Source organism: Dysidea avara, chromosome 1, assembly GCF_963678975.1.
Source record: "Dysidea avara chromosome 1, odDysAvar1.4, whole genome shotgun sequence".
Classification (NCBI taxonomy): domain Eukaryota; kingdom Metazoa; phylum Porifera; class Demospongiae; order Dictyoceratida; family Dysideidae; genus Dysidea; species Dysidea avara.
The window spans coordinates 58,027,995-58,100,083 of NC_089272.1; the positions used below are offsets into that span (position 1 = coordinate 58,027,995).

A 72,089-nucleotide genomic window follows, 5' to 3' on the forward strand; every position below is an offset into this window, starting at 1 on the left:
ACATTTCTTAGTCTGCAAGAGGTGCATAGGAAAGTATTGTGTTTTATACAGGTCAAGTGGGTCAAATGAATGCCTTGGCAGATTGTATCATGTGTGATTTGTACGTATATTAATATTATAAGTTTGATCAGGCCACTATTTTAATGATGTCCTGTATCTCCACTGCTACATTGATTTCCCCATTATTATAAAGTTACCTCACTCATATAGTGGCTAACACACTTAGTGTAAGTGCCAGGAGATCCTTATTGAATCAAAAGATTTCTTTAGTAAACCCTCCGTCATTAGCATTTGCAGATTTTACAAGCAATATTTAAATTGACTAGCGAGTCAAACAGATACCTTGCCACCATAAATCAAAGGAAAGTTATGCATCTAAAGTGGACTGGAATCTTGATTGCATATCAACTACCAGAAATGTGGGGTTTGGGTGTGAAAATTAGACGTAGTATTAAGACATGTTAGGGATAATGGTTATGACTGGCCTGACCGCACTCTGTATTTGGAGTTTTCTGATCAAAAACAGAAAATCACCATATGGTGGCCTCATACGTGACAGTGCAGATCCATATTTATAGCAATGTGAGTGTAGCTATGTACTCACAGAAGATGTAATAAATTATATATATGTGACCGAATTTTGGAAAATCACCCTTATGGTCGCGCCTGAAACAATTAGAATTTTAAAAACTAGCATGGTGCTGTTAATAGCAGAAAACAGTTTTCAAATATTTCTAAAAAAATTCTTGTAATTCAGGGTATCTATGGTTTATTCTACCCTTAATTGGATAGGAATTTAACTTATAATGCTGTGTTTCAGAACTAAATATTTAATGTGTCAAATGCGCCCATAAGGGTGATTTTCCAAAATTCAGTCACATGTATATATACTTTATTACCACAGAAGGTGTAATAAAATTATATATATATAATTTTATTACACCTTCTGTGAATACATAGCTAGCTCACATTGCTATATATATATAAGTGAAGCTGAGAAGTGCAAACTAATAGCACAATTGAAAGGTTTCTAATTGGTATGGATAAGGTTTCGTTATTACATTATTATTTGTAACATTTCCTTGAAATTGTAAGATTGTAGGGACTCAGAGCCTGATTGTGTTAGCTATATTTTCCTTTCAAAGTCCTTTTATGGGGTACAGTATACATGATTCATTGTTGTTGATTATAAACTATAACTAAAGCAGTTAGGTTATCTCAGTCTTGCCAATGCATAACGGAATCACTAATACCATTTTGTAAAGTAATAATATCCTCTGCATTCATGACAATGATGTGAACATGACATCTTATAAACACTGATCAACCATGGGATAAATGTGTGTTGTGGTGGTCATGATTTTCCCAGCTAGCTACATGGTGGTATAACTTTATGGTAATTACACATGAATCGAAGATATAGCTATTTGTCTTTCACTAAGTTTAATCTCGTTAGATTATCTCTACAATGTATAAAATTGAAAATGGTACAAGCAGTGCATACCATCATCTTTCTGAAATGCTCTCAATAACATTATTTATTATCCCAATTAATGATGATTAGCATTCCCATTTAGTATCTCGTGTTTGGAATGTTAGGATTTGTTAGCTGTGTTAATTATTTAGATGTACATACACTTGTTTACGTGCAGATTGTCTATGATCAGCCTGTGACTAGCTGCTGCTTTCTTGGTTTAAGGCTGGGGGAAGCATCAAATTATTGGTCAGGCAAAGCTATCAAAATAACTTTGTAATGGTACATTTTCATGACTAACTTACTGTTACAGTATAATATTGGTCAGGCTCTTGCCTGGGTTGCCTGGGTGCTTCCCCCAGCCCTGTGACAGACAGACAGACAGACATACACTTCACAGTTCATACTACAGTATAGTAATTATTATTGTAGTTTAATATGGTTGTGTTACTACAATGTACTGGTTACATATCATTCTGTTGATATAAATATACATAATTATTGTATTATATCAAATGGCAATACACCTCTTACAACTGTGTGAACCTACGCCTAAGTGCATACATGTACTGTATGCTTTGTCTCTTCCCTCACCTTATACAGCATTTTGCAGCAGTAACTCCTTAAAAGTCAAGTGTGTTGATAAACATTTTGGGTGGATTATTGCTATAGGTACTAACATCTACAATGACAGCTATGTTATCATAGATTGAGTATCAACATTGAGTGTGACTAGTTGAAAATGAATTCGTGTGGTACGACATTGTGAAACTGTTATGGGCATCTGTGCTAACTGCAATCACTCATAAAAGGTATACAGAAAATTTTCCTTTCTATCAGTTTTTACCATTGTTAGTCATTACCTGCTTTATACATGTACAGGTGTAGGTCTTCAGATTTTTGAACATTACTTTATTGTGCCATACAAAATTTATGATTAAAGGAGAATTGTCCATGCATTATAGTACACTATAATTATATAACCTATACTGTATGTTAGTTAACCTAGAATTGTAATAATGTTTGGAACTAAATGTAAAGAATTGGTGTTTGTAAAGAGGTGGTCCTTGTAAAGAATCAATCTGTGTAAAGAGATCATCTTGTAAAAGGCATGCAGTCTTGTAAAGAAGTCATCAGAATGATGATTTCTGATAAGTTACACTGTAGGTGTACACGCCAGCTCAATACCCATTCATACTGTACATGTCTAGTACATTTTCAGTGAATCATATTTTTGGTACACTTAGTCATACAAGTCTTAATGGCTTGTGCTTGCACTTTCATAATTGCATGTTGGAAGATTTTCTATATCCTCTTTGAGTGACTGTGCAATGTAACATGTGTGGTTCAGAGATTATACCATCTGCAAGACTTGTTAGGGGTGTTTTCCTGATGTTGTAAGTCTCTTAATATCGCTACACTACACATAGCCTTGTACAGAAAATTTAATAAATTGAGACCTCATTTTTTGTTGATACAGTAGCTTGTAGTGTACTAGCCACGTTTCACTTGCATGGACTAAGGACTTGACACATTCTGGTACAAACTAAGTGATAATGGTAAATGACTTGAGTGAAGTGTGGACCAAAATATGGGAGATGACATTGACCTCTTTCTATGAGTCATGAAACACATGTTTGAAGTTTATATTACAGTACCATATAAAGAGTTGGTCTTTATAAAAGGTGACCATGAAGTGGCCTTACCTATTTTAGAACCTAATTAAAATGTAGTATAGAAGTGGTCTTCAAAAGTGACGCTAAGTAAGGTTTTAGCCTAGGACCGTAAGAGCCTAGCTGTTTTGATATGGTCAATTTACCTTGTTGAGATCATCCAGTTAGTGTGACTACACTAACCAGTGTAATACTTTCAGTATGACATTATCAGTTACGGTACTGCTCCATGAAACAGTTTCTACATACTGCTGTAGTCAATACAAATCATGTACATTTCTTGTTTTAATTATTTGTACTTTTATATGGAAACAAATGAGCCCTTTCAACAACCTACATCCATAACATGTGCTTGTTGAGGCAGCATAAGGCAGAATGTTAGCTACAACATAAACAGATTGGAAGTGCTGCACCTTCTTATTGTAGTTGACAAAATGCAGTTTTACCAACTAACATGTTTCATGTTGATTAAGATACAGAGCAGTGCTCACTTCAAAATTTCTTTTAATGTGGCTGAGTTCTAATATTTCAAAACATTTTCTTATATGGTACACTATCTACTATAGATGTTAGACAGCCTGTGATCTTGCTTGTTCTTCTTTATCATACTGATTAACCAAACCTAATGACTATATAATTATATTGCTACCAGATATAGACAGTGATGGTATATTAACCATGATACTCACATATAAAGCAGTCATGTCTTTGACAAATGTTCCACACTATGTTTTGTTTGCAATTTATTAAGGCTTTACAGCACAAGTGCTGAAGGTCTGTAAGACACCTGGTCCTACAGCCTGTTTATAGATGTCATATTAAGTATATATTTGAAAAGGGGAAAAATCCATGACAGGATACCGGACCTGTGCGGCCTTGAACCTTGCAGCCATTTGATTTACACTTGAATGCTTACACGAGTCTGCCAGGCAGTCAGGTGGTTCCCCCTTGTTAATATTGAATTTCATATATTTGTATCCATATTGAAACCTTAAAGAGTGACTTATTATCTCAAAGTACCCCGTGGAACCAAATGGACTTATCTATGCTTGTGCCATTTATAACATCACAATTCCAAGTGTAATAGGTTAGCAAGAGCATCAAGCATTATGCCAGAATAATATGAAGTAAGTGTTTTTTTTTTGTTTGTTGCAATTTGTTAGTTATTTACAATTACACAATAAGATTGAGATACTCTAAATGTAAGAGAAACACTGATAGACCCTAAATAGTCAGGCTTTCAGAACAATGAGTTGTTAGATTTTGATTTTATTACTATCAGTTTTAAATACAAGAATAAAATACACCAACAAAGAGAAGAAAAAATTTCGTTAAATAAGCAGCTGTCAGTGACTTCTTTATTAGAGTATATTACCATTTCTGACTGTTCTATTAGAGTAGCTCAGTCTTGTGGGCCTATGAATGTCTCACAGTTGATCTTGATATACAACAAACACTAAGTATATGCAGCTACATGACTGGCACAGCTCAGCAGTACACACAAACGTTTGGTCATTCCATTCCACTCGAAATACTAGTTTGGGTATTAAAACTTGGCTAGCTATGTAAATTTCTTGATGCCTGTTGATGCTTTACAAGTGAAAATTTCCTACACTAAAGTACTTTGCCTCCTCCTTTCTCCATCCCTGAAATGTTAAAACATGACAATTATATGCTTTCACTTTTTTATGAAAGATGAGCCCATGATTTTATTCAAAGCAATAAGGTTGTAGGGTAATACTGTCATCTGGAGTCCCCACCTGTCATTTAGGTAATTGAGTTAATTGTATATAATATTATCATGAATTCTCACAGCTATTGTATCAATGTGGAGAGTGCACAATAGCTTGAGTGTACATAAACACAAGTTTGCCAATTTACAGTACTTATCTAGATCAATCTGTTCAAGCATGGTGTAGACTATCTACATTTGCAGGCTATTATACATATGTATCTGTAGGACACCTTTTCAGACCAACTGCAACAGCAAACAAGAACAATTGCTCTGATTTTCAAACAACTATAATTAATCGAGTAAGTGTACATGGTTGGAGAAGGGACTGTGTAGGTCCTAGAGTGTGACTATACAGCAATGAAGTAGCAATGGCGATAGTGAATACCTCAGAGGGAATTTTCTAATTCAATATCCACACTGTATGTACAGTACTGCATTATTTTATGAATCTTACAATGATCGAATTTGCAAAATCAACACTGTAGATGTAAAATATGTGTGTCTGTGCACTGGTTATACCATTGACTATGATTAAAGTCTCTAATTGCTGAGACAGAAGACTTCTTTTATAATGGTACAAAATCACTTAATGGAGAAATTTTCATCAAAATATACACCTCCAAAATGTAGTTCTGGTACCATAATTATGTATATAGTAGAGTACATAATATTATATGTAATAGCTATAGGTTCATAAGGACTAAGCAGAATGGATGCTTACACGCCATCAGTTATATACGTAGCACTGTACTTTATATTTGAAACGTAATTGTTGTGCTAAGGTAACTATAAGCCAACATTTCTTTGCTGGAATTCTACTATAGCATGGCTATGCACTGTACTACCTCAGACTGATGCAGTTAGTGATTTAGAGCTTGTGAGTTGGGTAGGTGAATCAAAGACTCATATATTTTTGTTTGTAAGATCTCTTATAGTTAATTATACATGTACATCACCTATTCTTCTTAATGGTATATACGTTTTACATTAATTTATGCATGATTAAATCAGTATATGCCTGTATATTGTAATGTTATTACCTGCTATAGCAATAGAGGAATACTAGCTTCTGTCAATAGCACCACAGATCTTGTCTAAAGCACGCTTGTAGAGAATAATTAGAGACAATACCACTAGCACTGCACCCAAACTAATGCTTAATGTAAGATTTACTTTGTTGGAGTGAGATGCATAATGTACATGTTGTATTTCTCTTCTTACCAAACTGGTTATTAAAATGAATTGGTCATGAATAGACATTGTGAATTGAGTTGGTGAATGCCATGCCCTGCAATACCATTACTACCTTTGTTTTTATAAATTTTCAAACAAAAATTCACTCTGTAAACTTATTTAATAGCCTCATTAGCAAAATTAATACCCTATACATCTACTACACATAAAAATTGCTTGTGTCGCAATGTCACAATGATGTTCAGGTGTTTTTATGAGTCAAATAAGCAGGATTAGTCTCCATTCTGACATTGGATAGTCTCATACTGTTAGTCAGGTTCACTATGTACTTTTGTTCAAGGATTAGCAAACCTATATACATTTTTGGAAAGCTGAGAGCATGAGGAATCTAAAAAATCAATGTTTACATTTGCACAGATTTCTGCAAGGTCAGCATTTTAAAATTCCAAAACGGTAGCTAATAAAGTAAGAAATTCCTGGTATATCAATTTTAATTTAACATGAAAGTTCATTAATGGACTCAACGGATTCTCTGGTGACATTTTCACATCCCTATTCTTTAGAGGTGATAGTTAATCATGAATAATTAAAAATGTTTACAAACAGAATATAAGAGCATCTATTATGCTGCAATAACTCAGGAATAACTTTTAGCAAAAAGAATTGAGGAATATTCCAGATTAAATGGATGAGATCTATGTATAACTGGTGCAAAGTATAAGTTTAGATTCCACTGAAACAGTTCAAGCCTAAAACAGTATGAAAGATTGAGTTACTCTAATAGAGCAGTCACATATTTCAATAAAGCAGTCAACTTTGAGTCCATATTTCTAATGTAACAATCACTTTTGTGAAAATCCTACCTAGTGTGCTTATGTTAGGCATAAATTTCAGGAGAATAGTTAATACTAGGCTTGAAAGAATAATTGTAATTTGCATAAAATATTCTCCTTTAAAAGGTAACTTTGAAAATAAGCAATTGGCAACTATGATTTCAGATCCAAGATCACTTTTGCACCAGTTGGTGGCATGCAGTGACACAGTTAATTATGTCAAAGATAATTTTGCTCAAAATTTACGGGTCTACACAATTATTATTAGAAAGCTGAGAGCATGGAGATCAGTGAAAATCAATGCTTACATTTATACAGATACTTACATGTTAGTCAACTAGCAGTTTGAAAATAGCAGTCCATATGGTGCAATTTCTCCATATGTCAGCCTCTTATTTGCAACAAACACTATTTCTATGTTTTCATACCCATATAGAATACATTAATAGCCTCTAAAGTGCTAAGAAACTTATTTTGGCAGATAGTTATTGCATGGAACAAAGTGAATTATTAACATTGAGATGTAGGGCTATTATAGCTATGTATAAAGACATCACAGCTACATATCTACATAATTTATATGTATGTATATGTATTAATATCTAATACAGTTAATTCAAAGATATGAGCCTAACAATCATCAGCACTGTTACTGTTGTCATTTTCGATGAATTATACAGTACAATAGTACTATATATTAGGGATCATGCAGGAGCTTTCCAGTTCAAAGCATCACCCTAAAACCAGTCTCAATTTTCCTTCATGATAGCTTAGCAGCATTGGTTAGGCACAGCCAAGCCCAAAAATGTCTTCAGACTAACCCCAAACTCTTTCTATTGTATTTTAAAAATTTTCTATTTAACAGAATTTTACGCTGACTGACTGACTGACTGACTGACAGTCAAGTATAACTTGACATACGGACTTGATTTTACCAACCGCAAATACATCATGAGCTTGCCTTTGTCTAGTTTGTGTTCTAGTTCTTTTTGCTGACAATGCAAGGTGTCAATTTACACTATATAGCGTGATATGGCTTAACTGTGGCTGTGTAAGCTTATCACCTTAGGGTTGGCTGGCTGTGTACTTTCCATAGCAATATGATTGATAGTTGAGACACTTCTCATGCTGTTTTTTGTTTGCAATGCTGTGTAATGGAAAAAGCATAGCTGAACATAAAGTGTAATGGCTACCTCCATTTTTGCTTCATAATTGATAGGTGGGGCATGCGACCAGACATATATTTTGTCAGGTGCCCTCCTTCCTTTTGATGCAGTATATGCATGGGTTCACCAGTCATAATTATGTTACAAAACAGTCCTACATTTAATCTCTATACTTCAGTCTAATACAGTAGTGAAAATAGAGAGGTTGCCTATATGCTGCAGTGGACAGTTAATCCCTAATTCAGTCATGGTTATAGACTGAATGAAGTATATAGGGATTGAATGTCCACTAGTATATATGCAGATTTATGGGCAACTTCTCTTCTTTCACAACTTCTTATATAGCAATTTCCTACTTTTTGATCCCTAATCCAACTTCAAAATTTTCATTTTTCCTTCTACTTGTATGTTTAAATCTTTATCTGTACCACACAAACACAGTTCTATTCAAGGTAAATTGTTACAATAGCACTAACATTTTAGCATGGAACAGTTACTTGTAAGCCTGTCATTAAAAACATGTTGGCTAGATATTTTATTACTGTGCCAAATGTCCTTTTTTATTTTTGTCATCTTCTGGATAAGAATCACTCCATCGACAATGGAAATATTTGGATTATTTAAAGATGTGTGATATGCAATCATTCTGACACTGGAAAGCAAATTTTCATTGGATCCTACAGTTAGGTATCAATTATAACTTGTTGGTGCATGTCTCTGGTGCATGTCTCTGGTGCATAAAATTGCACTGCACACCATTTCCTCAAACATCTCAACGTACTTCAGTTAAACTACATCCCAATCTGGTTCATATTAGCAGCCATTTAAGACCCTCTGTTCTTAGTAAGTTAGAGTAAATATCTATAGTTTTAGAAATATTTTAGATATGTATTACCATTATGAGGCATTATGGGATGTTTTATTTATTGCAATGACTTGTAGAGCAAAAAAAGTAATCCTGTCTACTAAGCCTGTTGACTAAGCTCCAGTATATGGAAACTGTATAACTATACCCCAACCATGGTGTGCTATGGCTACCACTTTTTTTTTTCAGATACGTGTGTGTATTTCTGTGGCCAATTGTGGGTGCTATATACTAGGGTTGCGACAAATAGTTTTTCGGTTTTAGTACATTTGGATGCTGCTTTACCCCTCCATATAGCTTCATTACCATGAATACTATAACACGTTAAACTACTGTAGTTTTACCTTGATAGTTTCACCTAGTTTCCTAGTTCCAACTAGTTAAATTAGTTTCACAAGGAGTATTGTTACTCCTTGTGACTGCTGTCATTTACTACAATGTACTTCATTTTCGTGCAATAAATTTTCATGATAAAAATTTTCATGTAATGTAACACTTGCCTCCTTACGCTGATTAACTTGTGCTTAGTATCAAAATGTATCCAGATACTGTAGCTACATTCATTGAAACATTCAAGCAATTACATGCCACAATCAAAACATTATGAACCTTTACATTTCAAAAAATGGGTCAAATGTTGTGTGTGAAAAAGGTACCTTTTCGCAAATCCAGTCACAATAATTATTATGTTCATTGACACAACATTGTAGTAACAAAGCTTTGGTAACACTTTCAAAAGATTTGTATTTGTTCTAGCCCTACTGACTACATACATGGAAAAGAAAGCATGAAGTGTGCATTATGAAGCCAAGTGTGCTGAGTGCTTCATATTTCACATAGGCAGTGCTGTAAATTATTTATGGAATCTTCCTAATCGATTGAAGCCCAGTACATAAAGCACTCTAACTTGGCAGGTTACATGTAGGTTGTACCTGGTTGTATGGTTACGTACTTACATGTATGTGCCTTTTGATTAGTGCAATCATCGTAAATCACACCTTATTGTCAACACGTACTTTATAGAGCTTTGATGTTTCATAAAGTACAGTTAGCAAGTCTATAAATTATTTACTTCACACATTTTTGAAAAAATAAACAACACTTTTCACTTGACCTCAACCATGTTAATTGTAAAACACTTCATTTCATAACTATCTACTAGACAATAGAAAACAGTAGTAAATTAAAAATTTTAAAAATGGTAGATGAAGTGAGGATCTCTGTGCTAAAAAGTAGCAAATCAAAAAGCATGACAATTACAACGTACAGTAGAGTAACCATCATGTGAGAAAATCCCTACATTGGTATGAGTGCATAATTTATTCAATTCCAATTCCCATGTAGCTATGTTGTAGTATCATCATGCCTTTTGTTTTACTACATTTTAGCACATGATCTACCTAAGTTTTAAATACTACACTTTGTGCCATAGCATACAAAACTATAATGTGTGCTGTTCTATTAGACTATCACTGGTAAGTAGAATTCTAGGAAAATGGGAACAGGATGAGAATGGAAAGTGGGAAAGGGAACAACCAACAGAAAATGCTTGATGATATCAATATACGGGTTGGATTTTGCAGCACAATAGCTTCTGCTAAAACATTAGAAACACTCTATTAGAGCAATCACCTACATTGAAACACTCTAATAGAGCAGTCAAGAATGTTTGGTTAACTATCCCATCAGGGATCTGCATTGAAAGGCAGTAAATTGGTGGACTACGGCTGGTATAGATTAGGTATATAGACTAGCTAACTCATCAACACTGAAGTTAGCTACTCTAAAAAGGTTCAACTATTAAACATGAAGAGGCTCACAAAGTACTCTAGTTTCTAGCTAACTGACAGTATCTGTTTCAAGCTTGTAAACCACCTCTGTTACATCCAGATAAGAGGTTATATAACAGCTGCAGTATCCAGCTGAGGTAGCTTCAATAATGAGACTAAGGACAGTCATGGGGGGAGCCACTTCAGCCTGACAAGCAACTACTACATATTCCATCATGCATATATTCCATGATGTCCCTATTATCCTGAGGCTGCAAATACAAATTCCCACTTCTATGTGCAGGCACTGTCAGTTTATTAGACTGCTTTGTAATCCTCTGTATAATGGTTGAATCTTTCAAAATGTTTGGGGCTTAAGCCGCTTTGAAAGCCTATGAACTGATGGAACATAGATTGGATATATAATATTATGGGCTAGCTATGTCATTAAGCTAGCTACCCTCTTGGTCCATAGTTAATAAAACATTCTCGACTGCTCTATTAGAGTATATCACTGCAGGTGACTATTAAGGCATTTCAATTGTTTACAAAAGAATCCAACAAAGCTGCAAAGAAGTGTTTTGGTGTAAAATCTAACCTTTATTTATGTTCATATGATGGCCTTTTATCAGGAATTTTTCATTGAGCATTCCTCTTCCCACTTTCCATTTCCATCCCGTTCCCGTTTTTCTAGAATTTGACTTACCCGAAAGAATATCACAGTATATTGCTATTGTATTTAGGGCAACTGCTTATTAGAGTATCTTTTTGCAATGTGTAAGCTTCTGGTGGAAGTATCCCATGTGAGATAGATCATTAAAGGCATGTTTTCTGTAATGAAGCAGACCATTAGAAGTGCAGCTATCTACAATGATTTTGTGGGCATGTGAGCACATAAATTTGCTTACTTTCCACGATTCATAACTTTTTATTTTGCCTTTTCAAACTAGGCTAGGTTTTTCTTTAGAGACGTGGAGGTGGAAGGGAATGCCATTAGGGCTGGTATAACTAAAATGTTACAATATACATGTATATTTTTGCTATTACATGGCCATGTAATTTTCAACATTTACTAATAATTTGTTGGCTTTATAATGCACATTGCAGCATGCAAATATTCCATCCTGATACAGTAGTTTGTGCCCACATTCCCTGTTTTCTCAGGCGTGGTCACATATAATAGCATAAGTACCTCAAATAAATTTTGTGATGTCTAAATATTATGCATCAGTAGAGAAAGGTGCTGATACACCTCAGTATAGTTTACTCGTACAAAAAAGATGACGTTTATAACAATTGAAGATAAAAGGTAAAGGCGAGATACAGATAGTAGATATTAGTCTGAACCACAAAATGTAGATGTCACACATGAGTTTATTATTTCAGTATAATATGGAATGTTGTTTTGGTCAGGTGGACAGGCAGGAAGACAATTAATAGTTTTTTTGGAAATAATTCAATATAGGTGCTTCTGTCAGAGTTAAAGTAAATTTATTTATCACAAATGTGCACAATATTTCTGGGGTATGTCTTTTATTCTATGTTTACTTTTATCATCTATTAACTTTTAATATTGTGTTTTAATAATTCATTTCTATTGAACATGTGTAATGATGTATATTACTGCAATAGATAAGTGTGGAGCTCAGTCTTCTGCTATGCCAAGCAATGGTGGCAGACAGGAAGATTATGCAGTGGATGATTCCATTGTTCATTTTGTTATTGATGGGGCATCTGAGGAAAGTGCAAGCAAATGCTTTATTTGTGGTTATAGCCAAGCTGACAGGAGGAGACTGGTTGCTTCAATACCATTTTCAGTTACTAAAACTAGTAAGAGTTATATTCTTAATAAATTTATTGTTAAATACATATGTGCGTACACCTTTATAAACATACTTTCACTTCACAAGAGAGCGATAAAAGTACATACTGTATGTGGCAACATAACTTGCTGTTGGCTAATGTGATGTACCTATACTTTAATTTATCACTATTCATTGTGTATATGTAATGTGAGCTAGTGTGTATTTGCATGGGGACTAAAATGTGTTTATAAAACACACTGCATTCAGTAATGCCTTAGTCCATTTCCAGGTTTAAGGCTTGACCTTTTATTAATGCCAATCAGCATTACCAATAGAGGTACTAGCAAATTTAATGTAATGCATTTATTCAGAACTTACAAGCAGTTTAATATCTAATCCAAAACAGCCAAGCTGTAAAAAAAGAGTGCGGCCCTCAAAAAGGCTATGGTGAAAAAAGATGTGAAATCCAAGGTGGCGGCCAAGAAATGGCTGTGATGGTAGGTTAATGGTAAAAATTTTAATAACGACAATTCGGGTGGGATTAGATTTCACTTCTTTTTGTATTTGTATACAGCCGGCCTATGGCCGGCTTTGGGGATTTTTAAACCTATCTTTTTTTCTTTACCACAGGAAGAAGAAAAGATGAAGCAGATGTACTTTACATAATTCTGATTTTATCAGTAAAATTAATGTACAAATTATATATATAATACATATAATATTTATTACAGAACTCTACATGGTGGTTTCTTTGTAGCTGAACTCTCTACAAGGTAATTTCTTCTAGCTGATCTCTCTACAGGGTGATTTGTTTGTAGCTGAATTCTGTACAGGTGATTTGTTTGCAGCTGAGCTCTTTACAGAATGGTTTCTTTGTAGCTTAACTCTCTACAATGTAACTTCTTCTAGCTGAACTCTCTACATGGTGGTTTGTTTGTAGCTGAATTATGTACAGGTGATTTGTTTGCAGCTGAGCTCTTTACAGAATGGTTTCTTTGTAGCTGAACTCTCTACAAGGTAACATCTTCTAGCTGATCTCTCTACAGGGTGATTTATTTGTAGCTGAACTATCTACAAGATCACTTCTTCTAGCTGATCTCTCTACAGGGTGATTTGTTTGTAGCTGAATTCTGTACAGGTGATTTGTTTGCAGCTGAGTTCTTTACAGAATGGTTTCTTTGTAGCTGAACTCTCCACAAGGTAACTTCTTCTAGCTGAACTCTCTACATGGTGGTTTGTTTGTAGCTGAACTCTCTACAAGGTGACTTCTTCTAGCTGATCTTTATACAGTGTGATTTGTTTGTAGCTGAACTATCTACAAGGTAACATCTTCTAGCTGATCTCTCTACAGGGTGATTTGTTTGTAGCTGAATTCTGTACAAGTGATTTGTTTGCAGCTGAACTCTGTACAGAATAGTTTCTTTGTAGCTGAAATCTCTACAAGGTAACTCCTTCTAACTGATCTTTCTACAGGGCAATTTGTTTGTGGCTGAATTTTCTACAGGGTAATTTCTTTGCAGCTGAACTCTCTGCATGGTGGTTTCTTTGTAGCTGAACTCTCTACAAGGTGATTTCTTCTAGCTGATCTCTCTACAGGGTGACTTGTTTGCAGCTGAATTCTCTACATGGTGGTTTCTTTGTAACGGAACTCTCTACAAAGTAACATCTTCTAGCTGATCTTTCTACAGGGGGATTTGTTTGTAGCTGAATTCTGCATAGGTGATTTGTTTGCAGCTGAGCTCTTTACAGAATGGTTTCTTTGTAGCTGAACTCTCTACAAGGTAACTTCTTCTAGCTGATGTCTCTACAAGGTCACTAGTTTATAGATGAACTCTCTACATGGTGGTTTCTTTGTAACCGAACTCTCTACAAGGTGACTTCTTCTAGCTGATCTTTCTACAGGGTGATTTGTTTGTAGCTGAACTCTCTACAAGGAAACTTCTTCTAGCTGATCTCTCTACAGGGAGATTTGTTTGTAGCTGAACTCTCTACAGGTGATTTGTTTGCAGCTGAACTCTCTACATGATGGTTTCTTGTAGCTGAACTCTCTACAAGGTAACTTCTTCTAGCTGAACTCTCTAAATGGTGGTTTGTTTGTAGCTGAACTCTCTACAAGGTGACTTCTTCTAGCTGATCTTTCTACAGTGTGATTTGTTTTTTACTGAACTATCTACAAGGTAACATTTTCTAGCTGATCTCTCTACAGGGTGATTTATTTGTAGCTGAACTCTCTACAAGATAACTTCTTCTAGCTGATCTCTCTACAGGGTGATTTGTTTGTAGCTGAATTCTGTACAGGTGATTTGTTTGCAACTGAGCTCTTTACAGAATGGTTTCTTTGTAGCTGAACTCTCTACAAGATAACTTCTTCTAGCTGAACTCTCTACATGGTGGTTTGTTTGTAGCTGAACTCTCTACAAGGTGACTACTTCCAGCTGATCTTTCTACAAGGTGATTTGTTTGTAGCTGAACTCTCTACAAGGAAACTTCTTCTAGCTGATCTCTCTACAGGGAGATTTGTTTTTAGCTGAACTCTCTACAGGTGGTTTGTTTGCAGCTGCAAGAACTCTCTACATGATGGTTTCTTTGTTGCTGAACTCTCTATAAGGTAACTTCTTCTTGCTGATCTCTCTACAGGGTGATTTTTTTGTAGCTGAACTATCTACAAGATAACTTCTTCTAGCCGATCTCTTTACAGGGTGATTTGTTTGTAGCTGAATTCGGTATATAGGTGATTTGTTTGCAGCTGAACTATCTACAAGGTAACATCTTCTAGCTGCTCTCTCTACAGGGTGAATTGTTTGTAGCTGAACTCTCTATAGGGTTATCTGTTTGTAATTGAACTCTCTACAGGATGGTTTCTTTGTAGCTGCTCTCTCTATGGGGTGACTTGTTTCTAGCTGATCTCTCTACAGGGTGAACTTGTTTCTGGCTGAACTATCTACAGATGATTTGTTTGCAGCAGCTGAACTCTCTACAAGGTGATTTCTTCTAGCTGATCTCTCTACAGGGTGATCTGTTCATAGCTGCACTCTCTACAGTATGATATGTTTGCAGCTGAACTCTCTACATGGTGGTTCCTTTGTGACTAAACTCTCTATAAGGTGATGTCTTTTAGCTGATCTCTCTACTGGATGACTAATTGTTTCTAGTTGATATCTCTATAGAGTTATAACTTTCTCGATAGAGTTATAACATGTTTGTATAGCTGAACTCTTTACAGAGTGGTGTTTTTGATTGGTTGCTGAACTCTCCAGCTACACGGTGACTTGTTTGTACTATAGAGTGACTTGTTTGTAGCTGAAGTCTCTACAGAGTGACTTACTTGTAGCTGAACATTGCATAAAGTAACTTGTTTGTGGCTAATCTAGATGAACTCTCTACTGGGTAGCTATTTATCTTTACGCAGTGACTTGTTTGTAGCTGAATTCTCTACAAAGTGACTTGTTGTCTCTACAAGGTGACTTGTTTATAGCTGAATTCTCTTCAGTGTGACTTATAATGTTCTGAATCTCTACAGCAACATATTTGTAGCTGAACTCTCTACAGGGTGACTTGCTTGTAGCTGAATTGTCTATAAGATTAACTGTTTGTAGCTAAACTCCCTACAGAATAACTTGCAATGTCATATAATTCTGTAATGGAGTAAGTTATATCCGTAGCTGAATGCTCTATTAGGGTGACTGTTCTATTAGAGTATCTCGATCTCGCATATGCTACACGTAGTTGACTTTGGAATCATAACTCAGTGGTTTGTAATCCGATTCTTCTGTACTACTGCAAGGAATTTCTATGATAATTATCCAGCTACACACCAATTTTCAGCTCACTGCTCTAAGCGGTTTGCCTGGTAGGCGTGAAAACTGATAGTTTTTTTATTCATAAAAATCGATAGTGTAATTGTGACACAGGTTGGGTTTTGTGTCATATCTCGATGGCCTTTAACTGGATTCCTTTCAAACCACAAAAAGGCTCTCCTACGATAGTTACTCCATCTACATAGCAATTTTCAGCTCATTCCTTTAAGCGGATTACCCTGTGGGCGTGACAGACCTTCGACCTTATTTTACTCAAATAATTGGTCATAACTCCATGAATGTTCATCGGATTCCTACCAAACTTGGTACTGATATTCGCCTTAATGAGCCCTTGAAGTGTACCAAATTGCAGCCCGATTGGAGTACGCATTCGCGTTTTATGGCGGATTTTGCAAAGTGTGCGAAAAGAAGTAGAAGAAAAAAAAACGAAGAAAAAAAACCCAAACTTTGGCCACTCGTATCTTGGAAATAACTTTAGCGATTTTCTTCAAATTTGGAATGTGGACTCCCCAACCTAGCTGGCACTTCTGTAGCAACTTTGGTTTCAATCGGATAAGGAATCACGGAGCTACAAAGGTGTGAAAATCGCGTTTACTTTCTTCCTGTAAATATACTCACGGTGTGGCGCGCCGGCTTCTTGGGCCGCACGACACACTACCTCTTGATGTACTTCATACCCTGGGTAATATTTTGGTGCACCTTTTATCCCTTGGTGACTGTCTTATTAGAGTATCTTTACCTCACAATTTTACTCTTGTTTGATTTGTAACTCTGTATTTGCTACTCCAATTTCATTCAAACCATAAGTTTTGTACTGAGCAAACTTGTTACATGAACCCAACTTTATAGACTCTATATCTGCACCAAATTGCAAGACATTGAGCTAAGCATTTGTGTATTACAACAATGTAAAAAGGAAATTCTTGGATTTCTTAACTCTTTAGGAGAAAAAGATGGAATTTTGTCCACCCATATATCAGGAGTGGTTGTAGCAAAATTTGATATCATTTAGTGTGTGTATGTAGCCTTCCCTACCTGATGGGCACCAATAATACAAAATTGTGTGTTTTGTATGAGTGACCATTGAACTTTGCATGCATATAAATCAAATTGCATTTCTTTTCATTGTATCCATGGTGTGGCATACCAGTCTCTTGGTCACCTGACACACTACTGTGTGTCTTTATGAGGCTTCTAATTGTGACAGTGAAGACTACCCAGCCAAGCAGTAGTAATGATTGTTACAGCAATCAGTTTCCTAAGAGCAATGTACTTGTGGGTTTTTGCTGAGAATTTCACACAAGAATCTTTATAACTTAACATCATGAATACAAGTTGCAAGCTCTATTGTAAACTAGTAAATTGAGTTATTGCCCATAATTAAGATTTGTACTACGTGTCAGCCATAGTGAAGCTAAATTAATAAAATAATCATCACTTTGCAATTGTTTTCATCAAAATTAATTTTCTGTACTCTACAGCAGGTCACCATGTTATACATATAGTAAACATTACTTGCTCTCTATGCAGGTTTAAAACTACAAGAATCAATGTATGATACTATTCTTCAGCTATTGCCCACTGACTATGAAAGTACACTTCATCTACTGCAAGATTACCTATCTGACACAGAGATTTGCCAGGTTCTTAGCAGTACCAACTTCACTGTTGCCAATAAAACGATGTTGGAGTGTGCATTGGAGTCAGCAAATGTTAAAGGAAAATTTTCAGAGTTATGCACTTGCTTAAAGCAAATCGTGCCATTATCACCAAATCCTCAACAATTTGACCTAGTTATTGATAATTTAAATAGTAAGATTGCAGTTATTCATCTTGCATTGTTGTGTATTACACTGTACTTACTGTAGCTATGGTACCAAATGAGAAGTTACAAAGCGATGCTAATGATGAGCCACTGCAGACTGTAGCCACTAATCTATCTACTACTCCAGGTGCATACTATAACCAAACTGGGCTCTCCCAATTAATAGCTGGAATTTTAAACTTTTAAAGTTTTCTGTGTTACTAATATAACTTTTCTTCTCTGGACTGGTGTTCTCTTAGCATAGAAAATTCTAGTGCCAAAAAACCAGTTTTTAGGCACAGATGCCCATTATGGTACAGTGAAGATAAATCAATAGATAAAAAAGTTCACAATCCTGTGTTGTATTTAATGTATTTACACTTTATCCACAATGATTAATGAGCCACACAAGCAAAAGAATCTTTCCATTATAGTACTAAATAAACTTAAGCATACGTACTTGTAAGAACAAAATGTAAAAAAATTTTAAATTGACACGTAATTAGATGTCTTTTCTCTTGTTCGACAATTCCTGTAGTAAAAAAAAACACAAAGCTGGCCATGTGTTGGCTTTGGGGTTTGCAATTACAAAAAGAAGTGATATCTACATATACCAAAACAGCCAAGCTGTAAAAGACGGGTGCAGCCAGCCAGGGTGAAAAAAGTTGTGAAATCAAAGGTGGCAGCCAAGAAATGGCACCATTATTATGAAAAATATTTGGCATTAGCATCATTGCAGCCATTTCTTGGCCGCTACCTTTAATTTCACACCTTTTTTCACCATGGCCTTAGGTAAAATTTCCGGCATAATAGGCCGGTGCCTACTTTGTGGGCTGCACCTTTTTTCACAGGTTGGCTATTTTGAGATAAATTGTATGATACTGGTGTATTTTATTCATACTTAGTTTCAGATTCACCAAATTTGTTAGATAGTAAAGATGAAGGTTTGCCACAAAAGCTGACTGACAGTGAAGGTACATATGCATACACATAATGTGGTTATGTATATTTTTATATAAAGTTTATGCATTTTGTTAGAGTTTGCTCAACTACGACCACATTATCATGCTATTCTACATTTAATGCCTGATGATTATGAACTGACTATTGGAAAATTACTGAATTATATTAGTGATGATCAAATCTGTGTAATCTTATGTTGTGCAAACTCCACAGTTGCTAATAAAGTAATATTGGATTGCTTGATTGAGAGGATGAATTTCAAGGAAGAATTACTTGATCTTTGCAACCAACTGGAGAGAATAACTTCATCACAAGATTTGAAGATGGTAATAAATGAAATAAAGTCTGGTAAGTGAATGTGTAATGTACTGTTCAGTGTGGGCATTCAAAGGCGGTGCTCAGGGTTTAACTTGCATATTTCCCGGGCAATATCATGGGAATGTGGTTTGCTCATTGCTTTGATACCCAACCGGTTAAAAAATACAATACGCTTTGACTCGTTATAATTATTGAGCTACTGTTGAGCTTTATTGAGCTGTAATATTAGCTATTATGTAGTTGGCAGTTACTAAATGATGAATAATCAGTAAAATAATCTTTTGAGCAATGTGTGAATGCATATTTCTACCCACCATGTGTCAGCCATTGAGCAGACCACAGAACAACACAAAGAGGACAACCAGATTTAAATAGGTGAGTACTTAATTATGGTCCTACCTACTATATTGACTTACTTACTGTCCCAATAGCAAAGTTAGTAGTAGTAGTACAAAATGTTAAAAGCGAAAAAACCAGATCCCACAATTGCAATTTTTCTGGCACTGTGTGTATAGCACAATGACATATAAATAAAGTTCTAACACCTATTAGCCCATGCTATTAAAACCACTATTGATCATCTGATACTGATGTATGAAAGGAACAGGGTGAGTGCTCTGTAGATCTTTCACCTATTAGGTGAGTTTGTCTACAGTGATATATATCACTTATACCATGAGGTTTTACTGATACACCCTTAGCCCTTGGGCCTGTGGCCCTCATGCTTCAGGTGTATATATCAGCAAAATCCCTCACCCCCATGGTATAACTATTAATTATTAAATGCCGAGGAAGCTTTAGATTCCAGCTGTTGTGGTCCCTTTGGTGCATGTCTAGTTGAGAATCAAGCCACCACTGGACTGGGATTTTTTCCGATTTGGCAGTGATTCTCACTGCTTGTACTTATGCATAGACTTTAAGTTTAGCCTTCTCACAGGTCCCTAGAGGAATAATTAGTGACGTGGCTAGATGAGGTAGTTTTCTTCACTTTTTAAATTATATGCAACTTTCTTGCCATATAGATTGCTTTCTAATTTTAATTTTCTGCTAAACATTGTGGTCCTTCTTGTACCAACTGCAGGCATGGAAATCATTTTAACTTAATATAATGCCACAAAAAATTAATTGTATTATTCTGGTCCTCCTGCTTGATCATTTTTAGAGAATCCATTGTGTAATCATATTTCAATTTTTTTTATTATGCACAGAAGTATCTTCTCAACTGTTTTATAATTTGTCTATATGTGACCCAGTCTGGAAAAACCGGGCTTATCGCCTATTTAAAAGTATCGGGAAACGCTGGTTTTAAGTATTCAGTGTGTTGTAGCTCACCAATAGTTGAAGTTATGTGTACCAAATTTTCACACGTTTTACACAAATTCCTTACCTTCCAGAGCACCCACAGTGCAAGTAGCCAACAACTAAATTTCCCGCCATTTTAGATAGTATTTGAACTGAGGTTGACTGTATCAGGCGAGCTGCAAATTGGGTGGGAGGCGGAGGCCTGGAAGGCGGGCAAGATGGTGTTCAAAACTTGAAAATGAAGGCCAAGGGATGAATTAGGCCAAGTTTTGGGCCATTGAGGTCTCAAAACTGGCTAAAATGAAAGGAAATTCACAGCAGAGGTACTTATTCAACACCACAGAGCTGTACAGCCACATACAGTCAACCACAGGCTGACCAGAGCTCCATTAAGGCCCCACACCACATGTACGGATCGCCACTGGGCTTGGGAAAAGCAGCCAGCAAAACCAGACCACTCAAGTCTAGCTGATTTTGATTGTGGAATTAGATAGTTTATTCATGTAGCTTTGTGTCCTGGGTGAAAAATCGAATCTACTGACATGGGCGATAAGACCGGTTTTCTCAGACTGGGTCACATATGCCACATATTCTTTCTACTAACCCTCAAGGCTGCCCTTCATTTGCATATATAGGGGACATGTCCCCTTTCGAGTTGAGTTAAACTTTTCCTAGTAGCTTAAGAGGCATGCTATGATATTTTTTAGTAGATATGTAAATACCTGAAGAGCCCAATGGGAAGGTAGTTCACGAAGTTTGTAGAGAGTTGCTATACACCCGTATTTCAAACTGGCGAAAAGAAGCTGTCTCAGTGCAAAGCTTACCTATGCTAAAGTTTAATACGGGCTTCATTTAGTGTTTAACTGTAACTATGTTTTATGCATGCCAAAGTTGCCGCATCCTCTGTGGAAGAGATGGTCTGAAATACACTGCAATATTAGTCAGTTTGTGTTCATCTGAACCCCTGCCAAATATAGTAATATCAAAGAGGTGAACACGTGTTCACTCCCAATGGTTTTGTATTGGAACAAGCATGTTTCATGTTGTAAACATGTTTGTGCGCCTGAATTGACTATACTAAATGTATGAGATATTTTTAAAGCCTCACAACTCACTTGTTCTTGCCATTATCAAATGCACTTTTTTGAACAGTTCCAACTTTTAAAGGGCTTCATAGCATTACTAAATGTTTGGGCAGCTGACCCATGTAACAAAAGTTATTAACAAGAAACAAGGGCTCAGGTGAACACGAACTGACCACTGTTTATATACATACGTACATGAAATGCATATCAATAGTCACATAACTCTGTACCCTAATAGAGCAGTGATGTGTGCCTCACCTTGTGAATTGATTTATCTATGCTGCTTCTGAAATTGAAAATGCATTTACAAGTAATGATGTTAAGTGCTTTAATCAGAACATGGGATGCATGGTGTTCTTTGATCTTTGAATTTAATGTGAGGCTCTAAGGAATAGATACATGTAAAGTGGAAGGGTCTGCGAAATTTTGAAATCCAAAGGCCCCAGGCAGTGGCTCCCCAAGCAAAGTGAGGTGCGCTACACCTGAAGATTTTAAATTTTGTAGATCTTACACTTTGACATCTACTATTTGAAAATGTTAGCTATATAGCAGGTACGGACTACTCTTCAGCACTAGCTTTATTAGAAGTATGTTTGTTCCAGACACATTTATTACATTAGCTGTCGTACTTAAGAACAAATGGAATACCATCTATGAATATAAAGACCTGGTTTTTCACAGTTTTAAATGGTGTTGGATGCAGAAATGTTAATAATCGGAATTGGTACAGTCCACAGAAAAGCAGAGCCTATAATATTATATGAAGAGGAAATTAATTTTTGTAGCAGAAAGGAATTCTTGATGACCATACAGCAGAGGCTTTGTTAAAACACAATGGTCTATTATGAACAGACTGTATTTTTCATTGTGTGGAGGAATTGAGCATTGTAATTAACAACATGAACCTTCTCAGATACAGCTGTTTGAAATCCTGGAGAACACTCTTACATATAAAATACTAAGATTTTTCAAAAAATCATCCTGTCAGCTGATACACAAGGTAGAAACAATAAGCAAAAGATTGTTTGCCATCATGCAAATCCAGATAGGTGCTTTTGTAAGCTATACAACAGTCGCTGTTCACCTAATCATGCATTCTATCTAAAACCTATCAAGGATGTAAATAAAGAAGAAGACATTTGGTACACTGACCAGTCAATTGGGAATGGATACCACGAATGTGGAAGCAAGCTGGATAACTCCCTCAGAGCTACCACTGCTAAAAGATTGTATCTATCAGGATGTATTGAAGAGCAAAAAATAATGTACAGAACTAGACATAGGGGTACTGAAGTTACAAGTGACCATTGAATGAACCAACTGATTCAAATATCAGACATTTTATATAACAATAACAATGCAAAGAAAGTATGCATGTGGAATTCAACACCTCTGAGGCCCTATCTTTGGAATGCAAAAGTGATGGTACTCCAGTCTTCAACATAATTATAATCATGTCCAACTGTAACAATAAAAACTGTGGAACAAAATAATCTTCTGTAGCTATGTACAATATCTTTTGCTCATAATATTAACTGCTATGATGTAAACATTTGCAAGTACAGTGTATGCAGTATAATTTTTTAGCCAATCTCAATGCTTACTGACTTGTAAATGTGAAAGGGTTTAAGTAAACAAAAATGGATCTAAAGAGTCTAATGTCAAGATATGTACAAGTAACAAGTTTCTACATTAGTTTAGATAATGGTATGCATAATGAGCTTTGATCTTTGGAAGATAATGAGGTCTTTAAAATCCACTAAGAGACATACTAGAAGGCCTTTAAAATGGTTAAAGATCTGCTAGCAGAAAAGTGTTAAGCATTGCAAATCTCACTTTTGATGATCAAGTATACCGCAGACTAATAGCCTGCAGTGGGTGACCAGTCACCCAAGTCAACATGAACTAAACCACTCCATTCATTTTATAAGCATACTGTATGTAAAGGAAAAGATATCATGGAAAGCTCTGTTTAGTGTGCATCTGTTTTCTAGAGTGTTTTAAGCCTTTTTTGTTTTCTACTAAACTATAGGAGGACTTTACAAAGGACCTAAGTGGGTAAGCTTCCTTCTAGAATGGTTATTTCTGTAATGTAGATGTGGTCCATGCTTGAAATTGTGCCCAGTCTTCGTACTGTGTGATGCCATAAGAAACTACTTGTGAAAACTCTGCACTATCATAATCAGTTCAAGTTGCATCTTCAAACTGTTTTATACACATGTTCTTCACACTGCTGTGGCACCCTAGGTGCTGAAAACTCTAATCCTTGTCAACATTTAATCTGCACTATCATGACTGTGATTTAAGGTTGTCTTGAGTGACCACCTAGGAAGATGTGAGTTTTGATTTCTTCAGTTGTTCAACAGAAACATGTTCTCTCTTCCCCACTTATTTTAACGTTGTGTGGTGATTTTGAAATGACAAATAATCCAATCCCACAATGGCTCAACCTATATATCCATATAAAATGACCCCGTTATCTAAATCGGTTAGGGATCTTTGTGTTTTAAAACCTCAGCTTCACGTCAGTTTTTTAAATCCACAAAATTAATAACTCTAAAGTTTGAATACATTTACTATACAGATAGTCAAATCTGGACGCACATGTATCTCAAGAAGCCAGTATGTCTCACCATGTGTATATATTGACAGGAAGAACAATAACGCGACTTTCACGTGCAGTGCTGTATAATATTATGAAGCTTTGTGTTGACTTTACGAAACAAGCCTTCAGTAGTTCATAAACAAAATTTTAGCTGCTCTTGGAATCAGGAATTTCCAAGGTATGAATGAGTCTTCAAAATTGGTTTAATGTTTTCATTTTTTCTTTATTATTATTATTATTATTATTATTTTTGCATACTTACAAAAGCTCCATACAATGCATGCAAATCTGTTATCTGTCATGTGATTTCTTTAAAATTTGGCACACATAAGAGGGTTTAAAGTTGAATCTTGGTACCAATATTTTTGTGTGAATGTGATAAATATTCTTGAAAAATAACACTAGCATGTTGTCATGCTTATAGGCTGGGTAAATAATTTATTATGGAAAAAATCTGTATACGGGTAACCATTATTCATTAATACTGTAAAGTTAAAGATTTTTATATAATGAAGCTCTTCAAATGCCTGAAATGATGGGATAGATTCGCTTTTATCCCACACACTGTCAAGAAGTTAGAATTGCTTTTTTTTTTGTTTGTCTGTTTTTGTACACTTTCATCATAATCATGATGGTTTTCTCTCACTTTGAAATTTCCATACGGAAGGAATTTTTTGAGGCGAGTAACTAGACAAATTTGTGGTCTAATCCCTACTGACATCTAGTATGGGAGTTATATAGGATTACATAACACCTTCAAATAAACATGCTGTTTACAGCTGTGTTGGTGCTCTAGAAGGCGTTCTACAACTTGGTGTATAAAGCGCAATGAAGTAAAAGTTTGCTGGTGTAGATAATAGCACGCACTTATCTCATTATGCAACAACTAATTTATAGCTCCCTTCAGTTGTGTGGCTTATTAAATGGCTTCCCAAGTCTTCCATGAAGATGAATATATCTAATCCAAAACAGCCAAGCTGTAAAAAAAGAGTGCGGCCCTGAGAAAGGCTATGGTGAAAAAAGATGTGAAATCCAAGGTGGCGGCCAAGAAATGGCTGTGATGGTAGGTTAATGGTAAAAATTTTAATAACGACAATTCAGGTGAATTTTGTGCCAAGACCAAGCGGCACAAAATTCACCTGAATTGTCGTTATTAAAATTTTTACCATTAACCTACCATCACAACCATTTCTTGGCCGCCACCTTGGATTTCACATCTTTTTCACCATAGCCTTTCTCAGGGCCGCACTCTTTTTTTACAGCTTGGCTGTTTTGGATTAGATTTCACTTCTTTTTGTATTTGTATACCCCAAAGCCGGCCATAAAGCCGGCCTATGGCCGGCTTTAGGGCTTTTTAACCTGTCATGTTTTCTTTACTACAGGAAGAAGAAAAGATGAAGCAGGGTGATTTCTTTGTAGCTAACCTCTCTGCAAGGTGGTCCTTCTAGCTGATCTCTCTACCGGATGACTTGTTTGTAGCTGAACTCTCTACAGGGTGATTTGTTTGTAGCTGAACTCTCTACAAGGTGACTTCTTCTAGCTGATCTTTCTACAGGGTGATTTGTTTGTAGCTGAATTCTCTACAGGGCAATCTGTTTGCAGCTGAACTCTCTACATGGTAGTTTCTTTGTAGCTGAACTCTCTACAATGTGACTTCTTCTAGCTGAACTCTCTACAGGGTGACTTGTTTCTAGCTGATCTCTCTACAGTGTAACTTGTTTCTAGCTGAACTCTCTACAGGGTGATTTGTTTGTAGCTGAACTCTCTACAATGTAACTTCTTCTAGCTGAACTCTCTACAGGGTGACTTGTTTGTAGTTGAACCCTCTACAGGGTGATTTGTTTGTAGCTGAACTCTCTACAAGGTAACTTCTTCTAGCTGATCTTTCTACAGGGTGATTTGTTTGTCTCTACAGGGCAATTTGTTTGTTTGTAGCTGAACTCTCTACATGGTAGTTTCTTTGTAGCTGAACTCTCTACAATGTAACTTCTTCTAGCTGAACTCTCTACAGGGTGACTTGTTTCTAGCTGAACTCTCTACAGGGTGATTTGTTTGTAGCTGAACTCTCTACAAGGTAACTTCTTCTATCTGATCTTTCTACAGGGTGATTTGTTTGTAGCTGAATTCTCTACAGGACAATTTGTTTGCAGTTGAACTCTGTACATGGTAGTTTCTTTGTAGCTGAACTCTCTACAATGTAACTTCTTCTAGCTGAACTCTCTACAGGGTGACTTGTTTCTAGCTGATCTCTCTACAATGTAACTTCTTCTAGCTGAACTCTCTACAGGGTGATTTGTTTGTAGCTGAACTCTCTACAAGGTAACTTCTTCTAGCTGATCTTTCTACAAGGTGATTTGTCTGTAGCTGAATTCTCTACAGAGCAATTTGTTTGCTGCTAAACTCTCTACATGGTAGTTTGTTTGTAGCTGAACTCTCTACAATGTAACTTCTTCTAGCTGAACTCTCTACAGGGTGACTTGTTTGTAGCTGAACCCTCTACAGGGTGATTTGTTTGTTGCTAAACTCTCTACAAGGTAACTTCTTCTAGCTGATCTTTCTAAAAGGTGATTTGTCTGTAGCTGAATTCTCTACAGGGCAATTTGTTTGCTGCTGAACTCTCTACATGGTAGTTTCTTTGTAGCTGAACTCTCTACAATGTAACTTCTTCTAGCTGAACTCTCTACAATGTAACTTCTTCTAGCTGAACTCTCTACGGGTGACTTGTTTCTAGCTGATCTCTCTACAGGGTGACTTGTTTCTAGCTGAACTCTCTACAGGGTGATTTGTTTGTAGCTGAACTCTTTACAAGGTAACTTCTTCTAGCTGATCTTTCTACAGGGTGATTTGTTTGTAGCTGAATTCTCTACAGGGCGATTTGCTTGCAGCTGAACTCTCTACATGGTAGTTTCTTTGTAACTGAACTCTCTACAATGTAACTTCTTCTAGCTGAACTCTCTACAGGATGACTTGTTTCTAGCTGATCTCTGTTCAGGGTGACTTGTTCCTAGCTGAACTCTCTACAGGTGATTTGTTTGCAGCTGAACTCTCTTACATGGTGGTTTCTTTGTAGCTGAACTCTCTACAAAGTGACTTCTTCTAGCTGATCTATCCACAGGATGACTTGTTTCTAACTGAACTCTCTACAGTGTGATCTGTTCATAGCGGAACTTTCTACTGGGTGATTTGTTTGCAGCTAAACTCTTTGCATGATTGTTTCTTCGTAACTGAACTCTCTACAAGGTAATTTCTTCTAGCTGATCTCTCTACAGGATGACTTGTTTCTAACTGAACTCTCTACAGTGTGATCTGTTCATAGCGGAACTTTCTACTGGGTGATTTGTTTGCAGCTAAACTCTTTGCATGATTGTTTCTTTGTAACTGAACTCTCTACAAGGTAACTTCTTCTAGCTGATCTCTCTACAGGACAATTTGTTTGTAGCTGAATTCTCTACAGGGTGATTTATTTGAGCTGAACTCTCTACATGATGGCTTCTTTGTAGCTGAACTCTCTATTAGGTACCTTCTTCTAGCTGATCTGACTACAGGGTGACTTGTTTGTAACTGAATTCCCTACAGAATAACTTGCAATGTAATATAACTGAGTAAATTATACATGCAGCTGAATGCTTTATTAGGGTGACTGTTCTATTAGAGTATCTCGATCTCGCATTTGCTGCACGTAGTTGCCTTTCGAATCATAACTCAGTGATTTGTACTCCGATTCTTCTGTACTACTGCAAGAACTTTCTATGATGAGTATTCCAGCTACATACTGATTTTCAGCTCGTTGCTCTAAGCGGTTTGCCTGGTAGACACGAAAATTAATAGTTTTTTTTATTCATAAAAATCGATCGCGTAATTTTGACACAGCTTGGGTTTTGTGTCATATCTCCATGGTCTTTATCCCGATTCCTTTCAAACCACACAAAGGCACTCCTACGATGGTTGCTCCATCTACATATCAATTTTCAACTGATTCCTCCAAGGGGTTTACCCTGTAGGCGTGACAGACCTTCGACCTTATTTTACGCAAATAATCGGTCATAACTCCGTGAATGTTCATTGGATTCCTACCAAAGTTGGTACGGAGATCCGCCTTAATGAGCCCTTTAAGTGTGCCAAATGTCAGCCCAATCCGAGCACGCATTCGTGTTTTATGGCGAATTTTGCGAAGTGTGCGAAATGAAGATGAAGAAGAAAAAAAACGAAGAAATTAAAACGAAATTTTGTTCGCTCGTAATTCGGAAATGGCTGGAGCGATTGTCTTCAAATTCGGTATGTAGACTCCCCTAACTGGGCGGCACGTCTCTAGCAAATGTGGTTCCAATCGGATAAGGAATCACAGAGCTACATAGGTGTGAAAATTGCGTTTTCTTTCTTCCTGTTAATATACTCACGGTGTGGCGCGCCGGCTTCTTGGACCGCACGACACACTATCGTGTGTCTTGATATACTATAGTCAAATTTTACACCTTTTGTGATTTGGAAGAAATTGAATTGAAAACCATTAAGATACAGTATGCAATCGAGTTTGCTAATACAATAAAATGACTACACTGCTTAAGGTTTCTGTACAGTCAAGCCCTCCATGTTTATTGTTTTTGTGTAGCTACAGTGTAGTTTGAGGCAGCTGAAACAATGGAATACTACAAGATGTGTAGCAACACACAGGTTAGCCAGCCTGTACATTGCTCATGCTCCAGCTCTCACTACCATGCTTTTGCGCCACCAAATGCAGCAAAAGCTGTAGGTTCTATGGACATTTCTGGCGCATAGTGATACTGTATTAGGTCCTGTAGAAGCGTTTTTGTCGTTTTTCTTCCCAGTAGTGGAGATACTTAGTCTAGCGTTCAAAGAGCATGTTTCACTCGAAGAAACTACAAAAAGTGCAGTAGCCCATTTTCAATAAGGCTAAAATATGCAGTGCAGTTTTTGGCTTCTTGTATGGCTTTACCAAAGTGCCTTAAATTAGCAATGAAAGTCTGTTTTCCATAGACTCCAATTTATTTTGACATCACTTTTGATTAGCTGTTGATATCGTATACTTTGGTGTAGCAATTAGTGATGTGGATTTTCAGAAGCTTCTGGAACCACTCTAATTATTGATCCTTGTTGAATAGCGCTGTTACCTCTAATGAAGTGATATTGATGACCTGTCAATAATGACATCATTTGTGTGCAAGTTGCCTTGAGGAGTTAAAACAGCTAAAATGAGAGCTCTTTTATGAGGTAGGCACTTTGTGGTGAAGTTTTAAAATGATTTCTGACCTTGTAACCATTAGCAAGTGCTGTATTGCTTCATCATCTAAGAAAACCTACCTGTAGTTTTCACGTGTGGTAGCGCTATATATTGTTGTACTGTACTGAATGCATGCTGTAACTCACTTTTGCACTGCTAAGCTAAATAGTGTGGTAAGTTCCTGCAGTAATCTAATTTCAAAGGGGAGTTTCTATAACTTTTGGAAAAGCCTCTCCCTATGCTTCTGTAAGCTATTTTCAAAGCATAACAACAGATTTATCAGTACCACAAGGGAACATACACTGTATACTGTAATTCATTTGTCTTGAGATTGTGCAATGCGTCACAAGTTCTAACCTTACTACTGTGGTCAGGTAGGCTAGCAGACCAAAAATCACTTTTATAAATTTAAAACATTGGTGAATGCTTAGATACGTATGTTCCACGAATATATTTTTGTTGTGTAAAGTATTGCTTTATGGCAGAAGCTACCAATTTCTTTTGGGGATTCCTACTATTGAGCACCATTGTAATGACCTAAATGTCTGTAGAAATTTAAATTGGTCAAGATTTTTACTGTATGGTAAAGAATGCTTAATTCCAGTGCATTAAATGCCATGTTGCACTAAAGTTTGCAAAAAACGTTTTATTATAGCTTCTTAATTAATTGGTTTTATGTAACATAGTGTATGAGTCACTCATCAAAACAAGTATTGTAACCCACAGGATGTTATTTTTCTTAGTGACCGAGTTTGGCAAACAAGGCTTCCACACACATCCAATTCTCTGACTTTAACAAACTGTAACTTGACTACTCAGTAAGCTATTTACACAGTACCTAAAATGTTTCACACAATTCTTCCATAGCATTTTAAAATATCAGGTCAAAATTTGAAACAAATGGCATACTCCTTATGGTGCTCCAAAGTCATAAAAGTGGATGTGTGTGGAAGCCTTGTTTTGTCAAATTTGGTCATGACTATTGATTATGAAAACCTGTTGAGATTACTTTTTATCAGGTTGCATTTTACCAATGAGAGCATTAAATTCTGATCATCCAGTGATGTATACTGAACAGACAAGTCAAAATGAAGGTAATTAAAGATGATACATGCAAGAGTGTATGATTATACGTACATGCCACTAGAGTTACCTAGACATACTTTCTTCACATACATACAGTGCAGTATTTGACTAATAACGTGCTTGCTTGTGTGTATTTGGCCTGTATTGAACATGCAGTAGGTGACTAGATTTTACCATAGATACTGTAATATACTCGTTCCTAATGGATTGGAAATGCCTGTTAAATTATTTACCTATCCTATTAGTTATGGTGTGCCAATACATCTGGAAATTTATTGAAATGTACTAACTCCATATTTACTCTGTCTTGGAACAATTTTTCTTGGACTTTGTCTAGATCATTTTCCTAAGAAAACGTGGTACAGTATGGAGCAACATTCAACTTTGTATACTATTGTGTTTGTAAATTATAACAGTTTAAAAAAACACCTGTGATTTATAATTATTTTCCTATACTTGCTGTACAAATCAATCTTTCTGTTGTTGCTACTTTGTTGGACTGTAACTTGGCATAAAAGGCTGAAACTTTACACCTGGCCAAGTATAAATACATATAATAAAGAATTTGAAAACGCATCATTATGTCTGGTTTTTGCAGATCCAATCACTTTATAAATTATACATGGTTGATCAATTTACTATCTAGTAAGACATACAGTAGCTATAGCTATGTAGGTATTAACAAACGTATAGTGGCACAGTATACTTGTTTGTGTTGTATGGAAAATATAGTTCACTGTATTTTCTATTTTACAGAAACTCTGTCGAAAACTGGATTGCAGCAGCAGATGAAATACAAACAAGAGCGTTTACAAACGGGTTAGCATACAATGTGCATTTTTTTACATTTTTAGAATTGCTGCATTATTATGAAAACGCAGGGGCTATTGACACCAAACGTCAGTATAAATAAGCACCACCAAAAGCTATTGACATCAATTGTCAGTGTCAGTAGAAGATCAATTGTCAGTGTCAGTAGAAGCTATTGACACCGACCAAGCAACTCAAGCATTAAACATACTAGTTAAGTTTTTGGTGAGCTCGAGGTACGCTAGGGTTGAAGCGACTGTCCTGGCAAAGCTGGGCTAACTCTAGCTAGCCTTGAACTCAGGTTGGAGTGAGCAAAGCGACTGTCCCAGTAAAGCCGGGCCAACCCTAGCTTGCCTCGAACGAACCAAAAACTTACCTTCATACAAACAGTGAAAGATATCATCATGCTTATAACAGGCAAATTTCAGTGTTAGCATTAAATTTAAGGTGAGGCTCAGCCTTGGTTTCTTATTCACAAATATAGCATCCTTTTTGACTTGCATTTATAAATTACAATAGAAAAGAAGAGAAGACGGTATAGCTGGAACTGATAGTTGATTGGTTCACAAAGTGGACTGTAGCGGCCTGTAATAGCCATGGGTCAGGGATCTGTTTTAGTGCAATTTTATTATTCTTTTTCCCCCACAATTTTGTCCAAGTTTTTGCCAGATAGCTTTAGAAGGCGCTTACTGACACCAACAATTGGTGTCACAGCCTCAGCCTTATGACAAACCATTGACTTTGTTTGATGAATGCTGAGTATGCTACCCAATAAGCAATAACTCAAAACAATAACTCTTAACTCAGGAGATAATTTTTGTATAAGTTGGAGGAAGGATAGCATAAGTCGCCAATGATCAAACACATTTTCACCACAACAGCACATGAACTTTCAGTTCAAGCCATTCAATAGAACAGCCCTCTCCCTGGGTACCACGTTATAAGTAAATCACAGTGGTATACTGTGAGATATATGCAAAACTACAGAGAATATTGCTATCTTTACTGAACACGGGCACTTTTTATCAAACAGCAGTACTGCACCCAATGATCAATTATCAATCTGAAGTTCTTCCCAAAAATAACAAGATCATCAGGAGAGACAAAACTCTTGATGGCGGATGATAGCAATTCTGATAAGACTTTATTTTGGGTTTGAATAACCAAGGTTCTTTTGTACGATCTTTTAACTTGCTTCATTGCATGATTCCTATTTCATTTTAAGTTGGCCCATTCACCGCTATAGAGGCTATATGATGCATTTGCTTTATAGTGTGTTAATTTTTAGGCACTCTGTGGCTTTAATTTTATCATGTGTTGTAGCAGCTAATGCACTTTTATTGAAATGGTACGTCCCCTGATAAGCAGGAACAGGGATAAACGGATCTCTCGCACACTATGAGTAATGTTATGTAATTAATGGATTTGTGGTCACCTGTAATTGCCGTTCTGGTGGCTACTTCGAAGTGATACTGGTGTTATCAGTGAAAGGAAATGGTAAGGAGATAGATTAGACACGTTTTAACACTCTACTGGGTGGTTTTCATGCAACGGATTAGTGGCCTCGTGGGTTTATGCACATGCATAGTTGGTAAAACACCTGAAAACCAGACTTCCAGTAAATCACTTCAGTTATTTATGGGCTGACTATCTTCATTGTGACCTTATAATTATAAACACTTTAAGACTGTTTATGTGTGTTAATTTACTGACTAAGGTTTGTTGGCCGATTTTTTAACTTTGTGGTTATGTAACTGTGTAGGGGTTACTGTTAAGCAAACCACAATACCACAAATGGATTCACTGGTTAATGGTGATTAATATTACATATAGTACATTTTATAGATTATGTTGCATGGTTTGTGAGATATGGTAGTTTAAAACACACTGTCCCAGAAATTTAGCCAAAGTTGGTCTGGTAGTTCTATAAGAATACATGAAAAAATTTGGAATTTTCAACTAGAGTAGGGACCGTAGCACATCGATAAAAAGTACTGAAACAAGTTGGAGTATAGTCCATGATATTAAATCACTGCAAAACAATAAGAAGTGTTATATCCCTACTGTGCATTTCCGGTATGGTATCTTGAGCACAGTAGGGATATAACACTTCTTATTGTTTTTCAGTGATTTAATATCATGGACTGTACTCCAACTTGTTTCAGTACTTTTATTGATGTGCTATGGTCCCTACTCTAGTTGAAAATTCCAAATTTTTTCGTGTACTTGTTTGTTAACTTTTTTTGTAAATAATTTTATTATGACTGGTAAACCCACGCATACCGCATCTGAAAAGGCACCTCGCGCCCCAGCTATATCAATTATCGTCTGAAAAGTGAAGTATCCATTACGCTTTGTTGTCAGCTATGTTCAACCAGTTACACAGCATTTCGAATCAAGAACTGTTTGAAAAGCACCTCTACAATTCACGCATACCAAAAGAAAGAAATCGTGCCGCGCACCCCAATCATATTAATTATCGTCTGAAAAGTGAAGTATCCATTACACTTCGCTGTAGGCTATGTTCAACTCGTTACACAGCAGTACGAATCAAGAACTGTTTGAAAAGCACCTCTGCAATCAAAATAGCCACGATGAAAAATACAGACAATTTCCATTTCCAAGGGAAGCCATCACATGCTCGCGCAAAATCGACACCTTTCCCTGTCAGCAAAGATGAATGGGACACAAAGGAGGACTGGTAAGTCCATGAAGAATGCATTGTACGTACTGTGGTATGCCAAAAGGCACCTGTCGGGCCGAAGTGACGTCAAACAGTGAAAAAATCAAGCCCGTAGCCTTAGCCGTTATTGAGTTACGCTTGTCTGAAGGCATCAGTCAGTTACTTAGTCAGTAGAAAATTCCATTGAATAAAAAAAATTTAAAATTCCGTGAAAGCATTTCGGGTCGATCTGAAAGCTTGTTTGGGCTTAGTTTTACCTCACCAATACTGCCTCATCATCGTAAGGGAAAATTGAGGCTGGTTTTTGGGTGTGATATTATTTTTTGTGGGCCACGCCTACTCCTTTGTGGTCCCTACTATATAGTTACTATCGTACTGTATGTTTTATTTTTAACACTATTTTTGATGTTAGATACACCTACATGTATTTTGCATCCATTGTTATTTTTATGACAATAATTTGAAATAGCAGCATTTTATAGGATAACCATTCTCTTTAGAGACATAGCTACTGATTATCTGATCTTTACATACCACAAAATATACCAATGTGTGACCACATAATGATAGAAGAAATGCGCTTTCATGCAAATAATTTATGTCAAAACTAGGTATAACTTTCTCATTAGCAGAAATGTGGTGACTACTCTATTAGGGAGTTTTGTCGTAATTCAACTTGCATCTCCAGTATAGTTGTAGATTTAACTTCAGTATACAGTGGATCCTTGAGTGGTGGTTAACTATGGTATGTCTGCTTAATTAAATCCTTAGAAATGCTAAGCGTGTTCATATGGCTTTCGGCGACATTCGTGGTCATGTGTGGTAAATACCTATCGCCGAAGATTTTCTTAAAGCGATCCATACCACCAATGAATTTATTACCACTTATGGTGCATTTTGTAGTCATTTTGTAGTCTTCTAATGGATCGTGGTATAGTAAGCTACTGTAGCATGATCGTTTTACCTTCAATTAACTGAAATCCACAAAATTACTATAATAAAACTCTCTAATAGAGCGTTCAAGTTTGACCAAATTTCTGCTAATGTTATCTTTTCAATAATTTTTGAATGGTTTTGTGTTATACTACTAGCCAGCCATTTTGATTTTAATATATTTTACAGAATTGTTATTTTCAGGATTTAAGTATCATCAACCTCCACCACTGCCATCCAACTATGTATGTCGCCAGAAGTTACTGGATGAAATGGCTACTAAATTATGCCAGGCTTCAAAAGATACTAATACCTATGGGACTAGTTTGACAGTCACTGGTGCTGGTGGATTTGGAAAAAGCATTCTTGTTACTGCTCTGTGTTATCATCCTGCTGTACAGGAACTCTTTACAGATGGGTTTATATTTGTAGAGCTTGGAGCCCAAGCCACTGATCCTTGCATTAAGCTGAGCCAACTGTATCACTTGCTTACTGGTGGTCAGTATCTAAAACAAACTGATACTAATCATGCTGAGCAAGAAATCAGTCATCTGGTATATGCTTCTCATCGTAATTTGCTTGTCATTATTGATGATGTATGGCATGTTGAAGATGCAGAACCAATAGTGAAAGCATTTAACAATTGTAAGATAATCCTTACTACTAGGATGAATGATACTGAGCAGTACATTCCAACTAAAGATAGAATTACGATTGGCCCAATGGAACAAAGTGAGGCTTTGTCATTACTGACCAGTGGGATTATTAATCAAAGTCAGCTGTTAGAAGAAGATATCAGTTTATTGAATGAACTAGCTGAAGATCTTCATTTATGGCCATTGCTTTTATCCCTTATCCGAGGACAACTGTTTCACAGCCTGAACCAGTTCAAATTATCTTATCATGAAGCTATCCAAAATGTGCAATGCAAATTACAGGAAAATGGCTTAACAGCTTTTGATAAAAACAACATTGAAAGCATTAACAGAAGCCGTAAATATGCAGTTAAAATTTGCATTGAAGTTACTTTAAAGTTATTAACTAACTCATTATCAAATAAACTAAAAGCATTAATATTGTTCATTGGCATTGGTACTTCACTGGCAACAACTGTACTACATTATTTGTGGAATAGTTCTAAACTAGAAGCAAAAAGCACTGTTGACACTCTTTGGGCGTATGGTCTGGTTCAACATTCCAACATTACAATACCTCCAAATAATGACGTGCAACACTGTGTAGAAGTTCATGCAGTTATAAGCCAATTTATAATTGAAAATTTGGATAGTATGCAGTTGCTTACATTATCACCACATGGTATCGGACAAGCAGTCAGTGAAGGGTTGAAACTTACTTTCCAGCAATCACTTGGGGTGCAAGATTTATGGTCTTTATCAGCAAATGAATTCCTAAAATACACCCAGAAAGAAGTGGAATATTGTATATTGCCCGAAAACCTTAAAGTTATGAACATGTATACTATAACTAATCCACATGCCATCATAATGGTGTTGCAACAGGTTCAAGCTACCCTAGCAAACTCACCAAATAAAGTAAATCTTATTCCGTATTTAAAAAAAATGGATTCATTGAAAGGTGATTGCCAAAGATTATTAAAAGGTACGTACAAGCTAAGTAGAAAATTAAATCAGAAAGTGCAGAGATGTCTTCATGAAAAGAATTATGACAGTCTAATGCAAACTGTTGAGGATTACTGCAAAAATTATCCTGCCGGCTCAGTTGCACAAGCATCATTTTTAATGTTAAAAACAATCATCCCATTTTGCAATGAGAGAGAGTCAAACTTTGTTACAAGACAATGTGAGTTTTTGGCTTTATTGACACCTGATTATCATGAGGCTACTATGCTACTATCACCGTTGATTTCCATGCATGTTAAATTACATAGGCAAATCAGTAGCTCACTCAATACTGGATCACCTGATTCTCAGGTGATCTACCAACATATAATGTGTGACAAACTGAATGAAGAGTGGGAAGTATTCAGAAGTAATTGGCTAATTAAAATACAGGAAGTCGCTCCTATTGTTGTGCGTGAACAATTTTCACAGTAACTAGTTGTCTTGTTTTATCATGCAATCATTATCATTACTATTACTTGGTTATGTAATTATCTTTACATTACATACATCACATAATTATTATAATTGCTTCTGTAATACATTATGGTATTTTCTTTAGTTACTTATACTGTGTAGCGTACAATCCGACTGTGGCTAGATACTGTACATGTATATGCATTATAATCATTATTATTTAAGTGAAAAACGTGACCGTTATGCTACAAGAGCTGCATTGGCTGTACCAGTGTTTTACCAACTATATAGTACCTCCAGATCACCAAGAAATCGGAGGAAGACTAGTATACATTATATAGTTATACAACGGCCACGAGTGCTCTGCCTGATATAAACGCACGAGCCTGAGGGCCGTTAAGCCCGAAGGCAAGTGCGTTTATACAGGCAGAGCACGAGTGCACGTTGTATAACTGTTGATGTACCGCTCACCTAATAGGTGGGGAGAGTCTCACAAGACAGCTGTAACACTTATAAAGGCCAGGTTTCTAACATTGATTGTGGGTAACCAAGCCGGACGTTGCGATGACATTCCCCCTGCAGTACTGCTGCCACCTGAGATATTGAAAGCTAGTACGCTATGGGTTATATCACTAACCTGCATTATGCTGTTCGACTCTCATCATGTAGTGCTCAGCATGCCAGCGTGATCACTCAATCGCCATATAGACTACATATAGACTAAGCGCCAGACTAATCGCCATAGTGATTCTCTCGAGCAAAAAAAAGTAGCTAAATAGACGTTTTAAGTAAACAAAACCTAACTACTAAACGATGTTAGTCTAATTCTTACTATTCACACTGGCTAAACTCGAATCAGGTGGCATGACAAAACTGGTTACCACAATCGAACGTAAAGGTTAGTATTATTTAGAATATATTTGTTTTATTGAGTCATTGTCGAAGTGGGCTACAGTTTAATCTGGGCTAAGATGGCACCAGACTAGTAAGGTGTATAAGTACGTTTATATATATATGTAGACTAGAGTTGTGGCCACCCGTGTTGGATTTTTCGATCGCCATTGGCTGCTTGTAAACATTATACGTATTGGTGACGTTATGGCCCACAATCGACCTTTACATGTCAGGCTATAAAAGAATTCGAGTGATCTGTGAAGTGTCTTTCCACCTATTAGGTGAGGTGTCGTAGTGGTCTTCGCCACCGGCACTTGTGCTATGCTGCACAAAAACGCAGCCAGTGCAATATCTGTATATTGCACAGCGGTCGGTGCATTATAACTTATAATGCACTCGTTGTGGTCTAAAAAACCGCAACCAGTGCGTTATAAGTTATAATGCACTCGCTGCGGTCTGCAGCAGTGCAATATACAAATTATGGCACTGGCGGTGCCTTTGAACTGCCCACGCAAAGTGGTACATACCCATATAACTTATAGTCCTTTGATCAACTATATGTATAAAAATTTTTTTTGCTTGCATTCTGTGCATTGCAGTGCCAAATCCAACCAGATGTCCTTATTTTCAGTTAACCCTTTTTATTGAATTGACTTGTGTTGGAGCAACTATGTAAAATCAGTTTACAGAGTATGTATGCAGTTTGCTCATGTTTTTGATGCCCGACAAGTTCAAAGATACGGTTTACTTTGACTCCTTATATTGAGTGAAATGGAGCATTTAATTATGGGTTTGGGTTTACTTAGGCTAGGTTCAGTGTAATCGCTAAGTTCTGATTGATTGGCAGCTACTAAATGATGAGTAAAATAATCATTTGGGCAATGCATGGATGTATGTTTCTACCTATATACCATGTTTCATGCAGCCATTGAGCAGACCACAGAACAACACAAAGAGGACAACTAGGTGAGTAATTTTCAGTGTCCCAATAGTGAAGCTATTAGGCTTAATGTAGTACAAAATGCTAAAAGCAAAAAAAAAAAAACTGGATCCCACAATCGCAATTTTATTCTAACAGCTATTAGCCCATATGCATACTATTAAAACCACTATCGATCATCTGGTACTGATGTATGAAAAGAACAGGGTGAGTGCTCTGTAGATCTTTCACCTAGTAGGTAAGTGTTCTTACAGTGATATATACCACTTATACCACGACTGTGTTGTGGCCCAAGGGCTAAGAGTGTATATATCAGCAAAATCCCTTGCAGCTGTGGTATATCTATTATAATTACATGTCATATCAACACATACACTGATTACTAAGCCATACTGATGGATGGCCAGGGCCATCAATATAGAAAATTTTCAAAAATCAACCTCAGAGAATATCTTCATGATGATCTGCTTAGATGTTTACTCTTCTTTAGCCAAATCCACCAACCACTTGAAGAAGCTTGAGACTTTTGAACTTTTCCTGATGAATCCAAGGTAGTACTCTTTAGTTATGGACTTATGGTAGCTATAAACACAGGTACTCTTTTTACTGTCATTTAATATCATGTCAGCATAAAGCATTCATAGTTATGGTCTTTTTATAGTCCACTATTGATACAACTATTACCTTAAATCTAAGAAAACAATAGTTTGATCTAAAGAATTGGCTTGTATGTCACTGTATAAATTATATAATCATTTAGTTTGTTCACTATTTCAGATCGCAGTCATTTCTCTCAAATTACTTCCAGATTCAGTCTTGCCACAATTATTTTTCCAAATTTTCCTGGGTAAGTAGTAGCCCCTGAATTATGTAGTAAGGAATCCCTTCATTTATTCCCTTCAATGACACTTTGTTACACAACAATTGTGACAGTATAGAGCATACAATATGTACTTCTAACACAAAAGCCAATTTTGTTTATGTCTAATCCCTGTCTCAGTGCAAAAAGGGGTCTTCCGCACACATCCAATTCTATGAACTTGGAATATCATAACTTTGTGTTCAAGAAAGATACAAGCCTGAAATTTTCAACATCCATTCACCTATGCTAGTGCTTACTATTGACCAAATGTCAAGGCAATAACATGTTCCATTCTGAAGGTACGAATTGTCAAAGTTGGTAAATTGAATGTGTGTGGAAGACCCCTTTTCGCAAATCTGGTCACAGGTTAGGGTTAGTTGTAAAACAGATTTTTAGCCACTGTCTTTTGCTAATGAATCCAAGAGGTACAACCCAGAAGACAGCTCAAAGGTATCAATTGTATCCCCTCAGCATCTTCAGTGGATTCTATAACAGTAATGATATGAATACAGAAGCTCCCCAGAGAGTGACGTCTGACATTAGGATAGGTCCTCAGATAGCTAGATCTATGGACGGAGAGCAGTAGACCTACATAGCTATGTAACAGCTGTTAATGGTCTGTTGAAACGGTGAGTAATTTTAGATAATAAGTATGGTCAGTAGGTGTGGCACAAAGTGTCTAGCCACATCCTGATGCATTTTCGTGTTTATGTAGTAAAGTATATATAGTAACTAATGTGATAATAGCTAGCACTAGCAACTGGGTAAGAAGTTTGTTTGTGAAATTACCTCCCTGGCCACTTATATAGTAAAATGACATCTCATCCCTTTTATGCATCTCAAAATAGTTATGAAACTGTAGTAGCTACATGTGTTCTGTGGGGAAAACCACGTGGAACAAATTTACTGGTGTGTCTCCTAACAGCCTGAAATTGGGTGGACTCATTTGGGTCACATTTTCTTCTGGTCAAGTGGGTCTCATCCACTTTATGAAGTATTCAGGTCTGAATCATACAAGATAACAGGCAATAATTGAATTAGCAACCTTGATTGTACTTATGGAAATGTAGGTGTACATACTTAAGTGAAGCCATACCTACATGTCAGAAACATTTGTTACTATTTGCAAGTATTGGTGTAAGCATGCATGAATCCGTAGATAGTCATCCCCACTTAATGGAAAAGCTGTTGCTGTGTGTGTAGGCATATGAGCACATGGTTCCATGTTTACTTATTGGATTGTTTGTTATTGTAGCCACACCTACTTAATGGATTGTACATTACTATCTGGTAATGGAGTCATGGTCACCACTGACTTGTCATATCGGAATTGCCAGTGTGTGTTGTCTGTAGTCTAAGACTTGGAGTTGCACTCAATTATTTTGAATTGAAAGTTTATCTTATGGAAGTGCAGAATATCCAGGTGCTTTGTTCCCATGCAGATTACAAGGTGTGTGCTTAATATTGACAGTTTCTGCCTACATTCTATCCTTGTACAGTGTATCATAAAAATTCAACTACAAGCAGTATGCTTCAGTTGATTATATATATATAGAATGTTAATGGTATAGTAAACCTCTTGAATTAAATCTAAAAGCTCCTTGCAGATTATAATCAGGGAGAAATCTGTCCTGGCAAAGTCAGCTGCATGTACTGTCACTGCTTTCTATAAGAGTTGGTTTCAACTTTGTAATCACATGTGGAGAACTTGTCACTACATGGGAGTCAAACCAAGACACACGGTAGTGTGTCGTGCGGCCCAAGAAGCTGGCGCGCCACACCCGTGAGTATATTGACAGGAAGAACAAAAACGTCATTTTCACACCTTTGTATCTCAGTGATCACTTATCCGATTGGAACCAAATTTGCTACACAGTTGCCCGCAAGCCAGGGGAGTCTACATTCCAAATTGGAAGGAAATCGCTCCAGCCATTTCCGAGATACGAACTGCCAAAGTTTGGTTTTTTTTCTTCGTTTTTTTTTCTTCTTCGTCTTTTCGCACACTTGCAAAAATTGCTATAACAAGCAAATGCGTACTCCGATCGCCATGAAATTTGGCACACATAAAGGGAGTCCAAAGGCGAATTCTAGCATCAAATTTGGTACAAATCCGATGAATGGTTCAGGAGTTATGACCAATTATTCGCGTAAAACAAGATGGATTGCTTCATGGAATGAGTTGAAAATTGCTATGTAGATGGAGTAACCATCGTAGGAGTGCCTTTTGGTGGTTTGAAAGGAATCGAGATAAAGACCATGGAGATATGACACAAAACCCAACCTGTGTCACAATTACGCAATCGATTTTTATGAATAAAAAAGTATTAGTTTTCACGCCTACTAGGCAAACCGCTTAGAACAATGAGCTGAATATCGGTGTATAGCTGGAATAATCTTCATAGAAAGTCCTTGCAGTAGTACAGAAGAATCGGATTACAAACCACTGAGTTATGATTCTAAAGCCAACTCCGTGTAGCAAATGCGAGATCGAGATACTCTAATAGAACAGTCACCCTAATAGAGCATTCGGCTAATTTATTTACTCCATTATAGAATTTTATTACATCACAAGATATTCTGTAGGGAGTTCAGCTGCAAGCAGTTAATCTTATAGACAGTTCAGCAAGGAGCAAGTCACCATGTGGAGAGTTAAGCAAATATATCACTATAGAGATTCAGAACATTACAAGTCACACTGTAGAAAGTTCAGCTATAAACAAGTCATGCACCCTGTAGAGAATTCAGCTACAATTAAGTCACTCTGTAGAGAATTCAGTTACACAGAATTCAGCTACACACAAGTCACTGTGGAGAGAGTTCAGCTACAAAAAAATTACCCTGTAGAGAGATCAGCTACAAATAAAACACTTTGCAGAGTGTTCAGCTACAACAAATCAACCTTTAGAGTGATCAGCAATGAACAAATCAACACAAATCTACCTGTAGAGAGATAAGCTAGAAACAAATCACCCTGTAGAGAGTTCAGCTACACAAAACCACCCTGTAGAGATATCAACTAGAAACTAGACACAATGTAAGGAGTTCAGTTACAAGCAATCACCCTGTAGAGAGTTCAGCTAAGACAAATCAACCTGCAGAGAGATCAGCTACAAACAAATCACCTTCTAGACAGTTCAGCTACAAACAAATTACCCTGTAGAGAGATCGGCTACAAACAAATCAACCTGCAGAGAGATCAGCTACACACAAATCAACTTGTAGAGAGATCAGCTACAAACAAATCACCCTGTAGAGAGATCAGCTAGAAACTAGACACAATGTAAGGAGTTCAGCTACAAGCAAATCACCCTGTAGAGAGTTCAGCTACAAACAAACCAACCTGTAGAGTGATCAGCTAGAAACAAATCACCCTGAAGAGAGGTCAGCTACAAACAATCACCCTGTAGAGATATCAGCTAGGAACAAATCATCTTGTAGAGAGATCAACTACAAACAAAGCACTTTGCAGAGAGTTCAGCTACAAACAAATCAACCTTTAGAGCGATCAGCAACAAACAAATCAACCTGTAGAGAGATCATCTAGAAACAAATCAACCTGCAGAGAGATCAGCTACAAACAAATCAGCTTGTAGAGAGATCAGTTACACACAAATCAACCTGTAGAGAGATAAGCTAGAAACAAATCACTCTGTAGAGAGTTCAGCTAAAACAAATCAATCTGCAGAGAGATCAGCTACAAACAAATCACCTTATAGATAGTTCAGCTACAAACAAATTACCTTGTAGAGAGATCGGCTACAAACAAATCACCCTGCAGAGAGATCAGCTACACACAAATCAACTTGTATAGAGATCAGCTACAAACAAATCACCCTGTAGAGAGATCAGCTAGAAACTAGACACAATGTAAGGAGTTCAGCTACAAGCAAATTACCCTGTAGAGAGTTCATCTACAAACAAATCAACCTGTAGAGCAATCAGCTAGAAACAAATCACCCTGAAGAGAGGTCAGCTACAAAAAATCACCCTGTAGAGAGAAACAAATCACCCTGAAGCGAGGTCAGCTACAAACAAAACACTTTGCAGAGAGTTCAGCTACAAACAAATCAACTTTTAGAGTGATCAGCAACAAACAAATCAACTTGTAGAGAGATCAGCTACAAACAAATCAACCTGCAGAGAGATCAGCTACAAACAAATCAGCTTGTAGAGAGACCAGTTACACACAAATCAACCTGTAGAGAGATAAGCTAGAAACAAATCACCCTGCAGAGAGTTCAGCTACAAGCAAAACACCCTGCAGAGAGTTCAGCAACAAAGAAACCACCATGTAGAGAGTTCAGCTGCAAACAAATCACCTTATAGAGAGTTCAGCTACAAACAAATTACCCTGTAGAGAGATCAGCTACAAACAAATCAACCTGTAGAGAGATCAGCTAGAAACTAGACACAATGTAAGGAGTTCAGCTACAAGTAAATCAGCCTGTAGAGAGTTTAGCTAAAACAAATCAACCTGCAGAGAGATCAGCTACAAACAAATCACCTTATAGACAGTTCAGCTACAAACAAATTACCCTGTAGAGAGATCAGCTACAAATTAATCAACCTGCAGAGAGATCAGCTACACTTAAATCAACTTGTAGAGAGATTAGCTACAAACAAATCACCCTGTAGAGAGATCAGCTAGAAACTAGACACAATGTAAGCAGTTCAGCTACAAGCAAATCACCGTTTAGTGAGTTCAGCTACAAACAAATCAAACTGCAGTGAGATCACCAACAAAAACGCACCTTGTACAGAGTTCAGCTACAAACAAATTACCCTGTAGAGAGATCGGCTACAAACAAATCAACCTGTAGAAAGATCAGCTACACACAAATCAACTTGTAGAGAGATCAGCTACAAACAAATCAGCCTGTAGAGAGATCAGCTAGAAACTAGACACAATGCAAGGAGTTCAGCTACAAGCAAATCACCCTTTAGTGAGTTCAGCTACAAACAAATCAACCTGCAGTGAGATCACCCACAAAAACGCACCTTGTACAGAGTTCAGCTACAAACAAATCAACCTGCAGTGAGATCACCCACAAAAACGTACCTTGTACAGAGTTCAGCAACAAAGAAACCACCATGTAGAGAGTTCATCTGCAAACAAATCACCCAGTAGAAAGATCAGCTGAAGAAGTCACCTTGTAAAGAGTTCAGCTACAAAGAAACCATCATGCACAGAGTTTGGCTACAAAGAAACCACCATGTAGAGTGTTTAGCTGCAAAAAATCACCTGTAGAGAGTTCAGCTAGAAACAAATCACCCTGTAGAGAGATCAGCTAGAAGAGGTCACCTTGTAGAGAGTTTAGCTACAAAGAAACCACCACATAAAGAGTTCAGCTGCAAATAAATTACTTGTAGAGAGTTCAGCTACAAATAAATCCCCCTGTAGAGGGATCAGCTAGAAGAAGTCACCTTGTAGAGAGTTCAGCTACAAAGAAACCATCATGTAGAGAGTTCAGTTACAAACAAATCACCCTGTAGAGAGATCAGCTAGAAGAAGTTACCTTGTAGATAGTTCAGCTACAAACAATTCACCCTGTAGAAAGATCAGCTAGAAGAAGTCACCTTGTAGAGTGTTCAGTTACAAAGAAACCATCATGTAGAGAGTTCAGCTGCAAACAAATCACTCTGTAGAGAGTTCAGCTACAAAGAAACCGCCATGTAGAGAGTTCAGCCTCAAACAAATCACCTTGTAGAGAATTCAACTACTGTACAACAAATCACCCTGTAGAGAAGAAGTTACCTTGTAGAGAGTTCAGCTACAAAGAAACCATCATGTAGGGAGTTCAGCTACAAAGAAACCACCATGTAGAGAGTTTAGCTGCAAACAAATCACCTGTAGATAGTTCAGCTAGAAACAAATCACCCCGTAGAGAGATCAGCTGGACGAAGTCACCTTGTAGAGAGTTCAGCTACAAAGAAACCATCATGTAGAGAGTTCAGCTGCAAACAAATCACCCTGTAGACAGTTCAGCTACAAAAAAAATCACCCTGTAGAGAGTTCAGCTAGACGAAGTCACCTTATAGAGAGTTCAGCTACAAAGAAACCATCATGTAGAGAGTTCAGCTACAAAGAAACCACCATGTAGAGAGTTTAGCTGCAAACAAATCACCCTGTAGAGAGACCAGCTAGAAGAGGTCACCTTGTAGAGAGTTCAGCTACAAAGAAACCATCCTGTATATAGTTCAGCTACATTTCAAGTCACTCAGTAGAGAGATCAGCTGCAAAAAAATATCCTTTGGGGAATAATGGGCATGTAATAAATATATGTATATAATTTGTATAATTACTAATAAAATCAAAAATAATTGAAGTATTACAAAATTAATCTTCTTTAAGCTCTTTTCTTCTTCCTGTGGTAAAGAAAAAAACACATAGGTTAAAAAAGCCCCAAAGCCAGCCATAGGCCGGCTTTGCAGTATACAAATACAAAAAGAAGTGATATCTAATCAAAAACAGCCTAGCTGTAAAAAAAGGTGCGGCCCCCAAAAAGGCCATGGTGAAAAAAGATGTGAAATCCAAGGTGGCGGCCAAGAAATGGCTGTGATGGTAGGTTAATGGTTAAATTTTAATAACAACATTTCAGGTGAATTTGGTGCCAAGACCAAGCGGCACAAAATTCACCTGGATTGTCGTTATTAAAATTTAACCATTAACCTACCATCACAGCCATTTCTTGGCCGCCACCTTGGATTTCACATCTTTTTTCACTATGGCCTTTTTGGGGGCCGCACCTTTTTTTACAGCTAGGCTGTTTTTGATTAGATATATATAATTGTTTTGTTATTATAATCATGTAAATCTTATAATTATACGTAGCTATGCTATGGCTTATTGACAGATTAAATGATAATCACAGACATGTGTTGCCAATAGGCCTGTGTCAAATATGCCAGCATAGCAAGCAGCATAGTAAAAAGCATAGCTAATAGGCTGGAAGTGCTATGCCAGCATAATGCTGGCATATTTCAAACTATGGAGCTTAATTCCATGAGAATAGATCAATATTCCCTAATAGAGCAGTTACAAAATGCATTGTCCTTAGATTGACACCCTCTAATAGATCACTTTATAGTGAAATACTCTAATAGAGCATTCACTGATTAAAATGTTCCATGATAATTGTCACAAATGTTGCTAACTTAGGAGCATAATGCAAGCATAATAGGAACACTGAAAGAGCATAAAGAGTGAAAATTTTGGGAAATTCCTGAAAGCACAAAATTTTGAGCGTATTTGACTCAGGCCTAGTTGCCAATTTGTATATGTACAAGCATGAAGATAAGTATACACTGTATTCACCTGTATGTATGTATGTATATACCTTAGATGTACAGTACTACCTCTTCAAATACCACCACCCTGTGAATCCTAGTTTTTGTGTTAAAAGATTGATATATTTAAGCATAAATAAATAAACTAGTGTCCATTTGGTTCTACTTGGGGTACTTTGAGATAATGAGTTACTCTCTAGAATTCCTATGGATATAGTTACATGAAAATAACAAGGAGAAATCATCCTGACCACCTGGTAGACTCCTGTAAGTGTTCGAGCGTAAATCGGATGGCTGCAGGTTCGAGGCTACCTAGGTCCAGTCATGGATTTTTTCTCCTTTCTCCAACTTTTCAAACACACCTTAAGTAGCTAAAGTCTTTGAGCAGGCTGTAGGACCAGGTGTCCTACAGACCTTCAGCACTTGTACTGTAAAGCATAAATAAATTTAAAAAAAAAAATTACTGGATTTATTTTTATTGGCCTACACCACACATACTGTATCATGAGTTATAATTCTGTGTAGCTGTCACACTTCTTGTATGTATATATTAATGTGATTATTATTTGATGTGTAAGTAAAAAAAATACCACCCACCTCTTCACAAAAAGTAAGGGTCTGGTGAAATACAGATACTAATCATTTCTACCACTCAAATTCAGTGGTAGCCAATTAATGCGTGTCAATGACGTTCACATACCCGTCTTGGAATTTTGTGTGAATTGAAGGGCGATTGTCTGATGTGACCTGCAGTTACATACACTGTCTAATTGAATTCCTTTAAAACACTCTAGTCAATTTTTGTATTTCCAACTTACAACACCCTATACATCTGCATTTACATGCATCATTTTGATGTTTTTGACTAGACCACTGGCAACTCAAGTTTGAGATGTCTTTGAAAAATTGCTAAAGCAAGTTTACCCACTTTTTTATGCACACCAATATTGCAATTGTATACAGATTAGAGGGTATAATATGTGCGTACATGTTGACTCAGTCTATAGATTACATATGGTTGATACAAACCCAGGTACTACCTGCATGGGATCTTTTTCTGCATTCAGCATAGTTTTCAGCTACAGGTTTCTGATTCCTTGTGCCTCAGGCTAATTTTTTGCCAGCCTGCAGGGATAGTTGTCTAATAAATAAATTGTTGCACATCACACCTACTCTGTGAAACCTCGATGATACGAGGTGAAAGTATTGGCTATGTAATATTATGGTGCAGGTGGCCTGTAATGAGCTCACATCATCCATAGGGAAAACCTTGACTGAGTTTGTGAAATACTAATATACAATAATGTGAGGTGCTTCCAAGTAATGTTTTATTGTCTTGCAATGTTTATATGTATTGTTGTACAGTTTTACATATGGCTAAATACTATAAATAGTTATTATGATACTATGATGTGGTCTCTACATGTATATTTGTTGCCATTTACTTTGGTATATCTGTGAAAGACTATAAATCAGTTGAAAGCTAAAGAGAAAATTGAAGCAACATACATACAATACACAACTTAAATATTTACTGTAAATGTGAATGATTCTGCAAAAACTCAGTCTTACAGCATTTCCAAGACTCCACCTTTTAGCTACAGCTCATATTTTCTGCTCTGTGCAGTCTATATTAAAACAATAACTATTTTATCACACTGAGCATACATCACAGCACATTAATTTGCCGTAAAATTAATGTTTCAAGCTGCTAATAATTAGAAGTGGTTGGAAAGGCTATAAGACTGCATGGTTTTCACAAAGCCGATCACATGAATGACTCACAGTCTATTCATTACTGGTGTATTTTCTGTCGGTTGAAGGTACTGAATTAGACAGAAAATAAGCTCCCGCACGAATACTATTGGTGGTCACGTGAGCCTTCTCACGTGACAAGTGGTATTTATAAGGTTGGTATAAAGTGTGATAACTCATTCTACGCCACGTGTTTGGACAAGTGGGGTACTGTTTTCTATATTCTGTCGCAGCGATGTCACTAGGAGACGACCAATTCACTCAACTGATGAACGCCATCACTTCCACGAAGGAGGGAATTGAAGCGAATTTCTCGGCAAGGCTGGACAAGCTGCAACATGAGGTGGAGGCCAGCCAAGCGACTAGCTCGCAGGAAGTGATGACCAAGATCAACAAGAACGCTTACCATTTCAAGCATAAAGGCAATGAGGCCCAGTTCACCTTCAATTCCACAGTCGAGGACCACAGTGGACGCCGCGAAGAGAAGCTTGGCGAAGGTAACGCCTAGGGAATCGGAGAAAGATTTCCTTGAAAAGGCCACAGAGGAGCTGGATAAGGGTAAGGAGGCGATACGGATCAGACAAAAGCACATCCGCATCGCGGATCGCTCGGATTGGGGGGTGGTCGCAGAATATGAGGCTGACGAACTGGCGGACGACTCGGCGGACGAGAAGAAGCTGTACAGAGCAAAGAAAGAGCGGTACAGCAAAAAGAGGAGGAATGCACAAGACAACGCTCCTCGGAAGTGTAGCAGACCCGAAAGCTCCAGCAGAGTGGCGGCTCCAGTAGTGGATGTGCAACCCAGAGGACCACCCCCCAAGACAAGGCTGCTGGGCCAGTGCTACAATTGTAATGAGTATGGTCATTTGGCAAGGGCCTGCACCAAAATTCAACGACTGTATCCTTTGAGTATAGATTCAATTGTGAAGGATTTGGGTAATGTACATGTGTGTGGGCCGGGTGATACAGAACTCAGAAGCGTGCCCAAGGTAGAAAAAGAGGTCAATCTAGTGTTCACTGCTTGTGATGAACAGCTGACCTGTCAGCCACAAGGTGTCAATAATATGGTCACACAAGATGTATGTGTTGACAGTGCTTCAGAGTGTTCTGTTAGTCAAAGTGTTCAGGGTGTTGATAATGCAAGGGTATCAGGGTCCACTGGTGACCAAGAGGTCATGCCAATTGAGGTTCTGGTAGATGGAAGTAGTCAGAACAGAACCCTGTTGAGCCCAGCAAGCTTTACTAATGATAAATCTGACCTGTGTGAAACAAATGAATTGGAATTTAGTAGATCCTGGGAAGCAGAGGAACAACAGGATGCCAACCAACAGGTTTTAGATGTTCAAGGACGGCTTAAGAAAAGTGTCAAATTTTGGGCAGAGGTCCTACATGCTCCAGCCCCAGTGCTGGAGTGGATACGAGATGGGTACAAGCTTCCATTGCTCTATGCACCGGCCCCATACTAACATAGTAATCACAGCTCGGCTTTAGATCACCATAACTTTGTCACAGAGAGTATCAAGGAACTTTTAGCTAATAGGTGCGTGAGAGAAGTTAAAGAAAAACCCTTTGTCTGTAGCCCATTATCAGTTGTGACCAACCACGAAAGGAAATGTAGGCTAGTGCTTAACCTCAGAGTTTTAAATCAATACTTACGTAAGGATCATTTTAAATATGAAGACCTGAGAACCGCTATGCTGATGCTCAGCAGGGGTGACTATCTGTTCAAATTTGACCTGAAGTCAGGATACCATCACCTGGATGTATTTGAGCCCCACCAATGCTATCTAGGGTTCGCATGGGACTTACATGGGGAACAATCCTATTTTGTTTTTACAGTTTTGCCGTTTGGGCTATCCTCTGCCTGTTACGCATTCACAAAGTTGCTAAGACCCTTAGTAGGATACTGGAGGGGTCAAGGCATGAGAGTGGTTTTATACCTAGATGATGGTATAGTGGCTGCCGAAGGGCTGGACAAGGCTAATCAAGCTAGCGGAAGAGTGAGGCAAGACCTAGCTAGTGCTGGTTTTATAGCTAATGAGCAAAAATCTCAGTGGAACCCTGTGCAGCAGCTAGTTTGGCTGGGCTTTGAATTAAACATGCAGGAGGAACAGCTCCTTATTCCGAAGACAAAATTATCACCCCTTTGTGAGTTGTTGGAGTCCCTAAACCATAGACAGTTTATTCCCGCCAAAGTTTTGGCCAGCCTAATAGGAAAAATAGTGTCAATGTCTCTTGCTCTAGGGCCAGTAACCCGCTTAATGACGCGCAGCTTGTATGCTACACTAAATTCCAGGGGATCATGGTGCCAACAGCTGGCCCTATCACAAGACGCAAAAGCAGAAATCCAGTTCTGGCGGAACAACATCAGCCAGTTTAATGGGCTAGACCTGTGGCCTAAGCCCTCAGCGGTCAGGGTGGTTTACTCTGATGCCAGTAATACTGGTTACGGCGGCTATACAGTGGAGCACAGGGGGCAGATAGCAAATGGTCAATGGTCTAAAGAAGAGGCCAGGCAGAGTTCAACATGGAGAGAGTTGAGGGCAGTTAGACTGGTATTGGAGTCCTTTGAGCAAAAATTACAAAACGAAAGGGTCCGTTGGTTTACAGACAACCAAAATGTGGTGAGAATTGTGTTGCATGGGAGTAAGAAACCTGCCCTCCAACAAGAAGCCCTAGCAATTTTCGATACTTCAGTGAAGGGGAGGATTCGCCTGGAACCAGAGTGGATCCCCAGGGAGGGCAACCAAATTGCTGATTACATAAGTAGGATAGTGGATCACGATGACTGGATGCTTAACCCAATGGTGTTCAGCGAGTTAGATGCCTTGTGGGGGCCTCACACAGTAGATAGGTTTGCTGATGAGTACAACACTTAACTTCCCCGGTTCAACTCCCGCTATTGGTGCCCAGGCGTGGAAGCCAGTGACACTTTCACGTGCGACTGGGGCAGTGAAAACAACTGGTGGTGCCCTCCTCTGTTCTTGGTTCCCCGTTTACTGGGACACGCCAGGGAATGTATGGCTTCAGGTACCTTGATCATTCCCCAATGGCCCTCCGCCCCTTTCTGGCCCCTGTTGTGGCCCTCCGCCCCTTTCTGGCCCCTGTTGTTCCCCAGTGAAAACCACCCGGCACGTTTTGTAGTAGAGATACGGGAGCTCCCCAGAATAAATCACCTATTCCTCCCAGGTCACTCGGGGTCCTTGTTATTTAAGGGCATCCCCAATACAAAGGTTTGGGCCTTGCGTTTAAGTTTCCGTACTTAAATTATGGAAAGGTGTACTTAGTCCAAACTTCCGATATGTTACCTCAAGGGATCACAGTCTAGGAACTATTGAGTAGGACCCAAAAGTGGGCAGGACGGTTGAGTATGACCCGAGTGTGGTCGCAGTCTAGAGGACTGTTGAGTATGACCCAAGTGTGGTCGCAGTCTAGAGGACTGTTGAGTATGACCCAAGTGTGGTCACAGTCTAGAGGACTGTTGAGTACGACCCAAGTGTGGTCGCAGCCTAGAGGACTGTTGAGTATGACCCTAGTGTGGTCGCAGTCTAGAGGACTGTTGAGTATGACCCTAGTGCGGTCACAGTCTAAAGGACTGTTGAGCATGAACCAAGAGAGGTTGCAGCCAGTATGGGAGGACTGTTCAATAAGACCCAACCCGGTCAACGGGGATCTAAAGGTGGCAGAAGTGCCAGCAGGGGTCCTAAGCACGGGGCAGCATAGGGAGATTAACAAGCCGGTAAGCGGAGCTACATAACTGTATGGTTTTGTTGGTTCTGTAGAGTTATTCTCACGAGAGGTTTGGTCGGCAGTGAAGGATATGGAGGACCCAGAGCTCCAGGAGCTGGCAGGGAAGCTCCCACAAACTGTGATGCACAGTAGAGCAGATTCCACAGTGAGGAAATACCTTGCGGCATACAAACGATGGAAGCAGTGGGCCCTAAAGTATGGCCTGCCAGTGATGCCAGCCAAGGAACACCACGTGGGCCTCTACCTGCAACATTTGGCTGACACAGTTGCCTCTAAGTCAGCAGTGGAGGAGGCATGTAACTCACTGGCTTGGGTGCATTGCACAGCAGGCATCAGTTCCCCTACATCTTCCCCTTTTGTCAGAGCCATTCTGGACAGTCTCCGGAGATTATTGGCAAAACCAGTCAGCAAGAAAGCCCCTATGAAAGTTGACATTTTGCAGAAGATGGTCAAAGATGCTGAGCTGAGTGGCACTTTATCTGACCTAAGGCTTGTGACTGCGTGCTTATTGTCATTTGCAGGATTTTTACGATTTGACGAGCTAGTGAAGCTCCGACCTTGTGAAATATCTGTCCAAGATGAGTACATGACCCTACGCTTGCCACATAGTAAGACAGATCAGCTGAGGAAGGGCAACGAGGTCATCATTGCCAGATCCAGAGCGGATACTTGTCTAGTTGGAAAGCTGGAACAATATATGACGAGGACCCAGATGGGGTGGGAGGACCAAAGATTTCTATTCCGCCCTATCTGTAAAGTCAAGTCAGGGGACAAGTTACATGAATCAGGCAGCATTAGTTATACCTGTCTCAATGAGCTTTTCAAAAAGAAGCTGGCAGAGCTGGGCTACAATCCAAGTGACTTCGGATTGCATAGCATGAGAGTTGGGAGAGCTACCCAGGCTGCCAATGCAGGAGTTCCCGACAGGCTGGTTAAGAGGCATGGCAGGTGGAAATCTGAGAATGCTAAGGACGGCTATATCGAGGACTCATTAGAGCAGAGGCTGACTGTCACCAAGCAGCTTGGCTTATAAGGTAAGGTGTAAATTGTACTACGCTATCTTTGTCACCCTAGAGTGTTAGTTGTGATAAACAGTAGCCCACGCTTGGTGGCGCACAACCCAAGGTGTTGTGGGTGGGTGGTAAGGGTAATAGTATGGTGAGGGAGGTGTATTTTCTGTCGGTTGAAGGTACTGAATTAGACAGAAAATAAGCTCCCGCACGAATACTATTGGTGGTCACGTGAGCCTTCTCACGTGACAAGTGGTATTTATAAGGTTGGTATAAAGTGTGATAACTCATTCTACGCCACGTGTTTGGACAAGTGGGGTACCCTCCCACCCCCCCCCCCCCCCCCCCCCGTGTAATTGTTATAAATATACCATGTATTTATGAACGTTGTTCTCTTGACTATCCCTGCAGATAGAGTCTCTGAAGGCAGGCATCGAAGAGTTTCCTTCCTTTTTTTTTTTTTTTTGAACTGATGTGCATACATGATTACATGAGAGTGGAGCTAATTTGGGGTTTTTCCTGATGGGCAGAAAAAAAAAAAAGTAAAAGCCTGTCAGGTTTTTTCCTGGGGCTGTCTTGGGCAGGGCAGTTCCGAATTTATTATTTCTGTTGTTATTATTATTAGTTGTGGCTAAGCCCCCACTCTCCTCTTGTACGTGCATAAGCAGTTGCTGTATGTGGTTGTAAGTGTTAGTTGTGATAAACAGTAGCCCACGCTTGGTGGCACACAACCCAAGGTGTTGTGGGTGGGTGGTAAGGGTAATAGTATGGTGAGGGAGCTTGTGGTACTCTGCATCTCTGTCATGCTGCGGATTTAACAGAAATTATGTACAGACTGTAAAATTAGATGTATGTACAGTGACCATATTTGCAAAAAGGTATCTTCCACACACATCAAATTCTATGAACTTATAATCAACACACATGTTAACTTGAAAAGTTATAAGCTATATTGTTCAAATTTCAAGTCAATATCTTACTCCTGACCAATCTGAAGTTATGAGTTGTCAAAGTTGGTAAATGGGATGTGTGTGGAAGACCCTATTTTGCAAATCCAGTCACATACATCGTACCATACAGTACCACATAGTGTGCAAAAGTTTAACCGGGGAAATTTTGACAAATGTAATTCGTCAAAGTTTTCCCTTTCAAATTTCTACATTATTCTCTAATACAATGTTGAAGCATCTCGTCAAAATTTTACTCATCACACTGCTTGCATAATTGGTTGTCTGATTTGTCAAAGTTTACTTCATCAAATATTTGCACTGTATGGATATACTAAAAATTGGTCTGCAAAATGCCAGTACATCCAATATAAAAATATGGAATGTAGACTATACATTAGACAAGTTACTTTAATTCATTGTTATCAAAATCAGAATTACTGTCTACTGGTGCTACATAGAAAAGTGTGTTACAATAGATACAGTATCTGCTAACAATATACTCTAAACAAAGTTACATATAAACAAGTGCACTGAAACAAATTCAATGAGTATATTATATAAACAATACAAACACATTATTGTAGCCATAGTAGGTATGTATATTGTAGTATTAATATATGCTACTTTTAAGTATGTGATTGTGATCTGTGCTATAACTACAAACTACATACATAACTAGCTGTAATTATGTATCATACATAATTATACACAGCTTACTAGTATTTGTTTTCTTTTGTCTTTGGTATCTCCCACATGCTATGACAACAACAATTACCAGTATCATAAGGAGTAGAGCAAGGAATGCATAGTAGTAGTTGATCATCATCATCACCTGTCATTTGCCCACCTGTGGTCACTATATCACCAATAAATTTAATGATAACATGTTTGTATGTGTGTGTGCGTGCGTGTGTGTGTGTGTGTGTGTGTGTGTGTGTGTGTGTGTGTGTGTGTGTGTGTGTGTGTGTGTGTGTGTGTGTGTGTGTGTGTAGTAAGGCAGCCAAGTACAGTATGTAATACGAGGGGTCAGCAACCAACTAATTAGCATCCAACATCGCCTATGAGATTTCAGCTATATAGCAAAGATTTTAAGATTTCTGATAAGTTTCACAGAAATTTCCAAGGCTTTGTAACCGTCTATAATACCATGGGTACATTAAAAACCACACGTTATTTCTGGGAATAGCTGACAGAATCTGGAAAATCTGGCATGAAGGATTTCAGATTTCAAGAATTAACCTACAAGATTTTTAGCTTGTTGCTGACCTCTTGATGTAGTTTTACTACCACACACGTACTGCATATACACATACATGCACAGACACTTCTTGACCACAGATCTTCTTCATCTCTGCTCCAACCTCCATGGGAGGCACACACCCACCCAGCCAAGGGACACTGAGTAACCTAATTACAAGCCTTTTATTTAGGTCAAAGGAGTGAATGCATGGTCCCCAAAGGGGTACAGGCAATAGCAAGGACTTCTCAGTCCATCCTTACATGATGTATGTACATAAACCGGCTTGCAAGGCCAACTTAAGGACACACATGCACACGCACACACACACACACACACACACACACACACACACACACACACACACACACACACACACACACACACACACACACACACACACACACACACACACACTTATTGTTTTATACATACCATTAATTGGAGCACTTGGAGGACCTAGTCCTTTAATGTTGATAGCAGACACAATAATTGTGTAGTTATTCCTCGGTAGTAATTCTGTCACCAAATCAGATAACCTTATTTCATTGCTAATGGTTATTGTTGTTTTGTTGACTGGTTCATTATTTAGCACTGATACACTGTAACCAGTAACTGTGTACAATGAGCATTGTATGATTGACACCTGAATATAATACATACAATAAGGTGATTATTAACAAGTAATATCACATAACGTAATATGAATACCTGCCAAGATACAGTAAAATCAATGGTGTCTTGTAGAGGGACTGCATTGATGTTTCTGACTTCTTGCAGTACTGTTATAAAGTTTAATGTCATGTACAGTATAACATACATAACATACATTGTACATGTATGTTATGCATTCCTGTACACATGTGGATATTTTTAACACTAACACATAGCATAAAGCAGGTCTGGTCTAAAATAAGAGCACTGTGTCACATATGCACAATTTGCTTTACCATTTTGGTCATTTGTTGTTGACATGGTGATTGCTTCAGCACTTCCCAGAACTCCTTTGTACCTTGGTACAATAGTAATATTGTATGACGTGTTGCTTTTTAATCCAGTGAATTTGTGATGACTTTCACTGGTAGTAACTAATCAAAGGTGTATGACATGACGTCACTTCCAGAACATATGTCACATTTCCACACTCAGGATGTGTAACTGTCTGCCATGACACTGACAGAGATGTTGAATAACTTTCAGCTACCGTAATGTTCTTAATTAATGGATGACCTATATGGTATATATTTGTATGAAACATAATGTTCACAATCTTATAGCCAACACACATCTTACCTAACACTACAAGTCTTCCTATACTGCTTTCAATATTGCTACCACCAGATACAGGAAAACCACATCTAAATAATGATAGGTTGAGAGTTCTGTTCACTGGACCAACTACAAATTTGCTATTAGGAGAATTGTTAGGTCCACTGTTCAGGTCAGGTACCCACGCTAAACCATCAACACTGTTGTTGGAGATAAGATTGCCTCTGATAATGATACTGTTAAAGCTACCAATATTGTTTCTCTTAATTATAATATAATAATCCTCAGGTATGGTACTGTGGTAGGGTCAGCTCCAGTGAAACCACATGCAATATCCACGACATCATTCAAGTTTGAGCAAACTTGCATATCAGTAGGGCCTTTAGTAATAATAACAGCTATGGAGAGTAAATGTAATAGATTTATACATAATATTCATTGCTTTACTCCTTGACAATAATAATTTTAGATCATAGAAATCCACACTTGAAATACATAGAAATCCACACATATGTGTGTACTTATGCACTAGTTTAGTATTTCACAAAATTTCTGGAAATTCAGGGTACTAACTACTGATCTAATCACTGTAAAGCTAAGTAGATGTTTGTAATGCCTCATTTCACTGATAAATATTCCAGTTGTAAAATGTGATAGTAAGATTGATTTTCCAAAATCCGGTCACATAAGCATGTACATAAACATTTGTGTTTGAGTGTAGCTACATGTAAAGCACATTCATGTCAATATCATTCTCTATGTACACAGTATATATTACAAAATGCATTTACACCATTTCTGAAAGTATATGCCTGTATTTTAGAGGCTTTAGCTATCAATTTGAATGGCTTTAATGTATACAAGCAAAACAGACAATTCATCATCTTTCTCTGCCATAGTGTAGCCAGCAATACTTCTGATTAAAACACTAGCTTAATTTTATGTATGTCAGGCCAAGCCGCCAAGATCAGTGTCATGAAAATATGTACATTTTACTATATAGCATTTATTGCAAATTACCAAAATGAACCAAGCTGTGAAATTGTCACCAAGCCTGTTTGTACCCCTCCCCTTGCCAGCTTCTGGATCCGCCCCCTGATATATTATTATAATTATATGGTGTAGTATAGTCACACGTACATGTATAAACAGGGTTGGGGCAATTACTTTTTAAAGTAACTAGTTACATATTACTTGCAATTGAACTATTTAGTTACAATTACATAATACCCATAAAGTAACTATAGTAATATTACATACTTTGTGTCGGATAGTTATAAAAACCGGAATCGAAACGGGAAACGAAACAAATCAAAATGAAATAAGCCTACAGTCTAGTGGAGGACAATCACTATAATGCAAAGTTACACTATAATAATAATGTGACCGGATTTGTGAAAAGGGGTCACACCCAATTCTATGAACGTGGAAGAGTGTTTAAGAAAGATACAATCCTGAACTTTTCTCCATCCATTAACCTATGTTGGCGCTCACCACTGACCAAATTTCAAGTCAATACCTTTTTCCATTCCCAAGTTATGACTTGTGTAAGTTCATAAATTGGATGTGTGTGGAAGACCCCTTTTCACAAATCCGGTCATTATATGGCATGCACTACCTATTTATGCATCAAGCAAGACTCCAGGCGGCAGATTTCTCTGCACGGCGCTTACCAATTAGAGATATTAAATGCCTGTTCCTATCAGAGGGTCTGGGTACTCTACAATAGAAAAGTTCTGTGCTTGGGTAGGTGAGTGTTGATTGTCCCTTGACCACTTTCATAAGAGGTGTGCCATAATAGCCATAGATGGCTTCATACCTCTCTTAAAGACATGGCTTCAGACTCATCAACCCACCATTGTAAGAAATCAGGGGTCGTAGGCCTGATATTTGAGAAGCGAAAATAATATACAGTGCTGAATGGGATTCTACAGCTACAGGTTAAACATTAACTCGGCTCTGCATTGAAAGTAATACCTGCACCATAACATAACATGCAGTACCTTAAATGGTAGGATTGAAGGTGGTTTAAGGCTGGCAACTAAATTTTAAAAATCTTTAGGAAATGCATAGATTTTAACCACAATACACTACGCACAACACGAACCTACGTGGGTCTCTATCCAAGAGGCTCCTTACCATCTTCGATTGCACATAATCTCGTCTCTGCTAACGAAGGCTATATCCTGGTTTTCGGTTATTACTCTCTCCACAACGTCTAGCTTTTATTATTTCTGGCGGCGCTCGGTCCTGGCTGCCAAAAACAGACAACTAAATTCCAGGTGTCTCTCCTTTGTAGCAAACCCATTTATAGGACTATAATAATATATAGCTGTCACTAGGCACCGGCCTATTATGCCCAAAATTTTACCTATTATCACTGCTTGAAGGTTCTTAGTTTATTAATTTGTTAAGCTGCTTTACTGTAGTTGTGCCCATTTATACTGATAGTAAAATGTCAGTAACTTTAAGTACATGGAACATAATTGTTTTACTAAGTTTTAAACTCTCAGTAAACATCAGTGAATGCAGGTTTACTGAAAAGCTACTAAAATTCCAAACAAATAACTGTTCCATATACTGTGGATATACCACTCTAGTAAACTAAGAAACTTCAAGCAGTGTATGCTTTTCAGCATTGCTCAAAAATTAAGCCTATTATGCTCAAAATTATGCTTTCAAAATCAACATTATGCTCTAGAACTGACTGTTTTATTAGAGTATATCAGCCTTTCCTGACTGCTGCATTAGAGTAAGTGACTGCTCTATTAGAGTATCTCGATCCTATTTCTGCAAAGTGTGAATAACCAACAAAGAAACGGTTTAATAAGTTATATTACGTGTTTTTAAATATGAAATGCACTAATAATACTATTAGTCAGGTGGCTTAGTGAAATTACCGTTACCGAGTGGACAAAAGCACCAAATTTGGTGTGAGACTTCTTTAGGACCTATTAACTAATTTTAGCCTAGGAGCCCTCTCAGGATTTTAAGTACACGCCCCCAAATCAAAATGGCTGCTATTTACATTAAAAATTAATTTTTCAATGTCATAATAACTTTTAAGGACATTTTGCACTGTACCATTTGGTATAATAACATGTCATTTGAGTTCTTTAGTCAGTTATAGTATCTAAAGTGTTATTGCATTTACAGTTGCAAAGTGGTGAACATGGTAGATTAGCTTTTCCGCACTTGCATTTTGTACAGTCTCCCTTACAAGCACACTTGATTAATTCTCTGCATGCCTTGGATACTTCTGGAATTGTCATCCAAACTGGCTGCCATGACTGTGTTGGTAATGCCTTGGTCCAAGCAAAATCTTCCGGAGATGGTATCTCTGATGTGCGTCAGTGCTGGTCGTCCATACTCCAGCTTGGTACAAAGCCCGCTTTGTGTGCTGGAGAAGTGCATTCTGCATAGGTGGTATTTTATCCATACTTCTGTTCTTGTGACAAAACAATTCCTTCCTTGCTTCATTCACTGAACTCAGCAGACTGGTTTTGTCATATAAGATGACTATCACCCATTCGATTTTCTGGAAATGACCACAGTCTGTATTCAAATGCATGAATGGGTGGGTAGCCAGATACTGAAATGTTTCTGTAATCTCTTCATAGGCTTGCCATGCCTGCCATGCTGACTTCTTGCCCTTCCCTCTGAAGGCAGATGTCGTGTCACAGCCAGTCAGTGCATGGAATACTGGTAGTGCACGTGATCTTGGCTCCCCAAGAGTGGCACATATTGCATTAACACTGTACAGCCTGAAATTCTTACCCATACCAAAGGCAATCCAGATATCAACAGGTGATTCCATTGTGGTGAGCTCAAAAAATATGCCGACGAGAATGACAACTACATCAGTGTCTACAGTGCGTACTTCAATTTTTCTTCAATCCCTGTTCCAGTGCATGACGTACGTACACAACAATTCTGGTGTCAGCTTCTTCATGGTTGCAATTTGGCATTGCATTGTTGCCAGGGCCTACAGACACCACAGAGTGACCCAGCGTTATGTAAACTACTTTGTTGGGTGGAAAGGAGAACTCAGAAACCTTGGATGTGAGATATGCAAACAGCTCCGTTTTGTTATTTGGGTCATGAAGAAAATTCATCCAATTGCCTGGGATTTTGGTTGGACCAGACACCTTTCTCCGCACACCTCTACCTCTTTTCTCCCGTGCAGATTCCTTCAGGCTGTCTGGCAAGTATAAGTCCCATACAATATCTACTCTTGCACAACCTTGTAGCTGCTTATTTATGTATGGAACAAATACTTTGTCTGCATATTCATTGAAAGTACTCACAGCTTTAGTTGGCAGGAAGTGAACAATTACAGCACCATCAAGCACTATGCAATCAGATGTTGATGGTGGATCAGGTGATTCACAATCAAGACATCCCAGAAGATCTGACTTTGAGCTAGGTAAGTTTAGCTTTCCGAAGTCTGAGAGGGAAGGTGGGAAAGATTGTATCTCATGCGCAAAGAATTCGGTCAGGTCTCCATCACGATTCTGCATGGAGATGTACAATTGTCCAAAGAGAGCTACATTGTTTTGAAGCACTTGGATCTTTTTCCCTTGCTTTGATGTTGTTTTTATTTGTGGTCTTTTGAAGAGAGCAAGAGAATTTCTCTTGATAGGCTCGTGAATAGAGGTGGTGCAGTTTTCAAGGATGTTTGTTACAAAATCCTGATACTGCTTGATGCCTGTGTCTTCCAAATTATACAAAGCAAGTCTAACCGATTCATCCGCACAATTTCTACTGTCAAGTGTTACAAGCTCCTCACAATCATCAAGGAAAGGATTTCCCATTCTCTCCATTGTTTTAAACAGACTGTTAACCTGCTTCTGAAACGTCTTCTGTGCTGCACCACCCTGCTCCTGATTCTGAAAATTCCTGGGATTGTCTGGGTTGGTTTCAGGTAAGTACTCTTCTTCGAATTGTCTCTGCAGCCTGGCTAGCTCTGGCCCTGATAACATCCAGCGTCTGAATGCAGTAGAGTTTTCTGTAAGTCCAACACAGCCACCAGAACCTTTCACATAGGCATTTTCTTGCTCATGGGCCTGATCAAATGGCATTGCTGAAAACTTGTTGTTGGTCTTGGATAAAACCCAGTGTCCTTGGTTTTCAAACTCATCTCTAATACAACTAGGTAAAGCTTTCATGTCTCTGATGTGGACAGGCACCCATCTTGAGTAATTAGTGTGGTCCAAGGCAAAGAATAGTGGTGTAACTTTCTCTAGAACTTCTACAAACAAAGGAAAATTCTTCTTTCTGTGAGCACGGACAAATATCAGAATAAGGGTTTCATACCGCAAGATAAGGTCCCAGTACATAAAGGTAGGGCTCTTCTGGCACATGCTATTCCTCCATACACCTTCTGATTCACTGCTCTGGGACTGGTGGAAAGCTTCCTTTTGTAGCTTCTGGAGAGTCAAGAGGGTGACTTGGTGGGCATGTCTAGTTCGAGTGAGGTGCAAAGCCTTCAGAAACGAGTCAGCTGTACCAGAAGTGGCAACCTCAGCTTCAGTTAAAGCTGTAGTCCAACCAGACGATTCCAAAATATCTCCCAGTGTATTCCAAAGAATCATTTCTATATGCAAACCACCCATCATAACAACATGTACTGACTCACCATAAACATCTGGCCACTTCCACTGCACAAGCTTTGCCAAGGCAAAGAGAGGCTGGTCAAACGTGGTGACAGGAATCTGTCCTGGGTTGAGATATTTAATTGCTTGCCTATGTATGTCCATGCCATGTTTTATCATTGCAGGGGTAGCAGACTTCTCATAGAAAAGAGGCAATAGTGCACAAACAGCAGGAGGGTCTACAGCAAGAGGCTGCTGCAAAGCATGATATGCTGCCCATACCAAGGCATCTTCACTGGTTAGGTCATTCCTGTCCAATAATTCTAATGCATGCTCAGACCACCTTTTCTCTTTGGATTTTGCTTCCTCCAGACGTACTTCAAGCAGTTCTATGCTGCTTGTTGATTGCTTTGGTACTTGAATAGTATTTGCTGCCAGAGCCACAGCTGGGACTATAGCATAGCTGTCAGGTAGTGAGAGCTTCTTAGGTCCTACTGGAGGTACTGTTACATTAATTGGAGGTCTGTATTCACCAGGAGCAACTTTTGTTGGGAGCTAGAAAAGACTTAGGCCAGTGCCATGAAAGGCATCCACAGCAGTAGTTGAGCTAGGGTTGTGGTCTAAATTGTCTAGAGCACCTACAGTGAAAACTCCCTTTCGAAGCAGAGCAGGTGCAACCACGCCATCTTCTTCAAATCGCTCACAGACTGAAGTAGCTAAAGAATCCTCAAGTTCTAAAACCCGGTCATATGAAATGCTAATACCCATTTGGTATAACTGTTGGATGAGCTTTTTGCTCCTTGTCATATGATGTATGTTACTTAAGACCAACATATATGGGGAGAGGTGGCTCACGATTCAAAGTGTGTCTTGTTTTGACAGAAGAACTGGAAGGCCTTTTCTTTATGTGATAGAGAATGAGTTGGCTGATGGTGAGACAGGCTTGGGATTCGTGTTCATCCTGATCTTTTAAATTAGACCCATTGAATATGAGGGAAACTAGGGACTTGAGGCTTGATGGTACTGAACTCTCTTGGCAGCCTGGTGAAAAACTTCCAGAAAACTGAATGCATTTATGATTAAAGACATCATTTCGAATTATTGCTGCAGCTTTAGCCAGAATAACAGCATCTTCAGAAAAATCCCTTTTCTTTAGTGCTTCCTTTAGCATGTGGTGCAAGGCATGATTGAAAATTATAATGGTATTTCTTCCATCATACTGTTCTTGTGCATCTGGGAAGTGCTTTAGTAATAGGTCTTTTAACCTAGTCTTATTAATAGTCTTCAAGATACCTAACTCTGCAAGACGATTTACATAGAGGGAGTGAATCTCAGAGAGCTTGAAGAGTAAATCACCTGACTCTACAGCTTTCTCAATACAGCTTGTCAGCTCTACGAACACTCTAGACTCATTCATCTTCTCTTCATCCATTCTTCTCTTTTCTCCTTCTTGATTCAACCTCCTGACATTACTTCTGTAACGATTTCTCAGAGCTGTTAGACGATTCAAGTGGTACTTGGATTCTTTTGCAATGAGATCTCCTCTATCAATTCGAGTGAGAAGGCAGGTATCCTGTAATTCTGTGATCATGGTCCGGATGTTGGAGTCAGCATCAAATGTCGAAACCTGGTGGAGATCACCTTCTTGTCCCTTTTCACAAAACAAACAGCTGTTAACTTCCATTGCCTGGCGTTTCCTTTGTGGTGTTCTCAAATCATCAGAACTTGTGATGCTGACGCTCCTTTTCTTGGCTTTGGCAATCTTAGAATTGTTATATTTTAGATGGCATGATTTGTGCCAAGAAGCATTGTGGGTTGCAAGATCACCAGCACTATAATCACATGGAAAAGATAATTTGGTTGGAAGAGCATTAATATCTTGAAACTGTTTAATATTGGTTAAAAATGATTCATAGGCATCTGTCATCTTTTCATAGCTTGTTCCAGGGGTTTGCATTGGACATCGCAATGGTTCACTTTTATCTTGCTGGCAAATAATGCACTTATTCCAATCTAGTTCCATGCTCTAGAAACACATAGTCTTACCACAATGTGACACAAGCTAACAACTCACCAAAGAACTCAATAGATTCTATCAGTCTGTTAATCACAAAATGAAACACGTGGTATTTTACTTTCTTATTAGTGATCTGCAAGCATTACGTCATACAAAATTGTAGTTTACCAGCTGTGTTGTATATTTAATGCTTGTTTTGAACATACAATGTAAGAATTAGATGGCTTCTGTACAACAAAACATAATAGTTTAGTAATTGTAACATAATTTCTAAAAACACTAAATAGAGCATTTTAGCTAACTTAAATTGTGTAAATAAAGTTCTACAATGAACCTTCGTGAGGGCTCCTAGGCTAAAATTGATTAATAGGTCCTAAGGAAGTCTCATACCAAATTTGGCGCTTTTGTCCACTCCGTAACGGTAAAGTCAAAATATGACGCTAAGCCACTTGATTGTAGGGTCCGCAATCCGAAAAATCAACTTTCACAAATCGATCCCCCTACCATTGTGGGATGTTCATTGTAGTATCCCATTGCTAGATCCACCATGAAACCGGAGGCACGGTTGTTGTCTTCACAGAACTATCGATTTTAGTATTTCGTGAGATGCAAAAATTATTTTTTAAATTTCGGGCTCCACACAAAGAACAGGATAGAACTTGCTGCTTAGCTAGATATTATCTAGAGGTAATGTAGTTAAAAAGTATGCACAGTAATAAGCAAATGATTCACTGGGTTCCCGGCACAGGGTTGCTTTCTCTCAAAAAGCAGAAAACGAAACACAAATTTTCGAATTCAAACTGCCCTACCAGCCAAGACAAGAAAAGCCAACTCTTCCTCATAGTGATGTGTTAAGGTTGGATGCATAGTCTGTCTATGCTGTTAGTTTGGAAAGGATCTGAGACTTCTCACCATCTGGGTGAAGAACGTCAAAATTTTCGTGCGTCATTTCAAGGGATTCTCTCAATGGTACCAAAGTGCTTTCCGGTACTTCTGATGCCACACTGGTCACTTAATTTTGTTTAGAATGATGATAAATGATGGTTTAAAACGTTTGGTAGTAGTAGTAGTTGGTGTTTCTGTGATTTCATATGATGCAGTATACCAGCAGCTCCACCCAGCTCGAATAAAAAATGAAAGATTTTGTGCATTTTTCGGTTTGTTTTGGGATGTTTTGCAGCATAATGGTGATCTAGTGAAGATTTGAAGCTGCTGTGGAGCGTGAGAGTTGAAGTCAAATTTGGACGATTTTGCTGCCTCTCTTGATGCATAGCTTAGAGCGAGGCGTGGAAGCTGTGGATGAAATAATAATTGACAACCGCTGCTACCAAACGTTCAGGGACATCTTTTGCCATAGTTTTAGTCTATAATTGATGATTGTTTTGGCTGCAGAAGCGCTGGAAATGGGTAGAATTCGCAACACAATTCTTTGATGCTGCAAAAAATTTTTACGCTCGTCACCCAGATGGTAAGAAGTCTCAGATCTTTTCCAAACTAACAGCATAGACAGACTATGCACCCGACCGTATCGAAACACTATGAGGAAGAGTTGGCTTCTCTTGCCCTTGGTGGTAGGGCAGTTTGAATTAGAAACTTCGTATTTCTTTGTCTGTTTTTTCAAAGAAAGCAACCCTGTGCCGGGCACCCAGGAAACCATTTATTTATTTCTGTGCGTAGTTTTCAACTACAACAACTCTGGATACGATTTGGCTAAGTAGCAAGCTTCATCCGGTCCTTTGTGTTGAGCACGAAATTTTAAAAATAAATCTTGCATCTTGTGAGATACTGAAAATGATATTTCTGTGAAGACAACAATCGTGCCTCCGGTTTCATGGTGGATCAAGCAATGGGATACTACAATGAACATCCCACAATGGTAGGGGGATTGATTTGTAGAAGTTGATTTTTCGGATTGCGGACCCTAACTATTGGCAGTGAATATTTGCTTTCTTTCAGGCGAGCGTATTGCGCATTTTAATTAAATTTTCAAACATCGTCCCTATTATACTGAAATTATGCTTGATGCTTTTGGTCACCTATTATGCTTTAAATTATGCTGGCATAATCGGCCGGTGCCTAGCGGTCACGTGATCACATATAATAATAATAATTTAAATAACTAGTTATAATCAATCAGAGTTTAGCTAATGGCTGTCGGTTTAGTTTCAAGTCAGTAGTCTTCAGGAACCTATGGAAGAATAAATGACATTATTTTATGGCAGACATTAATAACAGATGAATGTACGAATGCAGATACTGGCCACACATACAAACAACAGTATGAAGAAGCAAGCAAGCGAGCACTCATCTCACTCACACACTCACTCCACTCACTCACTCACACACTCACTCACTCACTCACTCACTCACTCACTCACTCACTCACTCACTCACTCACTCACTCACTCACTCACTCACTCACTCACTCACTCACTCACTCACTCACTCACTCACTCACTCACTCACTCACTCAATCACACACACACACACACACACTCACTCACTCACTCACTCACGCACTTACTCACACACACACACAGAGCACGCACGTGTACATGCACGCACACACACCTACATGGGGGATATCACTGATATACATGCTTGTAATTTACACACTCACCATATATATTTGCATGGGTCACCATTTTTGAAGGGGCATTGAGGGGCCATTATCATCACCCCTCGCACTCTATCAGTTAGAATTCCAACATTGAACTAAATAATTAGAATAAGCATAATAAATGGGCACAGTAAAGCAAACAGAATTACAGACAGACAGACAAACAAACAAATGTAGGATTAGGCATTTCATAAAGAAAAATATATCCCAGACCGTCACTATAGCATCTTTACGCCACTGCTGGATGCATACATCGTGCGTGGGCGGGACAATTCGTGATTCCATTTGTTATTCAAATTTATGACTCACAAAGTAATTCATAGTAGTGGTGATATAATAAAGATGTCTTGCCTTTTATTTGAAGCTTATCACCAGCTGTTTTACTTTTACATGTTCTTGTGCGTGACCCACTCCTCCCTCCCACCTCCTTTTATGTTACATGTGTAATATTATGGTAGCTTGAAAAAACTTGTTAAATTGATAGGTTTTTGTGCAAGTATTTAAATACTCTAATACAACAAACAGCACTTTTTGACAACTGTGCAGAAATGTACATTTCTTGTAATGCTGCAGCCAATCATTACCGTAAATGGTTTGTAATGATCAAGTAGTCACTTCTCTTATGAAAGTGGTCAAGGGACAATCAACGCTCATCTACCCAAGCACAGAACTTTTCAAATTCTATTGTAGAGTCCCCAGACCCTTCGAATAGGAGCCGGCATTTGATATCTCTAATTGACAAGCGCTGTGCAGAGAAATCCGCCACCTGGAGTCTTGCTTGATGCGTGCCATAGTGTAACTGTGCATAATATAGTGATTGTCCTCAACTAGACTGTAGGCTCATTTCATTTCGTTTCGTTTCCCGTTTCGATCCTGTTTTTATAACCATCCCTTTGGGTCCACAGCCTTAAGCTGTCACGTGTGAAACTACCACCTTATCACGTGACATGACGTGATTGCGTTGTTGGACAATTTGCAAATCTTGGTTGTAAGTAAGAAGCTGATCAATAGGCTTCATTTGGTAGGCTTCATTACTTCGTTGTGGCTAGGCGTTGCTCAGTGGATCACTAACGAGATTATTAACTTCGTTACTTGTAGTGATAATATTACATAATATTAGACATTACTTAGGTAACGCGTTACACTTGTAAGTAAAGTAACTAGCATTATATTACTGAGGATTTAAGAAATTCCGTACTGCGATCTCGTATTGGTAAAGAATACTTTCCATGTAAAAAAAACTGTAGTTGCGTGTCCGGGATTTTTCATAAACATGGACATATACCGATACCAGTGGTATCAGTATCGGTGGTATCAGTATCAGTAATACAAGGTACAGATACCACCACTAGACACTCACCACTTTTATTAAACCATCTCTAGCTAAGTTTCCAGTAGCTAAGAACTAATCGGTAACTTAGATGAGCTAACAAAGTAGCGAAGTTTATGGATTTCACGACATGAAACTATTTGATAATAATTTTTTTATCATTATTATTAGCACTTTACAGTGACCAGCACTGAAGGTCTACAGCAACATGTGCTGCAGCCTTAGGATTACCTAACCTAATTTCAAGGACTTAGACTTAGTGACTTATAGCTGAAAAGGTGTAACAGAAAAGGGGCCAAGGTAAGGAAAAAAATCCCTCCAGCCCCAGGATTCGAACTGCAGGTCACCCAATGTCTAGTCGGGGCCACACTCAGTCTCCCTCCAGGAGGGATGGATTTTCTTCCTTAAACCTAAAGTATTTATTATTAACACTTTACAGTGACCAGCACTGAAGGTCTACAGCAACATATGCTGCAGCCTTAGGATTACCTAACCTATAATTTCAAGGACTTAGACTTAGTGACTTATAGCTGAAAAGGTGTAACAGAAAAGGGGCCAAAGTAAGGAAAAAATCCCTCCAACCCCAGGATTCGAACTATAAAGGTAAAAGGCTAGTTAGCGTGATGTAGCAATGCGAAATAGTCCCACCAGATGAAACCAGACTTAAGTTTACTATCGACACAAAACCACGCGCATTTGTCTTGTATGATGAAGTATGTATGCCTCACCTTGTCCCTTGCTGCAGTATGTAAACGTTGACATAGCGAACCACCATCTCTCCCAATACCCTCTGTAGAGGGTTCCGACACTTTGTGAAATCTCGTACGTTCCTGCGGTAGAAATCAAGGCCTCTAACCTCCGTGTTTCTCTAAATTGAATAAGTTTTCCGTAAACTATAGTGTGGTGCCAAGTGTGGTGCCAAGTGTACCCTTTGTGACTCTAACCGGCCAACTACCGCTCATATTTTAGGTGGGTGCCCAATAGCACTATCCCAACAAAGGTACACCTATAGACATAATCAAGTACTGTTCACTTTAATTTCTCAGTTAATTACTCTCTTTTCTGATTGCCAGATGGTCAGTGTCTATGCGGACCTGCAGGGACATCGTTTTAATGACTCTCCTCCTGAAACCATCCCCTCCAATGTCTTAGTCACTCCTTACAGACCCGATGTTGTCATCTATAACAGACACTCTGCATCGATGGGCATTATAGAGCTTACATGTCCATTGGACTCAATACATCATTTGGAGTCTGCACACAACCGCAAGCTTTATAAACCTGAGTATGTACAGCTTTTGGCTGAATTGGATCGTTTGAAGATTCCTCACTGCTACAGAACTGTGGAAGTCAGTGTTTTGGGCCATTTTCAACCTAGTTCTATTGCTGCAATTAAGGATGTGATAAATTTTACCCAGCAAGTATCCCTATTTTCCAAGGGAAGTGCTAGAAATCTTTTGTTCAAGATGGCCAGTGCCTCAATTTCTGCTTCACAGAGAATATTTTATGGTAGGAACTCTAAAGAATGGACAATCAACCCGGACTGTTTTTAATCTGTATATAATTTAAGCTGTAACTTTAGTTTTGTACTTAAATATAATTTTTTTTTTTTCCCCTTGCCATGCCCACTGTTGGTCAGACATGTGGTCGCATGTTGTCCGAGGACACATAACACATAATTTGTTTGTAATCATGCATGTTTTCTCATCAATTATTAGTGATGGTTCTCTCTCTATGTGGGCGGGAATCAGTAGAAATCAACCTGGAAATCAGAGATCACTGTAGAAATCTGGAAATCTCGTACGCTCTTTCCGAAGTGTCGGAACCTCGCCCTCTGTACAAAAGTGCCCACACTATTGGCCGCTGTTTCTGCTTTGACGTCATTGCGGATAAGCTCCGTATGTATTTTAATATATTAGGGCACGTGAATCCTTTGTAATTAAATGGCATTGTAGCTGTTCCTCAAGAAATAAGTTTATGAATACTTGGCTTGCTTTTTCATGAAAGGTTTGGTTGCAAAGCTGTAACATTGTACACTTATACGCCGCCCACACAATTAATTTCCTAATCAATAAACTTACAAGAAAACTACATCAAATCAAGAAATTAGTAATCCACAATGATGTTTATCATATTTAGCTGTTATACAATAAATATTTTAAAACTTGATTGAATTGAGATCAATGATATTAATTTTTAATAGCTAACTATGTATCACAACGGCGAAATTTCTGTAATAAACTTGTCTAGGCTTCAAAGCTTAGTATCGGTATTGGTAATTTGGTAGATAATTTCAGTACAAACACTCATATCAGAAGTATCGGTAAAAAGTGGTATCGGTCCATCTTTAATTTTAATGGGCATGGAATCTGCAGTAAGTTGATTGGAAAACGTATGCTGTACCGTGAATGTTTCTGTAAGGCTCCTTATGAGTAAATTTTATTGTCCTTGCCACGGATTCAACAGTAGTTGTGTCGTGACGACGGACTGGAGGTTCGATAACTGGTAAGAACCACTCGTACCAGCGTGATTGATCGGATAATAAAGGACACGCTACAACACACACAGCAACAATTGATACACGTGATCATACACTATATTAAGAACACTCTAATTAAAGTTACATTCTATTAAATGTCTCAGTCGTTCACTGCATTCTCCGGGGGCGGGCCAAGTGCTCCATTCCACTTCTTCATTCTCTGGAGTGCTCTTGCAGCAGCAGCTCTCATTGCACGCACACGAACTGTTTCAGTAGCAGCTGTACTCTGTTGGGATTCAGTACTAGTACTAGACTGATCAGCTTCTTCTGGAGTAGCTTCACTGTGCACCTCCAATGGGAATAACTTGGCAACAGGTCACGTTGTCTTGTGGTTATTTGTTCTGATGTGTGCAGCACGTACTTAACCATCATTCCCCTTGATAAGGTCTTCCACTACAGCTAATCTCCAATGAAGTCTTGACTTGTTATCCTCATGAACTATCACAACATCTCCTGTTCTAATCAGTTGTTTACTGCTTCGTTTTGATGTCTTGTAAAATTCTCTCAAGGAAGTCAAGTATTCTCTCTTCCAAAGTGATGAAAAGTGTTCCATTAACTGTGCGAGCTTGTTCACTCTGTTCCTAAGGTCTGTACCATACACAAACGTCGGGTCAGTCAGTTCTTCTGGGTCATTGAGGGGATGAGGAACTTGTTGAATCCTTCTGCCATATAGCAAGTGAGAGGGTGTCAACGGCTGAGGATCTTGTAGATCAGAGTTCACATAGGTAAGGGGTCTGTCATTAAGCATACTCTCAATCTCTATCACTACAGTTTGTAGCTGATCAAGAGAGATGAATGTTCTACCAAGAGTCTTTCTG

The 72,089-nt window shown here is 38.2% G+C and overlaps 1 protein-coding gene and 1 long non-coding RNA gene across 2 annotated transcripts; both read left to right on the forward strand.

The window, feature by feature from the left end:
- The first annotated feature begins 19,235 nt into the window (after window positions 1-19,235).
- Window positions 19,236-31,560, forward strand: LOC136251572 (uncharacterized). The gene is made up of 3 exons (XR_010699128.1): window positions 19,236-19,447; window positions 30,668-30,742; window positions 31,491-31,560. It is a non-coding gene; the product is annotated as an uncharacterized lncRNA (long non-coding RNA).
- A 19,317-nt stretch (window positions 31,561-50,877) lies between these two features.
- Window positions 50,878-51,834, forward strand: LOC136247941 (uncharacterized). The gene has a single exon (XM_066039763.1). It carries the CDS (start codon window positions 50,878-50,880, stop codon window positions 51,832-51,834), a length of 957 nt encoding a protein of 318 aa, XP_065895835.1.
- The last annotated feature ends 20,255 nt before the right edge of the window (window positions 51,835-72,089 follow it).

Bases quoted from the DNA above. Each gene is read 5' to 3' on its own strand.
- LOC136247941 (XM_066039763.1), top strand. From the start codon at position 50,878: ATGAGAGTGGTTTTATACCTAGATGATGGTATAGTGGCTGCCGAAGGG.